At 47.7% G+C, this 70,860-nt stretch overlaps 4 protein-coding genes and 1 long non-coding RNA gene across 6 annotated transcripts; 2 read left to right on the forward strand and 3 right to left on the reverse strand.

The window, feature by feature from the left end:
- Window positions 1-22,032: 22,032 nt before the first annotated feature.
- LOC311358012 (uncharacterized protein) lies at window positions 22,033-29,125 on the reverse strand. Its single transcript, XM_084477994.1, has 6 exons — window positions 28,904-29,125; window positions 28,178-28,468; window positions 26,548-26,829; window positions 26,126-26,224; window positions 25,880-25,939; window positions 22,033-25,667 (listed from the first exon to the last, which is right to left on the reverse strand). The coding sequence occupies exons 1-6, from the start codon at window positions 28,953-28,955 to the stop codon at window positions 23,533-23,535; spliced, it is 2,919 nt and encodes a 972-aa protein (XP_084334120.1). The 5' UTR covers window positions 28,956-29,125; the 3' UTR covers window positions 22,033-23,532.
- Window positions 29,126-30,100: 975 nt separating this feature from the next.
- klhl6 (kelch-like family member 6) lies at window positions 30,101-40,384 on the reverse strand. 2 transcript variants are annotated; one of them, XM_084478682.1, is made up of 8 exons: window positions 40,067-40,384; window positions 39,482-39,647; window positions 35,432-35,698; window positions 35,010-35,192; window positions 34,334-34,568; window positions 31,983-32,182; window positions 31,312-31,525; window positions 30,101-30,931 (listed from the first exon to the last, which is right to left on the reverse strand). In XM_084478682.1, exons 1-8 carry the CDS (start codon window positions 40,336-40,338, stop codon window positions 30,621-30,623), a joined length of 1,848 nt encoding a protein of 615 aa, XP_084334808.1. In that variant the 5' UTR covers window positions 40,339-40,384; the 3' UTR covers window positions 30,101-30,620. The 2 variants fall into 2 exon arrangements, with proteins under 2 accessions (XP_084334808.1, XP_084334807.1); XM_084478681.1 differs by having other exon boundaries at window positions 31,983-32,185.
- Window positions 40,385-40,944: 560 nt separating this feature from the next.
- On the forward strand, window positions 40,945-51,304 carry LOC311358477 (immunoglobulin superfamily member 2-like). The gene is made up of 10 exons (XM_084478508.1): window positions 40,945-41,205; window positions 41,814-42,176; window positions 42,379-42,795; window positions 42,954-43,358; window positions 44,093-44,482; window positions 44,843-45,217; window positions 46,805-47,194; window positions 47,412-47,816; window positions 48,325-48,723; window positions 49,146-51,304. Exons 1-10 carry the CDS (start codon window positions 41,139-41,141, stop codon window positions 49,358-49,360), a joined length of 3,426 nt encoding a protein of 1,141 aa, XP_084334634.1. The 5' UTR covers window positions 40,945-41,138; the 3' UTR covers window positions 49,361-51,304.
- Window positions 51,305-55,560: 4,256 nt separating this feature from the next.
- On the forward strand, window positions 55,561-60,374 carry LOC311358509 (immunoglobulin superfamily member 2-like). The gene is made up of 4 exons (XM_084478556.1): window positions 55,561-55,692; window positions 56,750-57,115; window positions 57,211-57,627; window positions 59,592-60,374. The coding sequence occupies exons 1-4, from the start codon at window positions 55,626-55,628 to the stop codon at window positions 59,690-59,692; spliced, it is 951 nt and encodes a 316-aa protein (XP_084334682.1). The 5' UTR covers window positions 55,561-55,625; the 3' UTR covers window positions 59,693-60,374.
- A 3,833-nt stretch (window positions 60,375-64,207) lies between these two features.
- On the reverse strand, window positions 64,208-65,167 carry LOC311358909. Its single transcript, XR_014638123.1, has 4 exons — window positions 65,089-65,167; window positions 64,772-64,954; window positions 64,526-64,603; window positions 64,208-64,414 (listed from the first exon to the last, which is right to left on the reverse strand). It is a non-coding gene; the product is annotated as an uncharacterized lncRNA (long non-coding RNA).
- Window positions 65,168-70,860: the final 5,693 nt, after the last annotated feature.

The raw sequence follows: 70,860 nt of genomic DNA on the forward strand, positions 1-70,860 counted from the left end.
CGGCGAGGAAGGCGTCCGGCGTCCGCCTCGAGCGCTTTCACGACTTCGATTTATGACATCAGCGCCTGGCGCGACGGTGAAGCTGGGCTTCCTGCGTTCCCAGTGGAGCGCTGGGCCCTGCTGGTGGGGCGGGGCCGGGCCAAGTCCTCGTCGCGCTCGCACGGCCGAGGACTTACTCACGTCCCGGGCCGTTACTCACGGCCCCGGGCCGTTACTCACTGCCCGGGACGCCCTTGGAGGAGGAGGACCCTGCGAGGTTCCCCTCGGCGCTCCGGAGCCGTTCCTCATCGTCCGCGGCGTGTCTGCAGCACCTGCGACCTTGCGGCGATAAACAACCTCCCTGATATGCACGTGAACCTCTGAGCGTACCGCTGCCCACTGCAGAGTCGACCGTGAGGCGTGAGCGCGTGTGGACGGGGACGGTGTTGGACTGTGTCCTCGCCACAGCTCACGAGAGGAGCTTCAGCCTCCTCATAAATCCGGGGTCTCCTCAACGCACCGCTGGGGCCCGTGGTTCTGGACCTGAGCGCAGCATAAACAGTTCCGTCCGTGTTGAGGTGCTGAGAGGAGCCAGGATTTAGGTGGGCCGGGGGATCCGTCCAGGCTTTGGTGTCAGGACGGGCCTCCGCAGCCGGCCGGCCTGTAAACACGTTTACAAGCCTCCGGTGGAGCTCAGCAGATGGGATAGATGTTAGGCCGCTCTGCGCTGGAGGGCTGGGTGCGGAAACGACTTTCATGACAGATAACCGATAACCATGTCTCGCTCTCGGGACCCCCAGGCATGACGCACTTTGACTAAGAATGAGAAAATGTCGATTTTCTAACGTCAATCTTTATCAGAGCCTGCTGATCAAAAGCGTGTGTACATTACCGGATTATTGTGTTATTAATAACTGATGTCCACTGCATTGAGAAGGCTATACGTTTTTAAATTCAAAGCCGTGTCTTAAGAGAAAAGGCTCTCGTAGAAGCAACAGGACTACCAGTGGTTTGGCTGAGCAGCATCTCTCGAGCATTTCTTTAATTTCACTGCTTAGTGATTTGCAGCCACTTTAATCCAAAGTGACTCACAATGGACTCGGATTTAGGATATTCATTTAGAGGGGAACCGTCACGGTTGCTATTAGTACTGAGAATAGAAGGGTTCTGTTTCGTACGTGTGTTGGGCACAAATCACTGTCTGCAACGTCAACTTGTTTTTTTATTATTTTTCTGAAATAATATTTTCTTTTTCGGAAAGGTTTGACGACATCGGTCAGGGGTTTGAGTTCTCCATCAGTCGGGGATTTGTGTTCCCAGTGGTCCTGATTTGGAAAAATTACATCAATGGCATCAATTCTCCTCACATTTTTCCAGAACAGAGTTGATGTTGCAGATTCTCCCAAATGATGAAGCAGGACTCTCACATCAGAACCTAGTGTTCCCCTTCAGGAACCTGCCAGCGTCAAGCAGTGTTCTCCAGGACACCTCCAGGTCACCGGTGGAGATCCGGGATCGAACCCGGTACCTCTGGGTCGGCGACCCCACCCAGCACACGGACCCTGCTGATTCCCAGCATGAGCGGCCAGGCAGCACCAGAGTTTCCCTCTCCTGCTCTCCGTGACTACGTGTGTTCCTATCGTCATGTTGTTCCTATGGTCATTGAAGTCTGTGTTCCTCTTTCTCACACATATGATTTAGTACCCCCCCCCCCCCCCCCCACCCCTCGCTCCCTGAGCTCAGAGCATCCAGCCTCCTGACCGTCACGCTCCTTCAAAGCAGAGCTGTCCGATGACAATGAAGTATCGCGGGGGCTTAATGACCTGATCTAAAAACAGCTCCTCTCAGCTCTAAGACACACAGCCCCGGGGGCTTACGCCACGCCACCGGGGGGGGGGGGGGGGGGGGGGGGGGGGGGGGTTTGGAAACAAACGGTCTGACAGATCGTAATTTGATTAAATGGATCAATAGTCCAGTCAGTTGCTGTCCCCGCTGTGCTGGTGAGAGCAGGAGTGTTTTTGATTTCTCCGGGAGAAGAGCGGTTCACCTCGCCAGCGGTCCTGCTCACACAAGAGGCCATCCCTCCTCCTGATGCTCCATGCGGAGCGCGTAATGGATCACAGGCCCTCGCTCTCCCCCTGCCTTCGACCGTCATCGCGTCGGGGCTTACAGCTGGAAGGATGGCCCTACTTAATCATGCTGATACTTGAAAGAGGACCAAGTGAACTTGTTTTCGAATAAGGTCAACCTGTTCTTTTTTTGTCTTTTCTTTTTACCACGGGTGCCTCAGAGTATTGTGTGGAAAAACTAAAGTCATAAACTGACATACAAAGAGATTATTAGATCACTTCTCTCTGTGTTTCCACTGCTACGAGAAATCTTAGCTATGATCACACACACCACAATACAGCTGTGTCAATATAAACACACACATCTACACACACACAAATGTACACACACATACATACTGTAATTGCATAAATGTACACCAACACACTCACACACACCCACCTGTCGACTATACAGACACACACATGCTCCCGTATTCACATCCACTCGCACGCACATAGCATAACACACACATACACCCCCACACACACAAATACGTGAGTATAAGTATTGTAATTTATATGGAAACACCACCACATCACCAACCCCCCTGTGATTTTATTATTTTCAAGGCCTCCCTCAATTAAGCAAATACCAACACCTGGCACTTTCCTTCACTCAATCTGCCCATTGGGTGAATGAGCGTGACTCAATTGGAATCAGTAAGACGCAACACGTACAGACATCAGCCAATCCAAACGTTTGTATTAACTAACCACTGTAGCTGCCGCTATGAAATACACACGGGGAGACGTCTGTTCTCGCCGCGCGATCTGTCTTTCATGGACGAGACGCGAGACGGCCAGCCAACAACAGCCGCTCGCTCACGGGTCTGCTCCTCGCCGACGAGTTTGCCTCTCTCTCTCTCTGCACACCGTGCCCTCGCATCCAGAACCGTGCGTTCGTTTTTTCCGCCTGAAACTTTCTTCTCTCGCTGTGTGTTGTTGTTGTGGGCGACGGGGCGCACGGTCTGCTGAATGCCATTACTCACACAGACAGAGATGTCAGGACCGCTAAATGCCACACCTTCCCCCAACTGAAGCGCTGCCAGAGTGCGTCATTCGCTCTCCCGACGCACAGAGAGGCACCAGAGAACGCCTTGGAGCAGGTGTCACAAGCAATTGCCTTTACCCCCTCGCTGCAACATCTCGCTCTGTATCGCTTTCTGTTTGCATAATTATGCGCTCGTCTCCGTTTACTTCACAATGGCGCAGATTGTCGGGTGTGGGGGAGTGTTCTCAATTCAACTGCTCCTTTATGTTTTCGGCCTAACTCTTCTCTGGGATAAACCGGTTGTCTCTCCCTCTGACAGGTGCACACACACACACACACACACACACACACACACACACACACACACACACACACACACACACACACACACACACACACACACACACACACGCACATTGCTTCTGTTTGTGTTCAACAATGGTGAGAATGTTCTTTACTGCAGGATATAGTATCTTTGGACAGATTATGCTTCACCAATACCCTGGAAATCCAGAATTCTTGCAAGAGCACAATTTGAATTTGTTCAGCAAGTCACTCTGGGAATGAGCAATATAATCCCTCCCCGATGCCCCTCTCCCAGCACATTAACCAATCACATCGGTGTATCTGATATAGGCGGGCCAAAAGTGTTGCTGTTTTATCGATCGGATACGGCAAGTCTTTTCTATTGGTTAGCTCTGCTGGTCTGGATACGTCACCCCTTGTATTCTTCTGATTGGTCGTAGTGTTATCCAATTGTGTGCAGTGATATTTTCAAATGCATGCTTGGGGTCGCCCCTGAAGTTGGGCCATTTTCATTACTCGTTGCCAGACCCTATAGCTTTCTAGATGTGGGTCTGGATTTCCAGGCTACTTCACCAAAGTTTTCCCATCAGAATCTGGCGTTGGTTGGATGTTGCTTGATGTGATGGATGGACTTTGAGTGATAGATTTGAGTGATTGATTTCTGAGAAAGTCTCAGATATTCAGGAGTCTGTGGCCTGCAGGGGAACAGACCCAGAGTCAATGTGAAGCAGCAACAGAAGGCCTCCTCCTCAGGTTCCCCATCCCGCCTCTCCTCAATTTGTCCAGCGGCTGCGGCTCTCTGCGTCCCGCTCGTTCCCGTCCCGCCAGAAGCCTCTCCCCAAACACCACATCTTCAGATTCTGGAGCCACGGCTCAGAGGGGATCCAAGGAAAGCGGAGAGATCACTCCTGGATCCGTGTGTTTTGGTAGAGGAGGTCATGAGGACACGCCGTTGACGGACGCAGGGTCAGGCATGGATAAGAAGGAGACGATCCACGGTTAACCCTGTCTCTGCGGCTTCAACAGGGATTTTCTCCAAGGGCGCAAGTCAACGTAATCCCAGCCCACTTAAAACATTGGACTCCGGTTACCGGCCCTGCCCTCTGGCTCTATGTCATCACTCTGTATCCACTCAGGGTCCCTCAACCCCAACAAATCCCACTTGAAACGTGTCCATCACGCCGGGCCTTCTCCCCATCCAAAGCAGTCTGGAGTAAAGTTCCCAGCCTGCTTCCCCACAAGCATCGTACTGCCAGCAGCCTCGTTCTTCAACCGGATCTCACGCCAGAGCTGTGATGCCCAGAGAGAAAGCGAGAGACCCTCTTCTCAGACGTCAAACACGATCCACAAGCAGCGTCTGCCGAGTTCACCCGGGATCGCCCGGTCCCAATTATTACTGCCGCGTGATGCGTCGCTCAGTGCCGACGACGAGTGAGGCGCTAACGGCCCTCACGGAATCTCCTCTAGTTAGCGCAGTGATGTGGACATAAATCACTGACCATCACGGATGAGATTCCGTGAGGGCCGTTAGCGCCTCACTCGTCGTCGGCACTGAGCAACGCATCACGCAGCAGAATAATTGGGCCCAGGCGATCCCGGGTGAACTCGGCAGATGCTGCTTGTGGATCGTGTTTGACGTCTGAGAAGAGGGTCTCTCGCTTTCTCTCTGGGCATCACCGCTCTGGCGTGAGATCCGGTTGAAGAACGAGGCTGCTGGCAGTACGATGGTGATGGTTTGTGATTTATGTCCACATCACCTCGCTAACTAGGAGCCCAGGAACAGGGCGTACTCATGGACGGGAGGGAGGGGGGGGGGGGGAGGGTGTTCCATTCAGAGACATCCAGGACTCTCAGACGGCGTGGTGTTTGATAAAGGGTGAGAGGAACCTCTCCCTGTGAAACGACTTACGACCTGTTGTGATGGACGCGGAACATCTCCCAGATATTTGAACTGCCCACAAGCCAGGAATGCAGCATTGTCGTTTTATCTCCAGCCCAGCAGCCCACCAGTCTCACGGAAGCCCACCACAACACAGGGGGCTGGTATTTTAATCACCCCTACAAGCTGGAGATCGTCCTGTCAACCTACAGCGAGAAAATACCCCATTTAACTGCTTTGTGAGGTCCTCGCACCTCTGATCGAAATAAATATACATTCCTGAGCATATTAACCACAGAACAAAAGAGGGGAACCCATCCTCCAGAAAAGGGCGTGGTGAATATTGCGTTTTTGAATATTTGTCAAGAATGTGTTCAATATAAATACATTTTCCATTCATGACTTAATCAAGCAAGGGTTTGTCTGAGGAGACATGGTGGTGAAAGCTATTTCATTCGAGCAGAGTCAAAACATCCCAGTGTTAAACACAGTCTGCTCAGTCTGTCCTCATCGGGTTCCATGCAATTCTTCACACAGGTCTGCTCGTCGAGACTGTTGAAATGTTGAGAGTTGCTGTGAAACAAAACGCCTTGAGAAATCTTTAGAAACAAACCGGTTCCACATATTTGTTGTTGTTAGGAGTAATTGCTGCGTAATAATTGAGGGTGAGAATGTAATCTCAGGATTGACACAGCCTTCTGAATCTAAAACCCCCAAAACGCAAACCGATCCCTCGAGTTCAAACATGTTTGAAAGTACTTGAGTGGAGAATGTATGTGATCTGCAAACTATAGGCGTCCAAACATCTCTATTGTGTGTTTTATTTATGCTTGTCTTTCTGTACATGTAAGAGAAGGAAGAAAGAGGCCGATGGTTGGTCTTTGAACACATCGGTCCATATACCGTACGGGGCGACACTTTGAAGTGGGAGATGAAATGGTATCAAGCAAAAACAACCCCAGGGTTCCGGCCTGCATTTGGGAGGAAAAAAGAGATTTGCCAAGCCTGGTCTTGCGCAACCCCGACCCGGCAGCAGGTCTGGGAGCCCTGCCAGGGAGGCTTCGACAGCCTCATTAAAACGCGAGGTATTCCGAGATGGGTCTGTCCGTGAGGGGTGGCGATGATGATTGCTAACAGACTCAAGGCCTCGTCCACACGTATTGGAGTATTACTGAAAACGCGGGTTGTTTCTTTTCTCTGCGTTTTTGGCCTCGCCTCCTAACCAGAACGGCGTTTCAGGTCACGGAAAACAAAGCTTTTGGAAAACTCCTACAAGGGTGGAGGTTTTCGTAAACTCTGTTTTCTATGTGTTGGTACGGACCGGTGGAACGGAGGCGACGCGAAACCATGACATCATCACCTCAGTTCACACACTGGTCGTGATGCAACACTGCGACACGCAGAGGGAATTATCTGCTCTCCGGAGTTTGGCTTTGGAAGGGAGTGATACCAATGAAATAAAAAATAAAATACATTGTTTATATTTTTTTCCGTATTCTGCTTTGCTGTGAGTGGAAATGTAAACATGTAGAATTGAATTAGCGGAAGTTGTGGAAAAATAGACATAAGTTGGAAACCGTAACAATGGTTAGGTTTTTGGATCCGAATAATTGGAAAAATATACTCGTGGAGTGATTTGATTTAGTCGTAAATCAACACAGATCGTATCTGCACCTTATCAATAACAAACATGCCCTTTGGTTTGTTTTTTCGCAAACCGCACCGAGAGAAGGGAAAATAACAATCTTGCTTTGACTAAGGACACTTTCCTTTCTACTCTTTTTTTTTCCAAAGTGAACACTTTAACCACTCTCCCTACGTCCGGATTTATCACATCTTCAAATTTCACAATCTGGCGACAAATTGGTTTTCTCAAAAATGCTTGAATGTAGCTGTGCAGCCCCACATCAGATGAAATGAATTCCTGATGTTGCAACCGGAGAGACTGCGGGCACGGCCGTGTCTCTGCGGATTAAGGAGATGCCCCGTTTTACGACCTGCAATACCGTCACTAATCGGAGGGACATTAGAAGAGACACGGCGGATTGCATTAGAAGAGACACAAACTGTACTGTTTCTTCCAGTCGCTGCGTATTCGCCGCTCCGGAGGTGACAAAGACACGTGGCCCGTGCCTTGGTTTGGGATAAGCATCTCCTGCTAGAAGGAACAAAAGACTTGTGAGGCAAGGCAGACTTCCATGCCAAAACACTCTTAAAGAGGCATGAACTGGCAGGTCCTCGCCCTGCCCCACCCAGCAGCCACATCTTGAGGAGTAATCACTCCCTTCTGGGTGTGTTTATGAGGGCAGAGGGGTCTGGGGTGAGACGCCTGTGCACTATAGCATGGGGGGGGGGGGGGCTCCATCACTAAACGACCTGCTGGATATGTCACAGTGCTATCTTATCAGGAACAAACGGGCCACAGAAAATCCACTTCTTGTTTCGGTTTCAAAGCAGCTCCTACAGCCCTGGACGTTGAGCAGCGGCCATCCCGAACAGAGGGGTAATTCTCCATGTAATGAGTTGCCAGGGATCTTCATGGCAGTATTTCAAGAAAAATATTGCTGTCTTTGAAAAAAAAAGAACAAAAAGCATCGCTCATTGTTGAACCTCCAAAGTATGGCTTTCTAAACTGAACCTATTTTCCACACATGTGCTTCTGATCAGAACATAACAGGGAGGCATACTTTCTCAAACAACATAATTTATCTGAGGATGAGCTAAGCATCACGGTTAAAAAGGAGAATATACGTCCCTTGGTGAGGAGTTGTTGCTCCGTCCGAACATGGAAACGAGGACGAGACGGAGAGGAGACCAACACCCGGGGCCCCAAGCTGTGAAGAGATGTTCACAGATATCCAGGGCTAAGGAGACCAGCACCCTAGTATTTTGGCTCCATGCGTTGAAGAGATGTTCAGTCACAGACATCCAGGGCTAAGGAGACCAGCACCTTAGTGTCTTCAGGCTCCATGCGTTGAAGAGATGTTCAGTCACAGAGATCCAGGGCTAAGGAGACCAGCACCTTAGTGTCTGGGCCCCATGCGGTGAAGAGATGTTCACAGATATTCAGAGCTAAGGAGACCAGCACCTTAGTCTCAGGGCCCAATGCCGTGAAGATGTTCAGACATCCAGAGATACGGAAACCTAGTCTTCAGGCTCCATGCGGTGAAGAGATGATTACAGACATCCAGTGCTGAGGAGACCAGCACCTTAGTGTCTGGGCCCCATGCGGTGAAGAGATGTTCACAGATATCCAGAGCTAAGGAGACCAGCACCTTCTTGTCTGGGCCCCATGCGCTGAAGAGATGTTCAGACATCCAGGGCGGAGGAGACCAGCACCCTAGTCTTCAGGCTCCATGCGGTGAAGAGATGTTCAGTCACAGACATCCAGAGCTGAGGAAACCAGCACCGTTTACAAACAGTCTCACTTTCATTAAGTCAAACAGCAAGACGCCACAAGACGTATCCGATAAGCGAGCGTCCATTGTGTTCCCATGTGCTTTTGTGCAAAGTCCGATCGGGTGAGCGATACAGCCCAGAAGAAGAGAAGAATGCGCTCAGACTCGGTTCTGTTTGGGTTGGCACGTGTCATCTGAGCAGAGGGCTGTTTGTTTACGAGTCACCGCAGGATTAGGACAGGGCAGTTTGTTCCCTGGTTGCCTGGTTGGAGGGGTCATATAATTCTGTGTCAAATCCGGGGATGTGTACGTAAGGCCTGGCCGTTTGGGAAGCAGCTTTAATCCGGTGGGTTGCCGGGAGCGGAGGACATACCGGGGATTTGATATTCCCTTTCATGAGTTGTGCGGCATTGTATATGTCTACGCTTTGGGCTCCTCCGAGGAGTTCCCTGGAAGTCACGCATGTGTTTGTTAGTCAGGAGCCCATCTATAATATATCCATATTTCAAAACAAAAGCATTACATCAAAGTGTTTATTGTATTTATTACATTCCTGTCGGCCCAGCCCATTTGAATTATGTTTCCGTCGGAAAATAGGCTGGAAAACATGTGAAAAATAAGTAGAAAACACAGGATCCAATCCAGATATGTGAAAAAGATCTGCTGATCTGCTACATTGGCTAATGGTCTTAAATTTGGGCCACAGTGAACCCATTGTCTTCAAACCATTTGGGCCGTGAATACTTTGTCATAGTATTCTGTATATAGTTCAGATGTTGTATTCAGATGAGCTCCACTGAGAACCGGGGTTAAAGCAGCCCTGATATCTCCCTCTTTGGACAGAAGGTGGGTTCATGAGTCTCCATGAGCCTGTTAAACAGCCGAAGGAGAGGGTCTGAGAAGGGAGCACATGTGGATATATAATCCCCAGCGGACAGGCCTGAGGTTTAAGAGACAAACGTACTCAAAGGGCCCAGCCAAGGCTTCACAAACGGCTATTGCTTTCGATACATTTTATTAAAAATGGGACATTTTTACAACAAACTTTGCCAATTATCTGGAATGCCGTAAAGAAATCCTGGAACACAACTCGGAAGTGCAATAAAAAGGGTTCTTGTTTTCCTTGGGAGAGTTGGACCGGGTCCACGCCGCCATTGCCGTGCCGCTGCTAAAAGGCACAGAGGAAAATCCCATAAAAGATAATTTACATTCGGATCCAAAAAAAGGACCGGATGATTTGCTCATTAACTATTCCAAACAAAATGCTGTGGGTGTGTAATGTTAACATATATAGTTGCAGTGTAAAAGATGAGTGAAGCCAGCCGGTTTATGGTATTTCTATTGTCATCTGATGGTCTTCTCCTGAACAGTGTGGATTTCTGTTGACAGGAAGACACTCCTATCATGTTGTTCCACACAGAGATGGCCTCGTACCAAAGATTCACTTCTGATCTGATGATGCAGCCTTAAGTATCTTCATACACTGTAAGCATCTGTTTATACAGAGACAATATATTCATTAAGGTGGTCCAAAATGCTGCTGCTCAGCACCTGATCAAGTCCCCCAAAAGGTCTCACGTAACTCCGGCTTCCCATCAGCTTCAGAATCCAGTTGAAGGTTCTTGTAATCCCTGCAGAGCCTTGCATGGGATTCAGAGAAGGCACCTGCCTTCTTTGAAGAGCCTGCAGCCGCAGAGTTTCAACAGAGCTTTGAGGCCCTCTGCCCAGGGCTGGCTGGCTGCTCCTCACTTCAGGCTCAAGACAACCATGCTTTTGAGGTTGCAGCTCGCTAACAGACTCTCTCCCGTTTCAATTCAGATCTGTGGACTCTCTGAGAGTGCAGCTTGAGACACACCATGCTTTTAGCCTAGCTTTTGTTCCTTTGTTTTGTTGATGCTTTTGTTCCATGGCTGGATGTCTGTTTCTAAACGCCTGTTGCTCTGTGTTTTATTCACTTTTTTCATGAAGCTGGGACTTCTGCTCCTTAAAGGTGCTAAATCAACAACGGTATTCTTCTTCTTGTATTATTTCACCTGAATAACTAGGAGGCCTAATCGCCTCTTCACGGCCCGCTGTGCATAGGCTGCATAATCCTGTGTTGGGAGGAATGTTGAAGCTGAGTAGCGGGGGTTTATGAGCAGATGTGTGCGTTGTCTCATACTTCAACATCTATTATTCCTGATACGTGATCCAGGGAGTCTCAGCCAATACTGGCCCAGATACCGACGCAGACTGTGATCGGTGAGTCCAGATCTGTCCTCTATGGGTGTCTGCTGTCTCCCTGAGCAAACATTTCCTGCTCGGTGCCCTAGCTACACATCACAGAGGGGTTAGGAGACCTTTGGTCACAGAGCGTTAAACCCTCCGCAGGACTCCTTCCTAAAAAATAACTTTACTCATTTATCAGCCAAAACCTTCAGACACGTGCTGGGTTAAGAAAACAGTCTGGGAAAGCAAAGCGCGGCACAGCTTTGATATGGAAATAATACATTTCATCAGCCTCCCCCAGTACTATTGCTCTTAGCAGGCCAATTTGTGAAAAGGACGTTGACGATAATTGCGTGCAATGTGAGCGTGTTGAATCACGTTAAATCTTATTTGAATTTAATCTGGAGCTAAAGGTGTTATCACAAACAGGCTAAACAGACCCACTAGCACGCGGTGTGAGGAGGAACATCTCTGGAAATAATAACCACCATCCTCCTATTCCACCACCCACCTCCACCCGGGGGTGTGTTAACCTCTGTGGTGAGGTGTGGGCTGGAAACGAGAGCCAAAGCCTCCATCGCTGTCGACCAGGCTCTCTCTCTCTCTCTCTCTCTCTCTCTCTCTGTGCTTCTAAGTGCTTTAGGGCAAGGCAGCGGTGAACATGTGTGAGTCATTTGTAGAAGGTGCGTAGCGAGGTGATCTGATGACGGTCGCCACAGCTGTTGGAGGCTTTCACCGGTGATGCGTCAGAGATGCAGCTTGTTTTTGTTTGGAGACGGGGGGGGGGGGGGGGGCAGGGGTGGGGTGGGGGCAGGGAACTCCTCACTGTCGCCTCGGTGACCTGGGTGACAGATCACGACTCCCTTGAAAAGTCGGGTTAACATACACTACATAACAAAAAAACTTTTTCCCACCAGGGTGGACTCCTTAACACCCATGCACAAACTCCCTTCTCTGTTTGGGAGATTAGCCAGTGGCCGCCCTGTGTGGGGGCTTGGTTGTAGAAACTGGATATGCGTTTGGGTTTTGTGCAAATGTGCGCAGGTAAAGGTAATACGACTCAGGCGTCCACTTATCCGACGGAGCGTTAAATAACGCGATGGGGTCCTAACGACCGCGCGGCTGCGAGCAGCGTGAACGGACACGGGAGAGTCCGACATGCCAGACCGTATTGTGTGGGAGTCCATTCAAACCTGGCTTTTGTTTTTTCAGACGCTCACCCCAATCACATGTAACCGTAAACTCCCTCAGGGCCCGTTTGGAGGACACAGAGCTTTTAGCGGAATGTCTAACAGCATGTGAGTAATGCTTCATAAACCATTGCATCCCCAGCAGTAGTTTACCTTTCTGTTTGGTTTATTATTCACGAAATGAGCTATGTGGATAAATACCATATCCTAACCCATTTATGTCTCCTCCCTGCTGAACCGTTCGCAGCATTGAGACATCCACACTAAATGTAATGAAAGCCATACAATGCTATTCTGTGGTACTGACACTGCATTTCTCATGCTCTTCATGGTGTTGGACGGTCTAGCCAGGCCAGGTATAGATTATAGATCAGCTCATTTCCTGTCCCGGAGCCAAGCGGCAGATGGATTGCACATTGAGAGACTTCAGACCTGCCAACAGCCACTCGCACGCGGCTATGAAGAGCAGCACGGCGCGGACATCTCTTTAAGGAACTGACAGATCCAGCGTGCCATGATTTCCCCAAGGTCCTCTGTTGACTGAGGGCAGCTGGAAACTGGACGCCTTTCAGTGCGCTGGAATAGAAAGAGTACATTTTTCCTGTGATTGGTGGGAGATTTGGAGTCTGAGCATTTGATATCGTCCCAGAACGTTGCTAAAACGGAAACTGATGCACCTCACAGATCAGCTTTCAAAGCTGCTCGCCTCTAAACCGGTGTCATCCTTTGTGGACGTTAACCACAGTTTTTACTTGTTTATTGGGAAAATCACAGTAATAATTATTATTGATGGACGCTATATATGTGCGAGTAATTATTCATTACTCAAGTTAACTAACCCCACACCGACTATAGTTCGATTGTAGACTTTAGCGTGGCGGGCTGGCCAACATCTGTTCAACTAACCAGCGTATTATGGGACAGCTGGAGCAGAGGCCTGGCTGCGGCTCCACGGCCATGAACTGCGTCTCACACCGACGCAGGCTCCACTGTCCTCCAAAAATACCACATAAACCCAAAGAGTTCTTTAAAGCCCGGCCATCCCTGTGGAATCGGTCGGTGCCTTCAAAGCTTATAAAGCGGGTCGCCGACAGCCCCTTTAAGAGACCTGGAGGCCTCGGGGGCTAGGCTAACAGCTAATTGTTTTGCAAGTGTCCAGTGAATATCCACCGTGAGCTCATGAAGCCGGCACTAATGCGTTCAGCCGCATCCCCTCCCCCCTCCCCTCCTCAATGGGGAGATTTACAGCCGGACAGTGTCTTGAAGAGGTGTTGGCTGCGATGAAATACAGGGGGGAACATCTGGAGGGCCTATCAGCAGCAGGCCTCACAGCCAGGGGGAGTTTGATGGTGGTGGTCAGTGCAGGGAGGTGGAAGTCTCCTCTGGCCGGATGACGCTATGCTAGGCTAGGCTAGGCTACGCTGCTCTCGATGCTTGCGGCGTGTGAGCCAAGGTCACTTACATATTAAGTAGGGCCCTAATTGGTGCTACTTAGGGCGCAAGGTGAGTTAACAAGAGGCCTGAATGAGCCCCCCCACCCCCCCCTGGTCCTGATGCCTCCCAGATGTCCAGGCTCCAGCTTGAGTCATCCCAGCGTCCTTGGTTTTCTGGCGAGGGGGGGGGGGGGGTTGTGGAGTCCTGGAGCCTCGTTTCTGGGAGTCCGCCTCAGTGGCGAGGGGACGCTATGCGAGTCCTCGTGATCACGGAGAAGGTTGCATCAAGCAACACTAACATACTAGCAACACTAAGCAACATTTACGTACTAACCAAGACCTCCTCCGTGGTTCTCCTGGCCCAGTCCTCTCACTCACCACCTCACAAAGACCTCCTCCGTGGTTCTCCTGGTCCAGAGGAACCACCTCTCCAAGACCTCCTCCGTGGTTCGTCTGGCCTGGAGGAACCAGTCCACTTCTGGTGGTGAGCTCTCCGTCCAGAACAGATGTGGTTTCCGTCATGATGTTAGGCCGTTTCTCAACATCAGGTCACAGCATTCGTCGTTGTTGCACGTTGTTCCCTCACTCTACAACACAAAGTTCATGAATTATTTTGGCGGGGAGCATCTGCACCCCTCCTCACTAGGAATAAGAGCACGACGAGGGGCACCGGAACACAACAACTCCCCCCCCCCCCCCCCCCATCACGGCACTCTGGCACCCCCACCCTCCAATGCAGTGCCGACCAGCCGAACGGTCTGCTTCTCATTTAGGGGGAGACCTACCTATGTCTCTGACCTACCAGACGTCTCCCGAATGGCTCTGTGTGTGTTCCCCCCCCTCCTCACCACTCACCTGCACCCCCCCCCGCATCCCCCCCCCCCCCCACCCCACGCTGAGCTGGCTCATTAACGCAGTACCACAGTAGGCTCGGGCCAGCGGTGGGATTGCTCTCTCTCTCTCTTCCTCCCCCCATGGATGCAGGCCCAGGCTCCACACATACCCCCCCCCCCCCCCCCCATATGGACTGAAACCCGGGCCTCTCTCCCTCCCTCCCAGGCCTCTATCACAGGTCTTTCTCCCTCCCTCCCTCCCTCCCTCTCTCCATCTCTCTCCCAGGCCACTCTTCCTCCCTCCCTCCCTCCCTCTCTCCCTCCCTCCCACTTTCCCTCTCTCTCCCCCTCTCCTAGGCCCTTCTCCCTACCTCTCTCTCCCAGGCCTCTCTCCCTTTCTCCCAGGCCTCCCTCCCTCTCTTCCTCTCTCTCCCCCTCTCCCAGGCCTCTGTCTCTCTGCCAGGCCTCTATAAGACGAGTGTTCCAGGGACTGGGCTGTAATGTCCCACGGGAGTCAGGTTGAAGTAGGGGGGGGGGGGCCTTGGTACGGGGGGGGGGGGGGTTTGTGATGACATTGTCGAGTTTCTCTGGAGATGCTTCAGAACTTGAACAGTGTGCAGCAGCGTGTGAAGTCATGTGTTTGTTGGTGTTCCTCGGCCCTGTGTGACATTCACGTCAGCTCTGTTTTGAAACCCAGACCGAGCGTTCGGCGACCCCCCCACCCGCCCCTCCCCCCCCCCCCCCCCCCCCCCCCCCCCTCTACGAGACGGGCCACTGCTGAAAGGACTAATTACTAACATCAACAGTAGGTTGGCTGCTTCCTGCGGACTCCCTCTAAGGCGCGGGGGCTCAGCAGGGTGTTCCCCGCGTGACGCCCGACGTTTCATTAAAGCAAGCTGTGTGACATCATCGATTCCTGCAGCAAAACCGACATACTGGCGCGTTGGGTGGGGTGGGGGGGAGGGGGACGTTTCAAACGTCAGGAGCTGTCAGGAGACGGGTTCCAGAGCCTGGACGGGCCAGCTGTCACCTCTCTGACGCGGGCGGAGATTCTTGATCTGGCTGACGGAGGCCGGGTGGGGGGGGGGGGGGGGGGATGGGGGGGTGGACCTCCACCCGGTCTGGGCTCACGGACGGCGAGAACGTGGACGACCCATGCGCCAGGCACATGTGGCACACACACACGGACTCAAACACACACTGACCCACTAACGCACACGCACACATACACAAAGCTCACGCATGCACCCGCAAACAGGACGCAGACACCGTGCACAAAGCTAAGACACACAAACACACACGCATGCAGGCATACACACACAACACAACACGCACACGCACACACACCCCATGTGAACAGAAACAACATGTAAGCAAACACACGTGCAGGGAGACGGGGGCCATGCGTGCCTTCCAGCGGCAGAGCCATGCACCGCGGCCCCGCTCGGTTATTCTGGGTAATCGGCCCTTGATCTGGAGGCCCCTGTCCGTATGAATCACCGCCGCGCTGAGAGACGGGGAAGCCGGAGCTGACAGGCCGCCGCCGACGCAGTCCTCACACAAATAACCCGTCCACGTGAACGCGCTCGCTGTCTCTGCCGGTTGCTTTGAGTGGCAACGATTTCCCCCTCAAAGTTGTTTTCCCTGGACATAAATATCTGCAGTTGGGAGTCCAGTCATGCTGGCCTCACACGGGTTCACTCGCAGGCCACGTCGTGCCGCGCTGTGAGGGGCCTGGGAGCCGGTGGGGAAAGCTTTTGTGTCGGGACAAACTTCCGCGGCACGCTCTAAATTTAGACACGGCACTGTGGCGCGTCCGTTCGCCATGACGGGCCGGGGGTCACGCTCCACTGACAACACGCTGTAGACTGAAACAACACAAGAGCTCAGTGCGCTTAACGCACGTCATGTTACGCAGGGGCTGTGGCCGGGGGGCGGGGGTGGGGGGGTGGGGGTGGGTGGTCCGGGCCTGTGGAGATATCCAGACTCACACAGGAGAGAGACAGGACGTTTGTGGGGGGCCTTGTGGCTCAGGAGGTAGAGGCTGGTTGCTAGGAAGATCCCCAGCTCCTCCTAGCTGAGTGTCGAGGTGTCCCTGAGCAAGAGACCTCACCCTGACAGCTCCTGACGTGTGCATGAATGGGTGAATGTTAGGCAGTATTTGTAAAGCGCTTTGAGTGGCCACTGGTTAGAAAAGTGCTGTATGAATGCAGTCCATTTACCCTTTGTTGTGAGTATCGTTTTGTGGGTTTGGTGAACCGAAACCCTGACCGCAATTATTAAGACAGGCTGAGATATCGCTACGGACGTCTGCATCGGTCTCGCTAAACAAACACTACAGTGTATACATAATTCATCCGTCGTTAGAACAACGCGCCAATTATTGGACGGTGACAGATGGCTTACATAACTGCGAGTCGTTGCTGTTTTTATTTTGTGTTCAAATCTTGTGTTGTTTTTTTTGTTGGGATGAGTCAGATCTGTATTTGGAGGACCAAGCAACACTAACATACTAACCAAGACCTCCTCCGTGGTCCGCCATGGCCCAGAGGAACCACCTCACCAAGAAGTCCACTTCTGGTGGTGAGCTCTCCGTCCAGATCCGACGTGGTTTCAATCATGATGTCACTCACGTTTCTCAACTTCAGGTTGCAGCCTTCGCCTGTGTTGTTCCCTCACTCTTGAACAAGCATAGTTCATGAATTATTTCACAGTGTCTCTCTCTCCCCTGCTCATTCCCAGTGTAAAGTTATATTCCCAAAGTGGTTTTAATTCTGAAACCTGGCAGCAGAGTGTGCAGTCTGGAAATCTTTATTTAGTAATTTAGTTGTGGATAACGTCCCTGGTTGGGGATGAGGAGTCTAGCGGGGGCATGAGCGATGTGGCTCATGGCGGGGAGCCATGCCATCTCATAGGCATGAAGGCCTTCAATACCTTGACTACAATTACCAGGAAAAAGGTCCCAGTTTATTCAAGACCGTTGAGGGCCGTGTGCGTTTGGTTCCGCAGGACAAATGCATTAAATTTGTTTTTCTTGTTTTGTTTCATTTTCACATTCAACAGAACGCATTGTTATTCCAGTGTGTTGCGTTAATAGAAACCAGCTAATTATTCCACACTAGTCTCAGCTGAGCTGGCCTACCTGACGCGATAAGGACACACAGGGAATTACGTAAGCGTTGCCTTGTGTGAGTTTCTCGTGTGTGCCTGTGCTGGATCCAAGGGTGGGTGGTGGTGGGGGGGGTGGTACGAGAGAGGGGGGGGTATGTCTGCCTGTCTTTGCTCAAAGACATATGAAGAGCGAGGCAGACAGATCCATGATAACGTGATCTTCTGATTTCATGCCCCCCCCCCCCTCCCCTCCCCTCCTCCCTCGGCCACCAGCTCACATGCGCCGCAGAAGTGAACTTTAGTTCGGCTGTAATCTCCCCCATCAGGCGGCGTGGCGGGGCCGTGCGTGTGCTTTTCCACATCCCCGTGAGAAGGCCCCGTCAGGTTGTGCGAATGTGCGATCGGGGATCTCTGTTAGCGTGGCACTTTGACAGGCAGCCTGTTCAAATAAAACACACATAAACGGACAGAGCTTTTTCAACCGGGAAACTGAGCATTTCTGCGGAACGCTTTTACGGGAATGGACGCGCATGACAACAGAAACAACAGCATTTTTTCCCCCTTTTGTTGTCTCTGAGGTTTGCCCTTCATGGAGGGGACACACATTCTATTGTGAGAGAGGAATGTGCCCCCCCCACCCTCCAAGTTAATTACAAATGATTACTGCTTCGGTTTGAACATGTGAGCAAATTAAAAGCATAAGCCTACGTGACAGCACAAACTTATCATTCTTCCATTCCCAGTCAGGAGTCCTGAGGACACTCTGCTTGAATCACATCTATGGCAGCTGGTATCATATGGCACCAAGGCTGTTTAGAAAACCAGAGAGTGTCAGACCAGTACCAAGTGGGACTGATTGCATGGGAATATGTAAATGAAAGATATGCATCTGTATGAGTTCATTGTTGCTCTGTCAAGAACTGGTTCATGCCCTGCATACAGGGACCGCTATTACCTTCAAATGACACTGATTTCCCCAAAGGATGAACAACAGAAAGCATGCGAGCCACCAGTCTGATGCTCTGATCACACTAATGAAGCTGATTCAGAGCTGTCAAACATTGGCCCAGTGTCAACACACTGTGTTGTTGTTGATTTCCTTGCATCGTGGTTTGCACACCAGCCTGCTCGCTCAGTTTTGGGCACAACAGACAACCCAGCACAGGTTTCTGCACACAGCAGCGACTAATTACAAAGAACACAAAGAATCTAAAGAAGAAAAACAAAGAAGTCGGCTGAAAGCTGGCGTAAAAAAGAAAAGATTTGCGTCTATCTTGTATCTTAAGACAAGCTTTGTTACTTTACTTTAGTGTGTGGTTTGTGTTGACGTGGTTCACTGGGCATGGCTCTGTATTGGATTTGTGCTGCATTGATCTGAACAGCCTGGACAGGAAAGGGAACAAATCGACCTGCTCTGGTCCGACCCCGCTGAAATGAGATGGTGTCATTTGGTTTCACCGTCCCCCCTACAGACCCCTACAGCAGCTTGTCTGTCTTGATGTGCACCTTTGTTCAGAGCGGAGGGATGATAAGCCGTGTTTACAACATGGCCAACACAAGGCGACACGGCTTGGTTTGACGAACGTTTGTTGTGACACGAACACAAACAGACAGCAGATAGCGACCTGCAGCAAGCCTTCCTTATTAGCGAGAGTAATGGCAACATGACCCTTAGCTGACAAGGATCTGGAAGAATGTCCCCAACATAAACACCATGATTCCTTTGAGTCTTTTGAGGGCTAAACTAAATCACCTACCTACTGTGGACTGAAATGGTTTTTAAAGTGAATCCTCTTTTTATAGTGTAGTGTAGTTAGTATTGTGTATCGTTTTTTGTACAATACTAAATGCCTGCTAAATGTCTGCTAATGCCCTAAATGCCCTAAATGTCAATGTAATACTACTGTTACTACTACTTCTTAATGAATACATTTTGATTATCTTTGATCTTTTGTTTTATTTATCGATTTATCAATCATTTCATTCATTCTCAATCATTCTCATTTATAATTTCCTGAGAGGCGATGTTAAAGATCCTGGGACACAATTGAGCTCTCTGTTGAAGTGAAGGTGAAGCACAAATTAAGGTAAGCCATCAGAGCACTTTAATGGAAAGGAACTGTTAATTATAATGAATACCCTGCTAAAATTGATAGTCACACAATGAATCTCAATCCCACGACGGTAAATGATGCAACCAGCGAACCTTATGTCACACACTCGCATGATATGACATTTGAATGGGATAACAAAATGAAATGACGTCATTCGAAAACCTTTCATAACATTCACGTCATGGCCTGCCAGCTCCGTTTCAGGCCATGTGACGAGCGGAGCGCGAGCAGCAAAACATGAGCAGCTAAAGGCAACACACGGCCATTGGCTGTGATCCAATCCGCCAGTCAGAACCCCGCCAGCCTGCAAGGGCAGAGCGGCAGCTGTACGCAGCAGCAGGACAAACACCAGCGGCACCACAGCCTCGCTGGTACTCCTCGAACAGCAAACACACACACACACACACACACACACACACACACACACACACACACACACACAGACAAACTAGTTTCAAAAAGAGGTCTTTGACAGTAAAAGCCCCAAGGGAGGGTCGTCCATCTCTCCGCCGTGCGGCCCCGTGGCCATCTGCAGTCGTCTCCTGTGGAGCAACGAACACGAACCACGGGGTGAGGAAGAGGAGGGAGCAGGAACGCCAACGCTGCTTTTAAGGGAGCCGCTTAGAAGGGATGTTTCCCCCGGACAGCGGGGGTCTGGCGTCCTCGGCCCTCCTCGGAGAAACTCAGGGGCCGGGGGGTGGGGGGGGGGGGGGCTCCAGCCTAGCGCTGCGTACCAAGTAAATGAGAAGCCGCGGGGGCCCGGTCTCCAAAGCCGGAGGATATTGTTCGATTCCGTCCGCGGCCCCCACGGGAGGTGGCCACTTTTAAAGCTGGAATCTGGAGGGGCCCAGTTGGCCCCGCCTCCAGCCGACCCCCTCCCCCCTTCTGCCTCAACACGGAGGCTGGGCTCGGCCTCAACACCGCACATCTTTGGGGAACGAAACCGTGAGCAGAGATCTAAACTTCAAGGCGTTGAGTCGTGGTGGCTATATGAAACGGGCAGGATGCTTTAGTGGCAGGAGGGTGTCCAACCCTCAACCGAAAGGTTCTGGGTTCGATCCCCTCTGCCTACGGTGCAGACATCCTTGAGAGAGATGCCATGGGTCTGAATCCCCCACAATGCACTGTGGATTACAGCCTCTTCTCAACGACTAAACAGTGAAGGAGCCAAGCAGGGGTGGAGGGGGGGGGAGTGACGTCAGCCTCCCCCCCGCTGACCATCGCCGTGGCAACATGTCTCTGCGGTGACCCTCACCAGAGAGAGGCACCCCCCCCCCCTCCCCCTGCCCCCCCTGAAATAATTCAATATTGTAATATCCCCTAGGTATTTGTGGGGGGGCGGTGGAAACGTGATAGCGTTCATTCTCCGGTGCACACTGAACCCACGGGTCAGTAGGTAGCACATCACAGACCCCGCCGCGGCTCAGGGGTTAAACTAATCAGCCGTGACTTTTCTCATGGCCCTGCGATGGCCCTCTCACAAATCTACACCAGCTTGTGTACCTGGCAACATGGCGACCCCCCCCCCCCCCGGCCCCCCGCCCCCCGTACCCCGTATTGATCAGCTCTGCTCTGGGTTTAGCGTCTGTGCTTTCTGCTGCAGGGTCTGCACCGAGCTCTGTGGGCAGGAGCATGGTTGTGTGGAGAGAATAGACCTCCTGTTCTCATGTTTTGGGGTGTTTCGGTTTGTAGTCTGAGGTTTGTTGATGGACAACCATGGAGTGTGATCCATTTGTTTTGAACCACCTGGTTCGTTCAACACACAGTATATCTGCTAATACTATGAATCTAGAAGGCACACTCTCGTGCATGAAGTATCCGTATGGGGTATGGAGGAGTTCTGAAATATGATTTTAGATTTACATTCAGGGCATTTAGAAGACTCTTTTATCCAAAGCGACTCACTAAGTACATTTGTCAGAAGAAAGAGACAACAACAATATATTGCTGTCGGTACAGTAAGGATGTTCATAGATCCAAGTGCCAAGCACTAACATTCGCTTGGTTAATGCATTCCCCGTATACAACAATGATAGCTAGGATAAGATGCTACACAATGGTAAGGACTATTTTAAGGGCCAGGACGTACAACATACAAGAAGTCTGTACATTAAGTGCCAGATATGTATGATATGGTATGAATGTCATTGGATAGTAACTGATGTTTCATAACTATTATTATTTTTCAGCCTCAGAACGTACATCAGCATCTTGCGAAAATATTCTTTTAGTATTTCATAATGGCCTTCATACCATAGATGTCAGAAAAATAAAATCTGGATCGCTAAGCCATGAATACAACACTGTTAAACACTGCCCCCTGCTGAAAGGGAATGCCCATTACAGATCGGATAGACAAAAACACGAGAAGCAAATAATGCATACAATCAAGTGATTTTAGGTTAGTTCTAAACATTTTATCATGAAACAGAATTAAAAAAAAGTATAATATTTGTTAAAAAAGCAGGCCAAAAAAATATAGAAATCCGTTATTTATATATCACACTTTAAAACGATTTAATCAATATAATAATAAAATCACCATTGTTCAATAGAGGAACCTTCATCAAATATAGATTTTTCGACTTACAATAGATTTTGTTTCTTAAAATAGAATAACTTCATTATGAGTGTATTTTTTATAACATTCAGCTATCGGTTATATTGTTATCATTAACTGTTTCTCATGCTCATGCTTTCTGGGTGCTGAATGTCCAGTATTTAACTGCATATATTTAGTGTTAACATAGAAATGAATGTTTCTGTTTTGAATAAAACTTGTTGAAATGTACACATAATCTTCAGTTCAGTTTTCGTCAACTCTGAATGTAAAATACTGTGTATAGTATTAGACTAATATTGGTTACTTAAAATAGTAGGCTAATACTCATAAACAAAATATTGTTAATCATAAAAACAATTCAGGTCAATGATGTTATCTTACATAAAAAAATCACATTGAAATAATTGCTGACAATGGTTAGAGAAATGCTAGGAAACACCAACCCCTGTTGACAAGAACTGATCATTACAATTTAAGTGAATTAAATGTTAATTTCATCTAGAGCATAACACCAAGTTAACAATGTGGTATACACCGTCCAAGTTATTCATTAACTTAAAAAACAGCACGCCCTTCTATTAAATACTTTCTACAGTTTTGTTATCTTCTATCAGACTAGGCATTTCACAATCCTGCATATCATAAACCAATATTTGATACGCTGAAGGAGCAGACACAATACAATCCAGTGGCATGTTTGAGAACAAGATTAAGAAGAATTTCAGGGGGTCCGGTTTTGACATGGCAGAGTAAGGACGTGCTCTGAAGCCTCTCCACTGAATTCTCAAATATTGTTTTATAAATATAGCTACTACATCTTCGAAACGTTACACGTGATTGCTTTAAACAAGTATTATCTAGTTATTGATGTCTGGGAGAAATAAAAGAAGAATTTCACTCACTTCACTTTGTCTGGATATAGTTCTTCCCTTCGAACCCTGACTAAGCATCTCCGAGCCCCGTCCTCTCCTTCCAGAGCAGAAGAGGTTGGACTGTTCATTGTATATCCTCATACGCGTCAAAGCCTCCAACCCTGCTTTGACTACTCAAAGCAGGGTTGGAGGCTTTGAAGTGTATGAGGATATACAATACAATGAACAATGAACATTTTATTTTTCAAACTTGAACGTCCTCAGAATATCCTCATACGCTTCAAAGCCTACTCAAAGCAGGGTTGGAGGCTTTGAAGCGTATGAGGATATTCTGAGGTTTGAAAAATAAAATGTTTCCAACATGTGTGTGGATAGTGTGACCTCTTTTTTAACCAGAACGGCCTCAGGACACTAGAGGGGAAAGGCAGGAGTTTCTCACGATTCAAACACAAAGTCCAGGTATCTCTAGCAGAGTGTGCAGGGAGGCTGAAACCCTGAGAAGCTCCTGATGGTGTTCACCAGTGACCCGGCCCAGCCCTCCGTCCTACTCAGTGCTGTCCTCGTTCTCCGCCTCCTTATCTCCATCCCTCCTCTCAGCCTCTGCGTCCTGATTGGCAGGGAGTCGTCCGTTTCTTACCTCTTTGCGTTCCTCGTGTTGTCCTCCCGAGCCTGGTGTCTCTCCCCGACCAGCGCCGCTCTCACCCGGCTCCCTGTCGGGGTCCGGTCCAGTCTCAGGACGCGACTCCATCTCGGTCAAGCCCGTCTGCTCTCCCTCTCTACCCCCTTCTTCCTTTTGCACGTCCACGTCGTCATCAACTGTTTGTGGGACATCGTGTTCCTCTTCCTTCCCCTCCAACGTCTCTTCCTTCACGTGTCCATCTGTATTGCCCTCCCCCGCCACGGCCTCAGAATCCCGGTGTGTCTCAGGTCTGGACGCTGGGAGGCTGGCCCCCCCTATGTCTTTAGCATCCTTCTGCTCTACCTCCCCTTCCTCTGGCCCCTCTGTGTCGTCGGGTGATGGTAGTGGGACGTCTCTCTTCCTCTCAGATGTCTCCACGGTGGGCTCGGCGGGAGGCTCCACCTGTCCTGCCGCGTCTCCTGCGTTGTCCCGTTTGTCCTCGGGCGTTTGTACCTTCTCCTCCTCCATGCTTCTATTTGTATCGCTCTCTTCCTCCTCCTCCTCCTCCACCACCCCCACTTCAGAACCCCGCTGAGGCTCCGGTTCGGACGCTGGCGAGCTCGCCACCCCTCTGTCTTCACCTTCATCTTCCTCGGGCCCCTGGGGGTCGTCACAGGCCGTCTCCGGGACATCGTTGTTCTCTTCTTCCTCCCTCCTCTCCATCACTTCGAGGTTTGGCTCAATGGGAGACGCTGCCTGTCCCGCTCCGTCTTTGGGGTCCTCGTGTTTGTCCTCAGTCGTGTGTGACGTCTCTTCTTTGTCTTCCTCCCTTCTGTCCGTCCCCCTCTCTCCCGCCGCGGCCTCAGAGTCGCTGTGGCACTCAGGGGGGCGGGCCTGCTCTGGCGAGCTCACCCCTGGTCCTTCCTCCTCCCTGTCGTCGTCGTCTTCCTCCACCTCCCCTTCCTCCTGCAGAACCTCGGCCCCATGTGGAGCTTCAGCGTCAGTTACTGCTTCCTTCATCTCTGACGGCAGCATCTCTAAGTTCACGGGGGGATCACCAGCAGCCACAAGACGCTCGCCACCGCGTTCGTCCCCAGGACTGACGCATGCTGGCCCCGTGTCCGTCCTCTCCTCCTCCTCCTCCTCAGAGGAAGCAAGGTGGCTCAGAGGAGCGAGAGCCGCTGCCTCCAGCTTCTCCTTCTCTCGTTCCGCCTCGGAGGAACCCAGGATGCTCAGAGGATCGAGCGCCGCTGCATCTCCCTCCTCATCCTCCTCCTCCTCCTCCTCCTCCTCCTCCTCCTCGGAGGAGGAGGAGGAACCAAGGCTGCCCAGAGGAGCGAAGGACGCTGCCTCCTCCTCCTCCTCTTTCTCTCTCGGTATGACTGCGGCAGGCTCCGGCGCCTCTGGATCTGATTCGTAGAGGTCTGCGTGGGCTGCCTGGCTGCCTTCCGCAGAGCCAAGATGGCCGTCTTCATCAGAGCCAAGATGGCCGTCTTCATCAGAGCCAAGATGGCCGTCTTCATCAGAGCCAAGATGGCCGTCCCGCAGGGTCATTTGCTGAGGAGAGGTTATATCAGAGTCCGAGTGGTTGTCTGGCCGGCCTGGGGAGGGGCATGCCTTGGCGGGGGGGTGAGTCGTTTCGAGGGAGGAGCTCTGAAGATCTTCGAGGGAAGAGGCCGACAGACTGTCTCGGTGTGGCCGTGTTTGGGTCGCTTCGGTTTCCGTCGCGACGTGGAGCGAACCACGCCCTACAGGTGAGGCAGTCGGTGGCGGGTGCGATTCAGACTCCAAACCCGGCTCCACCAGGACACCAACTGCAGAGTCGCCTGCACTGAGCTTGGACTCCAGCTCGCTGGGCTGCTGCAGTTCTGGCAGCCTGGACTCTGAGGAGTGGACACTGACCCGGGTGGAGTCCCCACCCCCCCCAGAGTGGGCTGTGTGGTCCTCTTCCAGTCCGCCGGGGGCCACGGCCGGATCAGGGGGGGACAGCAGAGCGAGACGCTGGGAGCTGGGCAGCGTGGCTCCGTTGTCCTTATCGTAGGCCTTGGTGTTGCCTGACCCTGAAACCATAACAGGTTAACCGACCGACATGGGGGGTTCAAAGGATGATGAACTTCTTGTTTAAAATGTCTTTCAATTGTCCATTAAAGTATTAAATAATTCAACCAGGGTTAGGTTGGGAAAATCATGAACACATTGCGTATGTGTCAAAACAAAATCTATATACACACACACACAAATAAAATACTTATATATAACTATATAATTATACCATTTGATCGGTTCAGCGGCTGTGACTCCATATCTTCAATACCATCGGCCTCCGGGTGTGCTGTAGAAATGAAACACGGGGATTAACACTTACAGTAGGCAATTTAATGTTTCCTCTTTAATGTTGTATTGTGTAAAAACACGACCTGTACTCCTCACACAAACATCTGACAGCAGATGCATGCGGAGGCTGTGTGTAGAGTACATGGTGTGTTCCTTGCAGAACAACATGTATAGATGTCTGTACCTTTGCTCCATCTCCAGTAGCCCAGGAAGCAGCCCGCTGACAACAGCACGAGCAGACAGAGCACAACAATGGCAATGATCCATCCGGGGGAAAAACTATCTGCAAGGAAAAGAGAAAATGGAAAAACGATTTCAATCACAAGCACGAAACAGAGCGCTCTCTTAAATCAGCAGGTTGTAGTATCGCAACGGTTCCTCACTTGAAATCTTCAAAAAAAAACCTTATCTTCTCAAGATCAACCCTTTGTTCACATTGCCATCAGAATACAAATACATTTCATTCATACGCCTTTATTCTGAGAAATACCTGAAATGCCAGTGTGTCAAGCTGAGCAATGACGTGCTCTATGGTCGTAACTCCAGAACAATGAAGCCACATTCCATCACCTCAATGAGCATCGTGGTGCTTATCCTGATCCTCACCTGGGTAACAATCTCTGGCCACAAACGTGCCCATCTCCTGGCTGACGGGGTTGGTGGCCCGGCAGGTGTACACCGTCTCATCCTGGTCTCCGGCCAGGGCGACCGTTAGCCCCGCCCCCCCCACAGTCACGCCATCTAGCGGGGTCCAGTGGTAGGTGATGAGGGAGGGGGGCCCCTCGGCGCTGCACCTGAGGACGCCCCGGGACCGCGGGGGGTCCGACTCGCCGACGCCGCTGACCGTGCCGTTGATGAGGCAGGAGATGGTGGGCACCTCCACTTTATCTGCAGATAGACGAACATGAACTCGGTTTAACACATGGTGATGGTGATGGTAGAACGGGGCTTGATTTGTGTCTACGGATTGTGTCGAATGGTTGGAAGCGGAGATGGTGTTTGACCCCAACGCTGAGGGTGATCTCAGGCCGGTGGTTATCCACCATGACGCCATCACTCTGGGTTAACAGAACCTAAGGGTTCATATTGATAAAACACTCACACTCTGAGGGCCTATATGATAATACACTCACCCCTGAAGGCCTATCTCTCTAGACTGTGGATGTATTTTTTATACACAGACTTCAGGTCTATGGAGTCAGCAGAAGTTCACCAGTCAGTCTTAGAGAGTAAATAAGATATGGGATAACAACACTATCCCATATACAGTATGGTATGGAAGATGATGGGGTTTAATCCCTCGTTCGTCCCTCCAAACAACGATGGCAACGAAGTTAGAAGGCGGGTTTGTGCAGACTGTGACATGAAAGCTGTGTGTGGATGATGACATGGTGATGTATTTACTGTGCCCTGTGAAGGATTCTATCTTCTGTAACTACAGGTCTGACCCAGGTCTCATTTCTCCACGGGAACATTCAAGTATTTCTTATCTAGTTATGCAACCCAGCAGCCAGAACTGAGTGAGATAGCAGATAGGTGTTTCTCAGGTCCACTGGCATGCTGAATGATATACATTGTATATTATGTAAACATAATATCTGGTGTATTCCCTATGTCTCTCACAATAAGCTAAACGTTACTAGCGGTCTTTAAATTTGATAAACAATGAATAAACATCGTACTCAATGGACGTCAGAGCTGCTAATAAATAGTCTGGATCTTATATGAGATGAGATTCAACGCTTTTTAAACCAGTGCAATATTTCATAAATGCCTGTGGTATACTGTAGATAATGGACAGATTACAGTGTTCCAGGGACAAGAGTTTTCAGAGAACACTAAATGGAGGTAGCACACAGAGCAGAGTTTCAAAACAAGCCGGATCATTCCAGGAGGCACCAGAACAATGATGTGATGCTTCCTAAAGAGGGGCTGAGGGTGTGGCTTTGCTCGGCTCAACCTGCTCAGTAACTTAACCGCCAACACACACTTCTGATCCTAAACCCGTGTTTAATATCACAACGGACGGTAAAACATGTCTGTGTTGCTGTTGGTAGAAAAAAATATATATCCTTGGCTGAATTCATTTATGTAGGCCTTTATACATTGCTGAAAATATCGCTTTTTATCCGTATTACCTTGATTGTTTATCTTCTCACGATTTGCACCTTCATGTTAACTTGTCTTTTGACCTGCATTGCAAAGTAGGCCACCATCTGTAAAGAAAAACGCTCACCAATAACCGCCACCTCATGCTGGGAGTAGTACTTCTTTTTGTTGATGGTGGCTTCCAGCTCGTAGGGGCCGCTGTCAGTCTCCCGGAGATCCTTGATGGTGAGGGAGGCCGTGTGCCAGTCTAGGACCACCCGGTCTTGGAACGTCCCGTGGACACTCTCCTCACTGCCGTCGAACTCGACCACCTTGCGGGACGCTTGTTTCCAGAGGATCGCGTCGGGGGGCCCCCGGATTTGGGGGACCAGCGTGGTTTCGGAGCCCCTGCGTCCGTATTGAAGGGCCTCCACTGCAACTGCGGACGGGAACTAATTATTATGCATGCTTCAATGGATACTTTCTCAGTCATTCATTCTACTATTATTATGGCGTGACTAGGCCTACTCCAAACAATTGCAGTAAGAGTTCGCGTAAAAAAGAACGAAACACGATAACAGATAATAATAATAATAATAATAATAATAATAATAATAATAATAATACAAAATAAGACAGCAGCAGCCTAGAGATTCTAGCGCAGAGAGTTGAACTTATAATTTATGATTAATGATTAATTTAATAGGTATCCAAAGCAATGCTTTCAGCACAAAGTTTGTTTACGCCACCCTCGTTAATAGTCTGGGTCTACCCGCTCACACACAAACACGCACTCATAAATCTAAAAGTAAAAGCTCAGAGGGATCGGACACAGACGCCCCCTCAGCCGTGGGATCAGGACGCGAACACTCACCGAGAGTCAGAAGTGGTAGAATGGGACAGACCAGGAAATAGTGAACAGCCATTGCATGCAGACAGCCCACCCTGACGTTCTAAGCTCGCAGCCAGGTGGATCTGCTTTGTTCTGCCCCTACGGTCCCGGTGGGGTGATTTACGCATCAAATCCGTAAACCATAATCTTGGCCTGAAAGCGACATAAAGAGTCCGGTGTCTGTGCGCAGGTAGGGCTGGAGGGATCGGACTCTGAACCAGGTTAATGGTTTCCGACGTCGGACCGTCCCACTGAGTGACGCGTGAAACCAGGTCTCAGCAGGTGAAGATGTGTGCCAGCCTAAACCTCTGACTCAGGTGACCCGCCTGGACTGTCGGGAATGGGATTTTGGGTTTCAGAACTGCTGAACTTTATTAAATCTCGGATGGGTTGAACCTGCGGAAAAGTCGCGTTCGTGCGCTTCAAAAGCCATCAATCTGTGCACTGGAAATGGGATCCGTGACGGAATTCCCAAGCTTGTTACTGCGCCTCGATTGGCTGAAGCCTAGTCGGTTAATTTGCATCACATCACCATGGAAACGCTCTGCGAGGGGGGTAGTTAGTTAGTTTATTTAGTTAGTTTATTTTATTTTATTGGTGATAAAAATAAAACGTTTAGCATATTAGTGTATTAAAGGTATCATATGCAACATTTCAGCCAGTCGAATATATAAGAACTAGACCTGTGTAGGCCTAATATATTTAGTTTAGTTCTGTACTTGTATTATCCCAATTGTTTCAAACAATGTTCAAACCCAGAGAGGTCGTTTTATTAACGTAATGGTCCGTTACATTTAGTTGCATGTCAATGGCGTCATATTAGTGAGGTTCGGGTTCGGGTGAGGCTCACTGCATGAGTAGAATATTATGTACAGTATGTATACAAGTACATACTATTACAAAGCTGGTATAATGTATATAATTGACATATAATGTATTTTGATTTATTCAACACACGGCTAAATTGGAGTTTGTCGAAAATGGGTCACAACCTGAAACAACGTCCATCTCACCTGGATCACGACGTGGTCATCTAAATGTTTGGTGGGTTAAAACTGAGCCCATGTATTCGAGATGATGAAATGAACAGACATGTGATCACAATCACCCTGATACTCTTGAAAGGTGTGCAGTCGGGATGCAGAATTTAAGGAGAATTTAAGACATTACATATAAAACAGAGCAAAACTTTATTAACACATCATATATCAATCTGCACTGCCTAATCAAAGTATTTGATGTCATTTCATATATCAACATGAAATGTAGGCTAGGTGACGTTGTAAACATTCTGTATTCATTGACTGAATAAAAGCATAAACCTTAGAAGGACCGGATGAACAATATTCTCCCCCACACCCTCTCACACGGGTAATGAACTCAGCAGATATTTATCTTACCTTCCTCTGCTATTTCCTCTAGATAACTGCCGTACACAAAATAATTTCAACCGCTGTATACACAAACTCCTAAAAACACACACACACTACAGAAACTATACGCACCCGCACGCACACACACTTCACAAACTTTACACCCGCAAACCCACACACACACACACACACACACACACACACACACACACACACACACACACACACACACACACACACACACACACACACACACACACACACACACACACACACACCCCCCAGACGTAAACCCTCCCCACCGCCCCCCCGCCCCTTGTGGAGGATCACGGCGGGGTGGCGGTGGCGGGCGTGGCCAGCGAGATGCGGTGTATGTGTGTGTAGGACTTCATGAGCGTCACGCTGCCGTGGTGGGACACCCCGAGGGGCAGCACGCACTCCTCCGTCAGCACGCCGCCGGCCGCGTCCCAGCACATGACCGAGGAGATGACCTGGTTCCGGTCGTCGCGCCCCCCCGTGATGAACAGCTTGTCGTTGCACGCGGCCACGGCGCAGCTTGCCCGGTCGCCAAGGCGACACACCAGCGCCCAGGCGTCCCCCGCCGGAGAGTAGCTGTACATGGCGTGCATGGCGCCCCCTGGGGAGAGGAGAGGAGGGGGAGGGGGGGTTGATTTAGGACATGCATGCTTGGACTCACTCACTCACACACACACACAGTACACAGTATGAGGTTGACAACGCACAATGTTCCGGAACACTAAAACACACGCACACATGACTTACTGTGTGTGTGTTTATGTGTGCGTGATCTAGGACCATCTAGGACCGAGAGGCAAGTCCCCATTGGTTCGTGTCTTCTCATGTATCCGGACGTGGTGTGTGTGTGTGTGTGTGTGTGTGTGTGTGTGTGTGTGTGTGTGTGTGTGTGTGTGTGTGTGTGTGTGTGTGTGTGTGTGTGTGTGTGTGTGTGTGTGTGTGTCAGTGTATGTAGAACCACGGGGGGGGGGGGTCACTGACCGACAACATAGATGTGGTCCTTGAACGTGACGGCGTTGATGCATTTCGCCTCCACGGGCATCGGGGCCCGGGTCCTCCAGCCGTCGGCCCCCGGCTCCCAGCACTGGACCACGTCAGTGGCCAGCCTCCCGCCGGGCCCGCCCCCGACCACGTAGATCAACCTATCATAGCTTGCCGCCGCGAAGGAGCTCACGGCGAGCCGAAGAGGGGTCACCTGCAGAGGGGACGTGGAGGACGTTGAGGGGGGTCCGTGTGTGTGTGTGCGTGTTAGGGGGCTGTGTGTGTGTGTTGTAATGAACACAGCAACGTTAATGCCGGAGGCACTATGTATTTACATGATGCTCTTCTAACCTGTGGCCCCTCAAAGCACTCTACAAGGACGGCCTCTAATTCACTTATTCACACACAAAAACATTCACCCATTCATACACACATTCACACATCGCCGGCGGTGTCAACCATGCAAGGGGACAGCCAGCTCATCAGCAGCAGTTAGGCTGAGGTGTCTTGCTCAGGGACGCTTTGGCAGTTCACTAGCTGCAGCCGGGGATCGAACCAGCAAGCCTCCGGTTGCCAGACAACCTGCTAAGCCACTGAAAAAAGGTTACAAAACACAAACCGTTTCTCTAAGCCTCCATATACATAGACGATATGCATGAGAAGGACCCTACCTGTGACCAGCAGTTGTGGAAAGGATCGTAGGCCTCCACGCTTGTGAGTCTCTGGCTCCCGTCGAATCCCCCGAGGGCGTACAGCTTCCCCCCGTGGACGGCCATCTTGTGTCTCCATCGGCCAGTGGCCATGGGCTCCGTCCGGATCCAGCGGTCCAGCGCCCCGTTGTACTTCCACACCTCATGGGCCGTCTCCTTGCCTCCTGGGGGCCGGGGGGAGACACCGGGAACCCGCCGTCACTAAGCATAGCAGCCTGTCTCTTTGTTGTTGGTTGGCAGATAAAGAAAGCGTGAGTCTCGAGAAATTATTCTGTAGGAAAATCCCCTCCTGGGCTGTTATCACAGGACACACATCACCCCTCTTCTCGCTCTCAGGCCCTGGCTTGTGTCTCTGTGTCACTGGGTTGGGCAACGTCTAGAAGACCAACGGTCTCCGACCACAGAGCCTTGTTCCTCGGCCTGTGGTCGATTCTGCTCGGTGGGAAAATGTTGGCAGGGAAACACAAAGAAAAACAGTCTCTCCCCAGTGAAGCTGGACTCTGCACACGTTTTGTCCTCAAACCGAACGAGCCTGAGAACACCTGGGGCCTCATGTACAAAGACTTGCGTGGATTTCTGACTAAAACTTTGCGGACGCCAAAATCTGGAAAGCTGCTGCGCACAAATAAATCCGGATGTATCAATCCTTGCGTAAGCACGATTTCACTCAGATTCTCTTTGTACATCCCAATTAACGTGAAATTGAGCGCACATGCACGAGCCCGTCTCTCCACCCAGTCTCCTCCCTCATTTAATATGCTAATTCGTATAAATAGGCCTGCAGTAGTGCGCTCGTTAGGAGAAAAGAGAACATGGAGAAAGGAAGAAAAAATAACTTTAGTGAATGCGAGGTGGAGGTGCTGATTTCGGAGGTAGAGGCCAGAAATAAGATCTTGTTTGGCTCTCTTTCCTCCGGAATCAGCACCAAAAGCAAAAAAACTGGCGTGGGAAAACGTTGCCAAGTCGGTCAATGAGGTTGGGGCGGAAAGCCGAACTGTGGCTGACATTAAAAAAGTGGTCGGACATCAAGGTGGACGTAAAAAGAAAGGTCTCTGCCCACCGGAGAAGCGTGGGTCAGAGCGCAGCGGGGCGGAGTCTGGGAGCTCGCCCTATTTGAGCAAAGGGTGGCAGCTGTGATTTGGGATCGGCTCTTTTTTGACCAAAAAAATCATAATAGTCGCGGAACACCCGTTAATTTTGAATGCGACCATCTTCTAACAAGGCCAACACTGCCATTGTCAACCTATAAAGAAAAAAAAAAAAAAGCATGCGCAAAATGTACCGATATATCGATACATTTTGCGCATGCTTTTATATTCTCTATTTTTTATAGAGAATATAAAAGCATGCATTATGCTTATTATTATGCTTATTTGGATGCATGCTGACAATAGGTTGTATCCATACACCCAATGTGTCAATAATATGTACATAATTCGAAATTGGCCGACTGGTTCATTGATGGATTGATTTTAACTAACAATGGCTTGTGCTTACTCCACTCAACATCACATAATAATATTGCAGTCAAGAATTTCACAACAAATGTGTGAAGAGAGATCATATGTCATGCGTGGTCCGGAAAATATGTAACGTTTAATAAACAAGCCATCACTGAAAATAATATTGCTGGGGCTTCCTTTTAATTCCAATATTGACAATTTAGTTTTATGGGTCTGTTTAAGTTTAGCCTAACAACAGTGTCACATTATGCGTCTCGACAACAATAACGCATGATTGAAGCGCATTTAAGATCACGTATTCCGACGTTCAAATCCACTTTGAACTCGCCTCATATTGCAATATTACTTCATGACTCGTGATCGCGTAGGCTTAATGTTGTTGCGCTGCATTGCCTCTATGTGCCGCCAACTGACAAAATGCAGCAGAAATGTGCGTAAGCCAGGCATTTAGTTTGCGTGGAGAACCGCACTTTCTCACGTCAAGTCAGTTTTTGTACATCCGAACGTTTGCGTGAGAAGTTGCTTACGCAGCTTTTTTGTGCGTAAGCAAGCTTTGTACATGAGGCCCCTGGACACCCTGGGCTGTTTTGTGGTGCGGACGTCCCTGATGAAACACCCCTGGGTGACAATGTTTTGTAAATATATCCATGTTTCCACTGTTGCTGAACGAGGCGGTGTGTAGAAATGCACAATGGTTGAGATAATCAGGAGTAAGGAGGATCCTTTGAGCAAAAACAACGGATGTCTTTGGTACCGAAGGTACTTGTGTGAGAGCAGGATAAACCATGACGTTTTTGGTTATGGTTACTTCTAAGTCTTGATTCTGGAGAGGCTGTGAGTGACCCTCACCTGATATGTACACTTCCTTGCGAAAAGTGATGCAGGCGAACTCCACCCACTTCCTGTTGTGGGACTCCTCCCCCTCCGTCAGCGGCATGCGGGCCACCTCCAGCCGGCTGCGGCGAAGCGGGTCCAGGCAGGTCACCGTGGAGATGAACCTCTCATCCCGGGTGCAGCCCCCAATGATCATGAACACCTCAGACAGGAAGTGCTGCATACGGGGCTTGGTCCTTTCGGAGACCACCTGTCACATGATCACCACCGCATGACGGTCATGTCACATGACGACCACATGACGCCCACATTATGGTCAAATGACAACCAAAGACTCAAGACTCACTTGTTAAAGAGTTCACCTAGACTCTGCATAGCCTCCCTCCTTACCCGCCCCTACACCCCTCTTTACGCACTTATTGTATGATGTATGTCCTGGCACTTCCATAGTACTTTGTGTAGCATCTTATCCTATCTTTGTTGTATACAGGGAATGGGTTAACCTAGTGATTGCTAGTGCTTGGCACTTTGTTCTGTGAACATCCTTACTGTACCGACAGAGATACATTGTTCTTTCTCTTTCTACTGACAAATGTTCTTATTGTAAGACGCTTTGGAAAAAATAATCCGTTAACGGCCCTAAATGTAAATGTAAAGTGTTGGCACAGGACAAGGTGGAGGCAGTCCTCACCACGCTCCCCAACAGGTGATAGCAGCGGGCTTCCTGGATGACTGGAAACGCGTCGACGCAGCGGCGAATCAGCTCGTCCGTCTCCACCGTCTCCACAAAGTAGGCGGGCTCCAGCAGCGGCAGCCGGACGTGCCTCAGCATGGCGGCGAGCACCGGCACGCGCTCGCTCTGGCTCGCCCGCACCTAACAGCAAAACGGCGTCTGAGAGACGGCGCTCTAACGCGACCAAACTCTAAATGTATGTGTGACGTCATTTCTCAGACGTCATTCCTCCACATCTTAGAAACGGCGCTTTTAACGCGACCAAATTCTGTGTGAACACGCAGTGTTTGGTCGCCATTTCTAAGACGTCATTTCTACGATTTTGCTCAAACCGCCGTTTGAGCAATTGTCATTTAGCTCAAGTGGCGCTCCGTACTCACCCAGCCCATCAGCGCCTCGAAGACACACTCCTCACAGGTCACGTTGAGGTCGTCGCGGCCCAGGGCGCTCTCCAGCGCCTCTGCTGGCAGGAAGTGGAACTCCTCCTGCAGGATGACCTGGGAGAAGGCGAGGACGATGTAGTCCAGCGCCCGGGTCCTCAGGGTGGGCAGGGCGTGGCTGTCGGCCAGACGCAGGACGCCCACGCAGCTCTCAGCGTGGAGGGACGCGGTCAGGAAGCCGGCACAGGCCTCCACCACGCGCATGAACTGGAAGAGCAGGTTGTTTGAGGGAGCAAGGTGTTGGCACACACACACACACACACACACACACACACACACACACACACACACACACACACACACACACACACACACACACACACACACACAGATGTAGGTGTCTCAGTCAAATACAACACACGCACTGTGTATTATCTGTACATATAAACACACAGACACACGTTCGTGTGGTCTGACACTTCCCAAGATCGGAGAGGCTCTTTCACTCTAACCACACCAGTTGGCCTACTTAAGCCAATCAGAAATAGGGTAGGGGCTAGTCTTGGGTTTTGGCCAGTCATATACAGGGCTGTAGTGGTGGCTAAACGCACGTAAACGCCTTTTACCCACCTCTGGAATTTTGGAAATAGCGTCTACGCACCTCTGAGTGGCGTTTACGCACCTGTAAATTAGTTTTTTTTTTTTATGTTTACATGCCTTAACGTCTTCCTTAATACATTTGGTGTAATTTTGTTACATTAAGTGGCAACATTCCATGTGTTGTACCTATGCAATTATCTATAATTTTTGCGCTGCATTAAGGTGCGTGTCTGTGTGACCAATCACTGCCTGTGGCGCTGGCTATCAGGAAGCGGCAGGTTGTCTCTATTGATCAATGGCTCGAGAAACGTTTATACGGTTTGCGATATATATATATATATATAATGGATATTCGGCATATTTCTGAAGCGTCCCCGCAGCGTCTCCAATCCCAAAGATAACAACACAAGGCCCCGATTACAAAGTAAGTCCAAAGAGCAATATTACGTTTATTTTAAGGTTGTTTTGGTTCGCATAAGATGACGCATTCAGTCAGTGACGATAACATTACCACTAATTGTACACAGCTCTTATGTTTATTGCGTTGCTTTACAGCGTGGAACAAAGCTTACTTTTCTCTTAATGCAATCTCGGGTTTAAAGTCACAATGGACAGGTGTGGATGAGCTGGGTGTCAAAAACTCCGGCAACCAGGGGCCTCATGTACTAAGACTTGCGTGGATTTCTGACTACAACTTTGCGGACGCCAAAATCTGGAAAGCTGCTGCGCACAAAAGAATCCGGATGTAGGACTATCAATCCTTGCGTAAGCACGATTTCACGCAGATTCTCTTTGTACATTCCAATTAACGTGAAATTGGCACATGCGCGAGCCCGACTCTCCGCCCAGTCTCCTCCCTCATGTAATATGCTAATTAGTATAATGCCCTCGTATAGCTCTTGGGAATCCGAATCGGCTGATAAGCCAGTCATCAACATGAGCCAAAAAAAATCATAATAGTCGCGGAACACCCGTTCATTTTGAATATCTTCTAACAAGGCCAACATTGCACACACACACACGCACACACACATCGATTATTGCCACATTTTGCGCATGCTTTTATATTCTCATTTATCTGGATGCATGCTGACGATAGGTTGTTCCCATACATACACCCAAGGTGTCAATAATATGTACATAATTCGAAATTGGCCGACTAGTTCATTGATGGATTGATTTTAAGTAACAATGGCTTGTGCTTACTCCACTCAACATCACATAATAATATTGCAGTCAAGAAATTCACAACACATGCGTGAAGAGAAATCAATTAGCCCAGATGTCATGCGTAGTCCGGAAAATATGTAACGTTTAATAAACAAGCCATCACGCAAAATAATATTGCTGGGGCTTCCTTTTAATTCCAATATTAACAATTTAGTTTTATGGGTCTGTTTAAGTTTAGCCTAACAACAGTGTCACATTATGCGTCTCGACAACAATAACGCATGATTTAAGTGCATTTAATATCGTGCATTTAATATCACACATCCCGACGTTCAAATCCACTTTGAACTCGCCTCATATTGCAATATTACTTCATGACGTGATCGCATAGGCTTAATGTTGTTGCGCTGCATTGCCTCTATGTGCCGCCAACTGACAAAATGCAGCAGAAATGTGCGTAAGCCACATTTAGTTTGCGTGGAGAACCGCACTTTCTCACGTCAAGTCAGTCTTTGTACATCCGAACGTTTGCGTGAGAAGTTGTTTACACAGCTATTTTGTGCGTAAGCAAGCTTTGTACATGAGGCCCCAGGAGCATATTTCTGCACTTTGTGCGCAAGGAGAATATTGCATGGAACTTGCGGGAAAGAAGTGCTGCCACGGCACGAACGCACGTCTCGAGGCAGCATGCGAGCTATCTTATAATATCTTATCTTTATATTTTTTAGTTTTCTATTAAATAGTAGGCCTATTCTCTTAATAGAAAATTGATTTGAATAAACAACTTTAGGGTTGTAGTATTATATAAGTTTTTGTTGCACTGTAACGGTTTCAAAATGTATTTAAAATAAATGGTGCATATTTTGCAGAAAAAATTATGTCACCTTGTTCATGCCGTTTAGTTAATGGTTAGGCTACTATAGGATATATAGTATATACTATACTTAGACAATTATAATACTGTATTATAATTGCCACCTACTGACCTTTCTTGGTATGGCTGTAGTATCTGTAGTCTCAGTATGCTATACAAGCAATACATACACAGGTAAGTGACTAGTTAAAAGCAGGGATGGATTACTGAACAGGCCTACCAGGCCCAGGGTCCCAAGAGCTCTGGTGCTCTACACAAAGATGCTACTGTAATATAGGCTTATATTTGGTTTGTTTATCTCATGTCTGAATGTTGTCAATTTATTTCCACAAAATTCACCAGAATCTATCATTTAAGGGACTATTTATCCAAATGTTCCTCCAGGGGAGCATACCCCTGGATCCCGCTTGACAATTATGTTGATCAGGGCATATATCTTGGCTTACCGCTTACCTCCCGGGGAAAAAAAAGTTCAGGCTCAGGCTTTTCTACTATCACCCCTGCGCACACACACACACACACTCTTAACACCTCACAGATGCACATCCTGTTGTGATGCCCAGCCCAGCTGTGTAGAGGGTCCAGCGAAAAACGATGACGATTTAACGTAGCAAGAGACTTTCACTTCCCCGTCAAAATTCTAAATCAAACGTCGGGGGGGGGGATACCACGCGTGGGGAACCGATCACATAGTTCATCAATCAGATATCGACCATGGAGAACATAGATTAATGATTTAAATACACCAATTACATGGTGAAAAAGTAGGCTGTGAAATCATGTTTGAGGAGTTGGGAAACGCATTAGACTAAACTCCGGTCTAATACTGCAGGTAGGTAAGAGCTGAATGGGGTAATGAAAGCCTCTGGCCTGTGAGGAGAGAGGGGAAGAGAGGGGAAGAGAGGGGAAGAGAGGGGAAGAGAGGGGAAGAGAGAGAGAGAGAGAGAGAGAGAGAGAGAGAGAGAGAGAGAGAGAGAGAGAGAGAGAGAGAGAGAGAGAGAGAGAGAGAGAGAGAGAGAGAGAGAGAGAGAGAGAGAGAGAGAGAGAGAGAGAGAGAGAGAGAGAGAGAGAGAGAGAGAGAGAGAGAGAGAGAGAGAGAGAGAGAGAGAGAGAGAGAGAGAGAGAGAGAGAGAGAGGAGGAGAGACAGGAGAGCCTCTCACCTGAGGGAGGCAGTTGTGCACAGAAAGGACCGAGAAGGTATTTCAGTCGGATGACACATTGTTTGTCACAATGTTCTTTTTGAGCGCAAATCGTCACATTTTCCCACCTTTATAACATAATTGTGATTCATGTTCTTATTTATATATATAGAACGCTTATGTAACAAAACAACACATTGAAAAACACTTTGACACAGTTTGTAGTGTGCATTCATGATTATGAAGGTGACTCCTCAGTTCCTCACCTGGAACTGGCTGGCGGCCTCCAGGATCCTCTGGACGTTGGAGCTGGTGATGAGCGCCTGGCTGGTGTAGGTGTAGTCCAGCAGGCAGCGCATGGTGCCGCAGTCCAGTCCCTTGATCTCCACCTGCTCCTCGCGGCTCTCCCTCAGCCCGTTGCAGAACATGGCCCTGCAGGCCGGGTGGGACAGACCCCGCGTTACAATCTAGACCCCGCGTTACAATCTAGCCACACCACATGGTCGTTTGTGTGTTTGAGTGTCCATGTATGTTTCTTTGTGTGTGTATACGTTTGTGTATGTGTCTGGTGCTTACGACGTCAACGTCGTAAGCACCAGAGATCCATGCATGTTTCTTTTTGTGTGGATGCGTGGATGCGTGCGTGTGTGTCCTTGCGCCGGTGTGTGTGTCCGTGTGTGTGCCAATGTGTGTGTGTGTGTGTGTGTGTGTGCTTGTGCCCGTGCCTCTGTGTGTGTGTGTGTGTGTGTGTGTGTGTGTGTGTGTGTGTGTGTGTGTGTGTGTGTGTGTGTGTGTGTGTGTGTGTGTGTGTGTGTGTGTGTGTGTGTGTGTGTGTGTGTGTGTGTGTGTACCTGAAGTAGTGGCTGGCGGCGGCGAGCACCGCACGGTGACAGGGGAACAGCTCCCCCTGGACCACCAGTGTGACGTCTGTCAGCTCCCCGCCGGCGCGCAGGGTCTCCATGCCCCTCTGCAGCTCCCCAGGGAGCCCCCCGTCCTCCCAGCACAGCTCCCCCGGGGCCCCGTCGTACTCCCGGGCCCCCTCCAGCCCCGGGGCCTCCTCCTCCCCGGCCGGGGGCCCTCGGGGTGGGGGCTCGTCGGTGGTCCTCTCCAGCAGCTCGCTCATGGTCAGCTCGTCCGGGGGGGCCCGTGCTCCAGCCGTGGCCCCGTCACGCCAGCATCACGGCCGGAGGGTGGAGGCCGTATGAAGGCAGCCGAAGAGACGCAGCGCTGTGTAGGCAGATCGACCCAGCGGGGGAGGGGGCGTGGAGCGGGCTTCCTGTTTGCTGTGCGCTTTCTTCCTATAACTGGTGTATCACGGCTGTGATTGGCGGACTTGACGCTTGTGGCGTTGATGAGGCAACAGTCGCGTGCTTGATACTTCCTTTTTTGAGAAGCCAGACAAAGCAGCTCACCGCCTGAGACTGAGTCGACTTCTCCCCGGCTGAAAGCCTATATTAAGAGAAGTTTAAACCGTATTTATCAGATCTGCTGGACACAATGCAAACACCGAGGCACATTGAGTGTATATATCACAGAGAAATGTAAGAGGATTTAATTTGAAATGCAAGGAATATAAATCAAACAATATTAACAGGGACACATATGAACATAACAAAAAACATAAACATCCTCTTTTTGACAGAAATTGTTTCCTTCTCCTCTAGAGGTTAAAGTATAGATGACACTGCAACAGGAGCTGGTGACATTGAGACACAGTAAAGCGCAACGCTCTCCACCGCGATCAGTAGAAGATTGTATGTTTCTGCTCATGGTTTGCTCAGTTTCCAGGAAGCCAAGGTAACCGCAGGTAAAACCTCTCCCCGTCTATCACATGGGCATCACAGCCGTCGCGCTGAGACGTGGACCACCTCACCCGGCTGACACAGCGAGGCTGGAACATCTCGCCGGTTATGCAACTGCAACATGAGGAGCTTCACCATGGCATTTTACCTGAGGGCTTTGCTTCTAGGACTGCTTCACCTTCACTGTGGTGAGACCTGGAGCTAGTTTTTATTTATTTCAAATAATGTATGTATATTGATACTTATGTTGAGGCTTGGATGGACGTCGACGTATCAATATTATATTAGTTATTATGTTATTTACATTACTTACTATTTACATTACTATTTACATTTACTAGATATCATTTTTCAAATGTCTTTTGCCTTCTAGAAATGTCTAAATAGTGCTCACTCTCCCTTAAACCTGTTCTGTGTGACAGTTATTTAGTCAGTTATTTAGATATTTATTACAAAAAATCTCAGCCAGAAAGTTTCTCAAGTCTAAAACATGAGTCAATCTATTTAGGGGATGTTCCTCCATTAGTCGTCCTAATCTGGTCTAGTTCTGTGGCCGTGCATCAGCTATGAGTGACAATTATTCGTATCTGGTTGGTTGTGGACCCTCTCTCTCTACACCTCTGCACCTTTCAAATCGTACCTACAGCACAATTAAGGGGAACCCAAACTGTCCAATGTAGAAATCAGAAACTTAAAGTGACGTAAATGTAGATATCAGAAACCTCATGTGAATTCAATGTAGAAATCAGAAACCAAATGTGAAGCTGATCTCCCTCCCATCCCCTGCTGTGTCCAGGGGCCCGCGTGCTGACGGAGGTCCCATCGGGGCCTCTCTACCGGGTCGTGGGCCACAAGCTCTGGGTTCCCTGCAACGTGAGCGGCTTCCAGGATGCTGAGAGAAGGAAGGACTATTATGTTCTTATGCACGAGAACAACATGCAAATCAACGTCATAAGCACCAGCGATCCAAAATTTGCCTCTGGCAAGTTTGACAGCCGCGTACGCAGCGAGGAAATCACCCTGGAGATTTTGGCGCCCAATTCAGTTCTCTTCAACATCAAGGAGTTGAAGGCGAGCGATGAGGGGGAGTATGAATGTGCTGTGAAAAACTACGAAGGCAAATATGATGGAGCCTACTCTGCTAACATCATAGTGAAAGGTAACGTCATCTTTGGGGGTCCCGAAATGTTGATGGGCATATGTATTCCAAAATAGAGCACCAAAGGAGTTATCGATATTTAATTAGAACTCACTAATTCCCCATCTTGTGGGTTAGGGTTAGGGTCTTGTGGGTTAGGGTAAGTGAACCGTAAACTCTGTGATTTAATGAATCTTTCTCTTCCTCCGTCGTGGCATCAAAGTGATTGACAACACCCTGAGAGTCTCCTCCCTGGCCCCCACCTCGCTGAGCCTGGACGAAGGCGACCCGCTCACTCTGAGGTGTCAGGCCTCCAGCAACACCATCCAGCACACCCATTTGTCTGTCACCTGGTACCTCCACACAGACGGGGAAGAGCACCCCCACCCCATCGTCTCCCTGGACAAGGACCTGACCCTGAGTCCCGGGCCGAGGTTCAGAGAACGCTACCAAGCGGGGGTCGTTCGGCTGGACAAAGTGGGCGAGGCCACGTACCGGCTGAACATAGCCCAAGTAGAACCGTCGGACAAGGGACGGGTCTACTGCCAGGCGGTGGAGTGGATCCAGGACCCTGACCGCTCCTGGTACCCGATCACGCAGAAGGACTCGGAGACCACCACACTGACGGTCAAAGCCAAAGGTAAGTCGCCTTTTGTCTTACTGTCACTGACGTCAGCTTACGTCTCCCACTCAGTTGTGCGGTTCATTGTCGCCTGTGGTTTCTGCAGTCTGGCAGGATGCATGCAAACTGTGCACAAATAGCATTTCTTCTTCCACTTCTCTTCTTCTGCACACTAGACAAGGCGGAGGCCGAGCAGGGCTCTCTGACGGTGACGCTTTCGGCGATGCCGACGGCTCTGCAGGAGGGCCAGGAGCTGGAGTTAACCTGCCACGTCGACGGGCTGGCCGCCAGACAGTCGTTCTCCGTGGCCTGGCTGCGGAACGGCTCAGAGCTGGCCCGCTTCGGCCCCACAGGTGTCCTGCAGGTGGGGGCGGAGCACGGTGACCGCCACACCGGGGGGGAGCTGCTGGCCACCAAGACCGACACCAGGGATCACCGGCTGGTCCTCAGGCCGGTGAGGGTGCAGGACCAAGGGGGGTACGTCTGCAGAGCCTGGCCCCAGGACCGGGAGGAGGACGAGAGCTTCACGCAGGGCCAGTACCGGGACTCCACGACCCAGATGGTCCACATCTCAGCCAAAGGTGTGTCAGAACCCCCCCGGTCTTTAGGGAGGGGGAGCAGGTGGGCAGGGGGTTGTGGTCTTACAGGCGGAGTGTTAGACAGCCTTTCTCTCAATTCAGTATCAAAAATTGGCACGTCCATCGTCGTTGATACAAACAAGCTACAAAAAATACAAACAATACAAACAAATGCTTGTCCAAAGTGACTTACAATAAGTGCATTAGACAATGAAGATATTACCCAAAAAGTGCAAGAATCATTTGTACCTACAATTCCTCATATTTTAAGCAACTGCTTTGATTAATACAATACAGCAATTTTATTACTGTCCGTCTGTAGCATCATAATGGTTAATGTATATTTACTTACTATACTATACTTACTAGTTGCGCCTATACTGGTGCACTGCCATATTAAAACATGAGCTTGGCTGCTGTGAAAAGGGCCCAGAACATCTGTATCATTTCAACCAAGCTTTGGACCTGGGGAGACAGTGCCTTCTCAGTGGCCGCACCCTCCCTCTGGAACACCCTCCCAAACCACATCCGACAGCCAAACACACTCCCATCATTCAAAACCCACCTTTTTAAGATCGCTTTCACCACATAACCTCCTTCCCTCTTTTTTAATCTTTTTACTTATATCCGTTTCACTCTGTTTCCGTTCACTCTGCAAAGCGTCTTTGGGTGCTTTAGAAAAAGAGCTATATAAATCAAATCATTCAAATGTATTAATATTATTTCTTTGTTGACAGCGAGTTCGCTCTCCGTCCAGATGGAGGCTGAGATGGTCGCGGTCACAGAAGGCGGTAAGCTGCAGCTGACCTGTAGAGTGACCGGGTTCAGAGGTCGACTCTCAGTCACCTGGGAACACAAGTCCGGGCCCGCAGCAGCCAGCCCCACCAGACGGGTGGTGGGCCTCAGCCAGGAGGGGCTGGTGGAGCCGGGGCAGGACTTCACCCAGCGGGGCGTCAGAGCGACCCGACCGGCGCAAGGTATGTTCACCTTGGAGCTGGAGGAGGTGCGCCCCTCCGACGCGGGCACCTACGGGTGCACCGTGTCCGAGTGGACCGCCGAGCCCACCGGGGACGTCGACAAGTCCCACAGCCAAGCAAAGACGTGCACCGTGAATGTCAGCCTTTTAGGTGAGTAGAACCTGATTCTGTTCTGTGGCCTTTCATCAATCAGTCTCAGAGATAGACAATAGAAATGTGATAAAAAGATCCCTTAGGACATATACCTTTCCCACACTGCACCTACTTCAAACGAAAGATAAATACATTCTATACTAAAAACTACAAGCAAGCAATAGACGCGTTTGAGTCGCAATGTGTAAAATTGCCACAAGCTCATAGCTTGAATAACGTGCATATATAACGTGGGCATATCTGTAGTCAAGATTGATCACAATAGTATTTCATTAATGTTCGTAATGAAATGACCTCCTATAACCAAAATATTACACTACAAACAAAAAGTACCCCCCCCCCCCCCCCCCCCCCCAGAGACCGTGCTGAGCCTGAGCCTGAAGGGACGCAATACCATGGCGACGTTGGGGGGGAACGTGGAGCTCTTGTGTCACGTCAAGGGCCCCCGCGTCCCCATGACACTGAAATGGACCCTGCGGCGCGACCAGTCCCCCGCCGATAAGCTCCTGGAGCTGTCCCCAGACGGAGCCATCGCCTGGCAGAAAGACCAGCAGCAGCGCTACCAGCTGCGGGTGGAGCGGACCGAGGAGGCGGACCTCCACACGCTGCGCATCACGGGGGCGACCGCCAGCGAGGCGGGCCGCTACCAGTGCGAGGCGTCGGTGTTCCTGGAGAAAAGCCACAAGAAGATGCACCCGTCCAACGAGCTGGCCGTCATGGTGACCCGGCCGGGTAAGGCTCCCCCTGAGGGACCGCTGGTGGACTCCGGTCCATGAGGCATTACAAGCCCTTAGAAATTAATTATAATTAATATGTAGGCCTATATATGTGTATGTATGTATGTATGTATATATATATATATATATATATATATAAAATAAAGGGTTCTCCCTGCCTGTGCTTTAAGTAAGGAGTAAGTAAGGAGTAAATGACGGGCTGTCTCGTCATGCAAATAAGATTTATTCTGCTTATATCACAACAATAGATGGCAACAATAGATAATACAAGTTACTTTAATGTAGAACAATATTGTTTTTTTTTATCAGCTGAATTCTAGCTATTCTTCTGCACCCTTTGAGCATATTGATTCTGCGTTATAAAGCAACAGATCGGTGTATATCGATCATAAAACCAATAACTTAATAGATAAAGACTACAGACTTATATCTGATCGGTAATCTAGTGTGACTTGAATAAACCAGGCCAGGGTGTTCTGTTTTTGGAATTAATGTACCATAACGGAACACCCTGTGGGTGGTTTAGATATAGTAATAAACCCTAGAACAATATCGACCAATCCAAATCAAGTATTCAACAATACTGTAGCATAATGTGAATCAATTAATAATAGACTAAATACTGGTTTGGTGTACTGGTTTATACGATTCAATAACACATTGCCTACTGGCAAATTCCTTAAAAGCCTTAAAATAAAATAATAAAACATAAATCCATTACTTAAAGGAGAACTCTGGCGATTTTTAACCCCATTATTGTTTTCCTGAGGGTCATCCAATGTTGAGGGAAGCTAACAACCCAACACAAATTTATTCGACCAAGCCAGAGATCTGCACTGGCTGCCGGTGCTACGGAATAGCTACAACGCTAACCTATGGGGGCAAGCTCTTTATCCGCTTTTGGGGCTTCTAAACACATTCAGAAAACCATTCCAAGACCTATGTAACACGAGTTGGTTCCTTACAAGACACCACCGTGCTTGTTTAACTCAAATAGTGTGGCAAAACAGTATAAACAATTTTTGCATGTAAACACTCACCGCAGACTTCCTCATTGTGCCAACCTGTTTATTTCTTGGTGTAAAGGAGGAACCGCTCCATCGGTGTACTGGTGGGTTCTCAGAACTCGCCGTAGCCAGCTCTGAGGTCCACACATCGGCAATGATTTCCTAAATTAATTGTTGTTTTTTAAACTATATGTAAAAACAATTATACATATTATTCTTATCATAATTATTTTCATATATATAATCGGCGCTATATTACTTTAGCATTGCATTACACACACACACACACAAAATATATTTTAATAAATGTAATAGCCCTCTGTATCTATTTAATTATAGATGTGTGTGGAGTGTATAGCTTGGGTTGTGTCTGTAGGTGTCATTCTGTTATGAATTTTGCTCGTCCAGGAATGCAGTAAATAATAAAAATCTCACTCATTTCTAAACGCTGGCCCCGGCCCTGCTCAGGAGCCTTCGTCGGACCAAAGTGTAAATGAGTGCTCGGTAAACACGTAGAGGAAGGTTTCTGAGGGGCCGTCATGTCGCTGACCTCCGGTCTCCGTCTGTTCTCCTAGAGAGCAAACTCTCCCTGGACGCCCAGTCCAGGATCAGCGTTCTGCTCGACGCCGACATGGTGGTCCGCTGCTCCGTGACCTCCGAGACCCCCCCGGGCCACGCCCGCTACGCCGTCGCCTGGCGAGAGGAGCAGACCAACCGCACCCTCCTGGTCTCGAGTCGCGACGGCGTGGTCACTCTCGGAGCTCAGGCGACGCCCGGTGACGAGCAGCGAATCAGCATGCGGCGGGGGGCGGGCCCTAGCTTTGAGCTGACCATTCGGCAGGCCGGCATCGGGGACAGCGGGAGGTACTCGTGCGTGGTCGTGGAGTGGCTGCAGGATCCCAACGATGAATGGTTTGATTTACCGCCGGTGCGCGCGACCACAACGGTGCACATCTCGGTGCCAGGTCAGTGATCACAGTGGTTTATCAGGCCTGCGTGTTCATGTTACCGACCCACCTCCTGATAGAGGTCCCTAGAAGCTGTGAACACAATCATGATTTCAGACCAGGGCTTCATTTGAATTATTAAGTCGAATGTATGATTTTGTAATTCTGGGATGAAGATTTGGGATTTTGAACTTCATCTTCAGGATCAGAAACCCTCGCCCCCCTCTTCTCCCAGCCAACGACATGCAGGTGGACCACAAAGAGCGCCACCTAGTGGTCACCGAGGGTGACGACGTGGACCTGAACTGCACCATGACCACGGAGGCGACCGGGCCCGCCCTGGCCTACCCCCTCACCTGGTTCTACACTGGTTCTACCCGCCCCGGAGAGAACGTCACCCTGGCAGAACTGACCCTGGGGGGTCTCCTGAGACGACCCGAGGGGGGCAGCCCGGGCAGGAGGCTGTCCCTGTCCCGGCCCGACCCCCTCACCTTCAGGCTGAGTCTGCAGAGTGCCCGGCAGGGGGACGGCGGGGCCTACTGGTGCCGGCTGGAGCAGCACCGGCTGGGCCAAGGGGGACGCTGGCAGCAGGCGGCCGTGGGCACGTCCGGACGCACACTCCTCACCGTGAGGGTCCCGGGTACGACGGTCACATGGGGGCATGTGTGATCTGTGTGTGTCCGTTTGTGTGTTCAAACAAACGATTGGTTGTGAACTGAAGTCGTCAAATGTTTGTTTGTTGCATCTAGACTAGGGGTGGGAGTACCGATCGCGATACATCAGTTCTGTGATAATCAATATATTGTTAATACACGATACATGTGATGCATCGTGAACCACTCCACTACAGCGTCACCACGCCCGTCAGCCTGGCTCACTGTTCAGCGTCCTCCAATCAGAGCGGGGTTCACAATGTTCCCATAGCCATTTATTAGTTTAGAATTTAGTTTAAACTCTCTTTAAGTTTTTTCAGTTACTCGTCTTTGAGTTATTTTTTTTAGAAATTAAACAAATGAAAAATGACGATATTTGGCGCCAGTGTATCGATTATGGCATCGCACCAAGAAGGGCGATGATATATCTCCTTATGGATATTTGTTCCCACCCCTCATGTACACAATGTTCCATCACTTTGTGTTTTCCCACAGAGGGTCAACTGTCCGTTGGAGGAGGAGGAGAGGTCAACGTGACGGTCGGTGTGTCCCACGACTTCACCGTCCCCTGCAACATCACCGGCCAGTCCAGCCCTTCCTCCGCCTTCAACGTCACCTGGTTCTGGAGGAAGGCGACGGGAGGCGAGACACGCCCCCTCTTCACCGCGCACGCCGACGGCACCCTGCAGGACGTGAGCGGGAGGGGCGACCGGCTGTGGTTCCGGCGCCCGCTGCCCGCCCTCTTCAGCCTGACGGTGTCCGGGGCGGTGCCTCAGGATGGAGGGCTATACCACTGCCAGGTGGAGGAGTGGCTGCTCTCTCCGTCCCGGAGGAGGGTGGGGAGGGCGGAGCGGTCCGGGGAGCTCAGCGTCGACGTCCGGGACGATCTCCCAGGTAGACGACGCAGACAGGGGGAAGCATCTTGGAATACGTATTTGGTTTACAATAAGGGACCATGACTTAACCGTTTATTGATGCATTAATAAGCATTAACGGACAGTTGGTCTTGTAATGACTTTACTGATGGTGTTTATTTTATAAGGTTATTTATTTATTTATTTAGTATTTTATCTTTTGGTATTGTATGCTCATTTCCTGTTTTATGAAAGAGCATGGATTTACTTCCTCTCACATGGTGCAGGACCTCTAGTGTTGGAGACCACACATGATGTGGTCCACCACGGTGCAGGACCTGGGGGTGGGGGAGGCCCACATGATGTGGTCCACCATGGTGCAGGACCTGGGGGGGAGCTGAAACCGAACCCTTTGATAGCTTACGAATAACGTGCATTTCTTTTACATTTGTTTTTAAACAGGCACTAGGAATGCCGACTCTTCTTCTTCAGCCATCCTTCCAGGGGTCCTCACAGGCCTGATCGTATTCCTACTGGTGTTGGTGGGGGTCCTGATGCTGAAGATACGACAGGGGCCACGCCCCGGGGCCAAGAAGGGCCCCTCCCTCTGGACAGAGGGACACCCCCTGAAGAACAAACCCCCCCAGGAGGGGGCCGAAGGAGAGGGGGGAGAGTAGAGGATGAGCAGAGGGGGAGATTTGAGAGGAGGAGGAGAGGAGGGGGAGAGCAGAGGAGGAGGAGGAGAGAGGAAGGGGGGAGAGTAGAGGAGAGGAGGAGAGATAGGAGAGGAGAGGGGGAGAGGTGATGATGAGGAGTCAAGGGGAGAGAAGAAGAGGTAAACGAGAAATGTATTGCCCTGCCTTGAGGTGATTATCCCGTTTATTCTACTTCTTGCTTGCCAACACAGTGAATAACGTTAGCTCAGGTGTAGCTAATTAGTTTCTATACCAACCACACAAGGCTGCATCTGATCACTAGTTTACTAACGTAGTTGCTACATTGTATCTCGCTTGCGAAACTATGTATTGATTGACCCTCCGATACATTTTAGAAACTTTTTTTTGTTTATTTTTACAATGGACCTCATGTTGAAATTTCTTTGATAGAAGAAAAATACAAACGGCGTATTGATCTACTATTTGATGACGCTGTGCTCAGTCAGCAGCAAGTACAACCGACAAGTCAGCGGGCAACCTGCCGGGTTAATGCCCTCCCTCCCATCCAATCAGAATCAAGCATTCTTAAACAAAGTAGAATAATATATTATTAGTTGGATTGACTAACCTCATAGACGTCCTTCACATTCTCAGCAGTAAATTAAACATGTACTGAGCAGCCTCCCTCAGTATCAGGGAAAGAAGGAAATGTAATGTTGATGTGTGGGTGAAAATGTTTTGCTATACTATATTCACTGGGTGACATGGCTTCTTTTGAAAAACCGTTTGTTCATGTCAGCATATGAGGAGAAACTAAGGAAGTGGTGTGGTCAGAGCGATGGGGAGCAGAGAGCGGTCTGGCTGAATCATCTTGCCGGTTATGCAGATTCAGTGACAAGCTTTGCGGTCTTATCTGAAGGTGTTCTGTGACTCAGTGCCTGCGGGACTGTGGTAATACATCAGCAGGACACAAATATGATAAGATTCATGTTAATGATTAGTGTGTCATTTGTTAGAAAGTGCCGTTTGCTGTTCCAGACTGCCTGCCTGCCACCATATTAAGACGCTCCCGGCTCACTTCACACCAATCAAGAAATATCTTCCCTGATTCAATGGGGGAATCCATCTGGCCTGTCAATCACAGGAAGTGCAACACTTGAGGATGATAGAGACATCGGGGAGGAGAGAGGGAGGGACAAGAGAGGGAGGGAGCAGAGAGGGAGGGACAAGAGAGAGAGGGAGGAGAGAGGGAGGTAAGACGGAGGGAGGAGAGAGGGAGGGACAAGAGTGAGAGGGAGGAGAGAGGGAGGGGGCAAAGAGGGAGAGAGGGAGCAGAGGGGGACAAACGAGAGAGAGCAGAGAGGGAGGGAGGAGACATATTTTGGGTTGTTTCAGTTTCTGCACCCTCTCTTAACGGCTCTCAAATCTTACAGCAGCGTTAATATAGAGATGTGTATGTACTTTCATGAGACTTATCTGTAGATATTTTTAAATTATACACTTTCTTCATGTGTATTTAAGATACATATTTTTGGAAATCATTTTGCATCCTAGATATAACTTACATTCATGGAATAGTCTGACCATAGGGGGTCACCATTGTAGCCTCCATCCAAGGCTGAACCATAACTATCTTAACTCCACACAGACGGGCCTTGACATCAGAACACGACCACTTAACACTGCTTACATCTCCGGTAAATCATCTACTCCCCAAACTATCCTACGCTCATCTTCTCCAGTTTGTTAAACAATCAAACAAACAGCAGTCAGGCGCGTTCAGCCCCCCTCCTCCAAACTGTACAACGTGGAAATCAGAGACATCATCTGAGGATGATTGATCTTCCTCCCGTCTCCTGCTGGGTTCAGGCGGGGCCCACGAGGCTCCTCAGGGCCCCCCGTATCGTGAGCGGCTTCATTGTTCAAGAGACCCTCTTTCACATGGTTGGCAATAAATAAAACTCATTCCTAAAAACTCATTTTGTATTAATCGCCTTAGCCTTTCAGGGGGAATTCTTTTAAATTTGATGCGAAGAATAACGGCTGCTTACGTCATGAGTGTCTGCACAGCGGTGACACCTGAAACCCCGGCGCCATGACGGGCAGCGATGTGGAAATCGATCTGTGTAGCCGCGTAAAAAGCTTCACCCGTGTGTCAGCGTCTATCAGGAGACGCTCAGGGAGAGTCTCTGGTTCTGCTGAGATGGTCGGATGAGTTTCACCGTGGAATGGTAAATGCTGGTAAGGGTGTGTTCATAACTAGAACGTTCGTTTGGAGATGAAGGTCTTTGTGGATGATTGTGTCTTGCTCATAGCTATAGTTCTGACACATAAAACGGCTTAGGCTACTTAAATACAAGACACAGCACCACCAAAATGAACGGTCAGACAAACTTTATATAGTCTATGAACATTATGACTCTCCCTGGGGGATCAATAAAGTTAATCTATATGTACCCATTTCCATCTCTCTATCTCTCTCATCAAATTTTAAAGGCCCATCTGGTTGAGGTACTAGAATGGAAAATTTCCTCTACCTTTTGAGGAAGCAGATCCACGTGGCGGTCAGACGAATCCCGCAGCCTCAGACCGCCCATGTCTGAAAACCAAAACCCAAAGTTTGGTATTAAGGATTTAAAAACACACAGACAACACATAGTCAAACCTTGTTACCCTCGATATCTTTCTGCACTCAGGCGCTGTTCATTTTGCCAGCTCTAGTCGGAGACTGACATGTTTAAAATTCCCTCCCTGTCTCCATTGGTTTCTCCCTCTATTGAGTCTCTCTCTCTCACTCACACTCACTCTTGTTAAACTTTAGAGTAGCTGATTCAATGTCAAAGCAACACCCGTATGAGAGCTTTGTATATATTTTGGGGGACTGGTTCCCATGTGGAGTAGCTCTCAGCTCTCTCTCGTTTCTATGATGTTGCACTTGAAGCTTTCTTCTAATTGATTATTTAATGGACTCACATGATTATGCAATTTCTGCACTCATTGTAATTTGCTTTGGATAAAAGCGTCTGTTAAATAATGGAACGTAATAATAGTGTGTTATGCGTTGGAAATCCAAACAGTTGTTGGAGGAATAACAAAACACACAAATACACACATGCACATCAAGTCATAGAGAACAAGTGTTTGCTTAAAACAATGCAACAATGAAACACAAACCTTTTATTCAGTATATCTAACTGCCTTAGGGAACACCTTGTGAGCTGAAAGAATGTTTTCCCAACACAATAAAAACTGAAACATAATGACGTTTACTTTTTAAAATGTAATCATTCCACAATACCTCAATATACCCCATTGCGTGGGCTGTTGGTTGTCAAAAGGTATCTGTGCCCTACTTTATCTGTATCGGAAGAACAGGCGTATGTAGCCAGAGAAACGCAAATAGAAATAGTATGATGACTTTATTCAATAATGCATTGTTATGCGTTTGTTTGTTACAAAATTGTATTTGCCACTAGAGGGCGCTGTTGCCTACTGCTCCAAGGTCGATTCATATCGGATGTTTGTGGAGACGGCAGCAAACAGGAACAAACTGTATCGATCAATACACCGTTGGCCAGACAGGTCTATCAGAAAAGTGTGCGATTGAGTGTTGACACAAACAAATAATGTGTTAGGAGAGTAACAAGTATAAGATAGTAAGACAATTAGATACACATGTTCACACATTAATTCATTGCACACAGCGGTGGTCTTCGACCAGTGGTCCGCAGAGGTACTGCAGTACCTCCGCCAGACCCGTTTCTATTCCTGTTTCTATATAGACAGTTTCTGTTCTGAACGGTTAACCGTGCATCGTGTAAGTAAAAAAAAATGCAGTGTAAATGTTCTATCTATCTATCTATCTATCTATCTATCTATCTATCTATATATATATATATTAGGGCTGGGCAACGATTAAAAGTTTTAATCGCGTTAATCGCATAGTAGGCTATTGGTGAGTTAATTAAGCAATATCACACGAGAGGGAGTGCTGTTGTACTGTATATCAGCACGGCTGTGATTCGGTCGTAGGCACGAGGCCGCAGGCCGAGTGCCGCAGATAATCACACCGTGCTGATATACAGTACAACAGCACGACCTCGAGTGTGATATTGCTTTTATACAACAGTGCTACGAGCACATTTTATTAGTTAACAGTAATAAGAAACAAGAGATTATGATTTGTTTGTTTAGTAATCATTTATTCGGCTCCGCCAACAAAAATAGTTCCGCAACTGAAGGGAGACTAGGCTGTTGCCAGGCAACACATATACAGTACATAAACATTCCTAGACACAAGCTCGCTACTCTGTGTCCTCCGAGTCTGATGATGACCATTCATAGTTCAAATCAAATGTTATTTTTGGAAATATGTCCATCTTTACCGTGCAAAGTTTGCCACAATCTAAGATAGGCTATTTAACAGCTGATGTAACGTTAGCTAATAACGGTTATTAGAACGCCCGTACAGCGGAGTGATTATGTCTGTGAAAAGTCCCAGTGCTGTTATACTGTATATCAGCACTATGGAATGTCTCGTTGTCCAATCAAATTGCTCGGTTGGGACCGGTCGGAACTAACTGTTGTATAACATGCGATTAATCACACTTTTAAAATTATATTTTAAATCCACTCCAATTGAAGTTAAATTAGATTATCAAATGGAATGACACATTGTCATTCATACCAAATGTACATAATAAGCAAAAACTAGACCAAGTGATCTTGAGGATTTTATTGTACTCATGGTGTGTTCCAGATGCCTCGGACACCAGCCTTCCGAGGTCCAAGTGGGGAAATCTCCCAGCTTTCTTGCGGCATTTCTCGGACGGACGCCCCCTTTTGGTTGTGCTCCCTTGGAATTCTGAGAATATACCGAGCTCAGTGATGACTCTCTCAACAAAAAATGGCTGGGCCCATGAAGAGATTTATTTTGTATTTGTACCACGTTGGTAATTTTAATGTTGATTTTAAATTCTCTTACACACTTGATTACATTACTACTTTATTCTGGTCACCAATGCATGCATTGCACAGTCTTGCTGTGCGTGCAATAAAATGTAAAGTTTTGTTGTTTGTTTTGAAGCTAACAATAACAATGACTAGCCAATGACATGACACAATCACAAAGACGAACGGAACGCTGTAAATGCTACGAGACAGGAAATTAGTCACAAGTGCAACTCAGAAGGCTAGTGTCTGAGGCATCAGGAACACACCATCAATAAGCAAAAACTAGACAAAGTGATCTTGAGGGAGTTTTATTGACTCACTCGGTGTGGGTTGAATATGAAACTTATGGAACACCACAGATTTGGGAATTGTAAGTCGATGCCAAAAGACAGTTACGTCAATCAAGAGTAAAATATGTGATATGATGTTTGATTATTTTATATTGAGTAAAACTTTCATGTTCCGCCATGTTCATGAGCGTCACTAGTAAACCATACCTGGGCAACTCTGTTAACAAAATCTGGCCCCAGTTGCCAAACGGAAGTAGATTCATCAGAGGGTCATGAGGTGTCGTTCACAAGAACTTTCCGACATCACAAAAATGTTTTCTCCATAATTCCCAGCGATGTTCCCAACGCACCATGAGAATATTGCTTGTTCCCAGAGTGACGACACATTAAATGTTTCTAAGCAATTAAGAGTCCGCTTAATGGCAGTTTGGCCTATGTGCTTAAAGGCAGAATATGTAAGATTTTGGCATTAAAATATGTAAAAACGACTAGACCCATGTTATATATTTTATTTGCTTGTGAACTTACATTATCCCAAATGCTTCCAACCATTGCTAATCTCAAGAAAATCTGTTCTTTTAAAATGTAAACGTCCCGGTCAGTTTAGTATTAATGGCGTCATCTCCCATTAACCACTAGCATCCGTGAAATACAGGAAACACCGGGAGAGAGGATAGACGTGGGCAAACTATAGATAGCTATCCTCTCTATTTTTTATTCAATGTATTTATTTTCCAATTGTATTTTTAGCCAGTAAACACAAATCAACTCATAATATATGGAGGAAAATAAAAAATGTCTTGAATTAAAAGGGAAGGTTGATAGAAACATACAGCTTTAACTACAGCTCCTCCAAGCTGGGCCCTGTAACAAAGTATTTATCTACTCTGTATTTTTCTTTTCTTTTTTTCTATATCCTGTTTCAGATTTAACTTTCAGTTTTGTTTCTCGGTTATTGTCCCGGTAAGTGAAACCTTCCCAGAGTACCTCATGTCTGTGGTGCATAGACCTTGGCAGACACACACACACACGCACGCTTCAACATGACGAGCTCTTCCAAGGTGTTTTATGTGACAACTCTGCTCCTAGGACTTCTTTACCTCCAACCTGGTAAGACCTCAGGGGGTATCAAACGTACTGAGAACTGTTTTATTTGGAGTGTGTGTTTTAGGTGGGGGAGCTGAACGCTATTCGGGCACAAATAGTTTGTTTTTCCGAATATCTATTTTCATAAAAATAATTAAAATAATTATTTGTTTTCGGGTTGAATAGCTGATGTTCCTCGTAACTGTGAGCGTGGTGGGTATAGCTGTGTACATACATATACTGATGCCTCTTACAATGCTACACCACTATTTTGTTTTTGATCAGTTTCCATTTTACCTTAACTGGTTTGCTGAGGTCGTTTTTAACAACGTCTCCTTTGGGAACCTGCAACACGTGGAGCGGAGTTAGTTTGACTGGGAGGAGGAGACGGTGGAGTGGAGTGGGTTCCCCTCAGGCTGGGCTCACTGCCCAGTCAGCCTGGGTCACAAGTAACAGTTTATTGCCCTTTGTTTGTTTGTTTATATTCTGTCTGTTCAGTGTCCTCCGATTTCAGCGAGGTTCACAATGTCCACATTTATTAGTATTAGGTTTGAGTGTGGATTAAGAACTGAATGTACGTTTTTAAATTATTTTCTTTTCAATTATGTTTATATATGTTTATTGCTTGGATCAAGGTTTCAATGATCACTATGAGAACACTCATGTTAACACTTTACAATCCTAAAATAAGAATAACAATCCCTACAGTAATTGTTTTAGTATATACACGTGAACACTCCAAAAATAAACAACACTTTTTGCCAGGATTTATTAGCGTGACGAGACGACTGTTGCACGCTCTCCACAATATCCGGAGTTTGAGATCTCAATCATGGGATATTGCCCAATATCCCGAGATAGCGAACCAATCAAATTGTGCCATCTTAGGAGGCTCACGTGTAGCATATACTAACAAAAGGTATCCACAGATACTCTAGATTATTTTGCCTTATTGACACCTATTTCCACTTTTACTGCCTCCACAAATACAGATAGAGACTAGTGTATTTGTATACTTGTATAGAGACATAAATTAATATATTTGAATGATATTATTGATATTTTGTCCTGCTGGGTTCAGGTGGGACCCGCGTGTCCACAGAGGTTCCCCAGGGCCCCCTGTATCGGGCCGTTGGCCATCAGCTCAACATCCCCTGCCATGTGAGGGGCATCAACGACAGCGCAAGCTGGATCGAGTTCGAGTTTCGCATGCAACACCAGGGAAAGAATTTTGACATCATCAGCACCAGAGATCCAAACCATGTGGATGAAATCTTCAGTGACCGTGTGCGCAGAAAGGAAATCAGCGTGGAGCGCAGGGACCCCGTCACGGTGGTCTTCACCATCACCGATCTGAAGGTGAGCGACGAGGGGGAGTACGAGTGTGCTGTGGTGAACCAGGAACACAGCTACGATGGAGTCTACTCTGCAAAAATCATCGTGAAAGGTAACGTCATCTTTGAATCAAACTACTCTGATCCAATGGAACAGAAAGACCAATAGTAGCATAAACAATAAACACTGATTTAATTCATCTTCCAGTGATTGAAGACACCCTGAGAGTCTCCTCCCTGGCCCCCACCTCGCTGAGCCTGGACGAAGGCGACCCGCTCACTCTAATTGTCCAGGCCTCCAGCAACACCGTCCAGAGAACGCATCTGTCTGTCACCTGGTACCTCCACACAGACGGGGAAGAGCACCCCCACCCCATCGTCTCCCTGGACCAGAACCTGACCCTGAGTCCCGGGCCGAGGTTCAGAGAACGCTACCAAGCCGGGGCTATTCGGCTGGACAAAGTGGGCGAGGCCACGTACCGGCTGAACATAGCCCACCTACAACTGTCGGACCAGGGACGGGCCTACTGCCAGGCGGTGGAGTGGATCGAGGGCCCTGACAGCATCAGGAACCCAATCTCCTGGAAGCTCTCAGAGACAACCCCTGTGCAGGTCAAAGCTAAAGGTGAGTCACCTCATATTATTTACCGGCACAGATGTGGACTTTATGTCACTGCATAGACACCAAGGATTTCTGCAGCATTTCTGAGAATAGACACATAATACAATTGGTTGACCATTCCGTGTTTATAAGCCTTCTTGAAGGTGAGGATTGGTGGCTTTGTGTCATTTCCTCCTTTTAAATGTCAAAAACTAAAGACATGATGGTTGATTTTATCATGTCATCACCCAGGCCAAATCTAACTGTTATTAGGTGAGTGCTGCATGCAGCTCTCAACTATTGTTCTTAAGTTTTCTTTCTTCTTTATAAAATTTGGGACCTATCTCCTTCCTCAATTTTTCACCTAGAGACTCCATTCCAATTTTTAAATGTTCAGATTAACTTGGAATCGTGCGCATCTTTTCAGATTTTTCAAATATTTTATACTTTAAGATATTCTACTTTTAAAATACAATTTTTTGCAATGGAAGTCAATGGGAGGACGGCGGGGCCGTCTGCCCATTCTCTGACACTTAATACTTCAATATTTTAATATTGTCAATATTTTATCATTAACCTTCGTTCAAAGGTTTAACAAATCAAGACACTTGTATCTTCAATAATCAGAAAACAGAATTTCATACTTTTTTCATAATCACAGTTTAAGTTCCATGTCCGCCTCGTTTTCAGTTGGTCTCATTGATTTACGCTGAGGTTAGAGTACAAGGACATGCAGGCAGTGTTGAACTACTTTTAATCCCATTAGGCTGGAAAAATTAGCATTAGGTGAGTACATACAAATTCGGCTGATTTAAAAAAAACTGGCGGATTATCATAATTATTTCTACAAACATCAATCAATACCATACCTTTCACGTCACCTTCTTAAAGTAATGGCCTAAGTCATAGGCCATTACTTTAAGAGGGTGACGATATGGCATATAGTTTGTGTAGCTAGTACCACTATTACTTCAGTTACTACTACTACTACTACTACTTCAGCTACTACTACTACTACTACTACTACTTCAGATACTACTACTACTACTACTTCAGCTACTACTACTACTACAGCTAGTACCACTACTACTACTATCTTCCAGCTTTGACAGTAATACAGTTTAGCTTCCAGCTATTGTAACAATGTATTTCAGCACTTTGCTTCTTCAGGTAATGTAATTCAGCGACAGTCAGTTTTCGATTTCAGCCTCCAGGTTTTTCAGCAGTGCAATCCAATACATTTCACCTTTCAGATTTTTCAGTTCAATTCATTTTACATTTTTGCATTTTTAGCAATGCTTTGTGCTTTTCATTCAGCTGTCACTTTATTTGTTTCCAACCATTTACATTTTTTTCAAATGGTGTGCATCTTTGTTTACTTGTTTTGTTTTTTTCATTGTTTACTCCATTTAGACTTTTGAACTTTTGTTCAAATCCCTTCACTTAATTTATGCCATTTAACATTTCCTTACGTCTTAAACTATGTGTCTTTATTAACATATTTTATAACATACAACACTTTTATAACATATTTTCAACTTCATTTTGCACTACAACACTCACCACATTTTCTGCAGGAAATACATTTTCTAGTTAAAGCTTGTGGTCGCTAAGAGGAAGCAACGGTTGCACAACAAAGTAACACCTCATCTGTTTTCGCAAGAGTTCACTTAGACCCTGCATCGCCTCCCTCCTTACCCCACACTGCCCCTTCTCCTCCCTTACTACGCACCTATTGTATGTTGTACGTCCTGCCACTTAGAAATAGTACTTATAAATGTGTAGCAACTAGGGTTACTTATCCTAGCTATCTTGTTGCATACAGGGAATGGATTAACCTAGCAATTGTTAGTGCTTGGCACTTGTTTCCATGAACATCCTTACTGTACTGACAGCGATATATTGTTGTTTCTCTTTCTTCTGAGAATGTACCTTTTGGATAAAAGCGTTTGCTAAATGCCCTAAATGAAAATGTTCTTTCTTAACAGGCAATGACAGGTCTACCTCAGGCTCTGGACCTTCTTTAGGGGTCCTTCCAGGCATCCTCACACATCTGATCACGGTGGTCCTGCTAGCGGTGGTCTTGTGATGACGATACAGGAACCAAGGAGGTGGACCCCCTCAGCCCACCGAGGAGGACTGAAGGAGGGGAGGAGAGGAAGGGAAGTAGTAGAGGAGGAGACGGAGAGCAGGGAGTAGAGAAGAGAGGAGACGGAGAGCAGGGAGTAGAGAAGAGAGGAGACGGAGAGGAGCGAGTAGAGAAGAGAGGCGAAGGAGACCAGGGAGAAAAGAGAAGAGAGGAGAGCAGGGAGTAAAGGAGAGAAGGGAGGAGACGGAGCGGGGAGTACAGGAGAGAAGGGAGGAGACGGAGCGGGAAGTAAAGGAGAGGAGAGAGGAGACCAGGGAGTAGAGAAGAGAGGAGATGGAGAGGGAGAGGAGGAGTAAGAAGCGAAGAAAGAAGAATTATTATATAATAGAAAATGCAGCGAGTGCTGTAAAGCAAGTGAGGTTGAAATATATTTTTTAAGAAAGACATAGTTTGAGATGTTAAATGTTATAAAGGTTTGATTAAACAATGTAAACATGCACACCATTTAAATAATGTAAAACGGTCTGCAACAATTAAAGTGAGGTAGTAGGGGAGGAGATGAAGGGCTATATAATATTTCTCAACAATGTCAAATGCATTTACTATTAGTTGTATTGTTCAATGAGTTAAAACAATAACTTTTACATTCTTGGCAATAAATAAAACAAGTGTACTGAAAATGTATTATTCCAGACCCTATTTGTTTAAAAACAATTTGATTTTGGAGGTATGGTTCTGTTCGGGGAACCCCCTGCCCGCTGTAGTCCAGTCATTTTATGAAAAAAGGTCAGACAAATGGCAACAGAAGAAAACTCAACGTATTTTGTATTCTCAATATGTCCTGAGTAAGGAAAAAATAAAGAAGAATCCCATTAGGGGAAGTTTCGAAAAAGACCCAAATATAGCCTATTCATTATTTTTCTCATGTGAATAAGGTAACATTTTTAACATGTTTTTAACATGGTGATTTAGATATCACCATGAAAATTACTGAGTTGATTACTTATCAAAACAAACAAAAATTGTATTACAAGTTTTTTTAAATTGTTTGTTAACATGGGAAAACGTTGCATAATCTAATTATCTCATCTCATCGTCTCATCTCATCGTCATCCGCTTATCCGGGGTTGGGTCGCGGGGGCAGCAGCTCAAGCAGGGGGCCCCAGACTTCCCTTTCCCGGGCCACATTGACTAGCTCTGACTGGGGGATCCCGAGGCGTTCCCAGCCCAGTGTTGAGATATAATCTCTCCACCTAGTCCTGGGTCTTCCCCGGGGTCTCCTCCCCACTGGTCGTGCCTGGAACACCTCCCAAGGGAGGCGTCCAGTGGGCATCCTTACCAGATGCCCGAACCACCTCAACTGACTCCTTTCTAAGCAAAGGAGCAGCGGCTCTAATCTGAGTTCCTCCCGGATGACTGAACTTCTCACCCTATCCCTAAGGGAGAAGCCAGCCACCCTCCTGAGAAAACTCGTCTTGGCCGCTTGTATCCGCGATCTCGTCCTTTCGGTCATCAATAATCTAATTATGTATGTGCTAATTTGCATAACATTAAAAAACTTAATGTTAAGTTCTGAATTGAACCCATTTAGGCTACACATGAGCATTAATACATATAGGCAGGAAGAAGTACTTTAATTTAATACTTTAATCAGCCTTTATTAATTATTATTATGGGGTTTGGTGCTGGGTATTTGGGACTGTTTCTGGGGGATGAGTCTGAGGGAAGAACAGGAGACAAGGGTAAGGAGAATGCAGAAGACAAATGGTAGGTAAAATAAAACCTTACCTGACAGCTTAGTGACAGTTGATTGGACCTTGAATGAATGATTGAATCTCTGCCCCTTATTTTGACATTTGTTTGCCTCTATATTATTTTACTGTAAGATGTCAACAAGATTCAACAAGACATTTTCACCTATACCCAATGTTTAGATCTGTTGTGGTATTTATGGGAATTAGCACATACGTAATTAGATTATGTACCGTTTCCCCATGTTAACAAACTTCAAAAAACTTGTTTTGTTTGTCTTGATGTAAGTAATCAACTCAGTAATTTTCAGTGATATCTAAATGTTAAAATGTTTACCCCATTCACATGAGAAAAAGAGGCGTATGAATAGGATATATTTGGGTCTTTTTTCGAAACTTTCCCCTAATGAGGTTTTTCTGTTTTTTGTTTTTTTTCCTTACTCAGGGCATATTGAGGATACAAAATGAGTTGAGTTTGTTCTAGGTTGACCCCCATGTTGGCTTAAAATGACTGGACTACTGGAGAAGCGAGGCCCCAACATGCCAGGAGCGCCCCCCCATGGAGAACAGATGTGAAGCAACTTTATATTTGTGTCAAGTCAATTGTTGCATCGGTTCCAACTGCGTGTTTCAGCCGGGTCCAAAGTGAAAATGAAACTCAACCTCATTTATAAGCCCAGAAATCTGCGGATTGGTTCCAAATATATTGTGATGCTCAACTTCATTCATCAGCCTCGTCCGTAGTAAATACTGAGATTAATCGTCGTAACAACGCTCCAGTGGTCGTATTATTAAATTGCAGCTGCCTCAGTCTTTTTCAGGGTAAAATCATGTATTTTGATATCCACAGGGAGAGCGTCATTTCAGGCAGCATGTGGGAGAGAGAATCACAATAAAAAGAATAACGATTTGTGTCAGTGTAGGCCGACAAGAACACAAGTGTTTGTTGTTGTGCTTCCAACATGCATGCTGTAGGATGACAAATGCATGTGTGCCTGTTTGTATGTGTTGAGATACTCGGCCCCAACTCCTAACCCCACCAGGACACAACCACGTCCCAGACACCAATAGAGACAGTGGACACCTATCGGAACATTCAACACCCCCTCACCCAGCTGTGATCTTAGCCAGTGTGTCCTCTTGTCCTGGTCTCGGACACAGATGTGCTGATGTTAGGAACAGGTCTGAAGAATGATATAACACACACATGCACATACAATAAACCCTCTGTCTGTGTAAGGAGCAACCGTGCAGCTGTACATGGCTGCTCACTGCTGGTGGAGGCCTGGTGCTTTCCCCCGGGACAGTGCTCCACTGGTCTGAGAGGCTCAAGACTCCACAACACAAATGCTCTTCAAATGGTGCAATACGCAGTAAGAGTTCACTCACTGCCGGGGGATCCCTCAGCTGTCAACACACCCTATTGTTTGGCCTTTTTTCAGCGGTGTGCTCTCAAACAGTCGTACTATGTGGATCATTACAAACTCATGAATTTACATACGCGCTGATAGCGCAACCGCTTTCTTCCTCGTCTCCCGCTGGGATTACTTGGGTTGTGTTACGTGTTATTTAATATCCACTAGTAAATCATTTTAGCATATCAACAGCCAGAAAAACAATCGTGTTTTGCCCTCTCTAGGGTTTTAAACATACAACCTACTCAATCACTGATCTGAGGTATATTTACGAGACACGTCTATCATTTTTTTATTCGAACTGAACTTCAGTTCAGGGGCACAGGTGTGCATAAATGCCATGCTTGAGGATAAGTAGGCCTACAGAAGTGGAGTGATCTTCTGCGACTGCTGGAGATCCTCCAGGGAAGACTGCGTTCAACAAGACAGGAAACAAACATAACAGAGCCTCCATTTTGGAGTAAATGCATCTATTCCCAGCGAGGAGGACCCCTTATTAAGAAACTCTGCGTTTGCTGTGGTACCTCTGAGGGAATCAACCATAGCCTATCAGGCATACATCCTAAAGTGTTGTAAACAATTATTCAGTGACTTTTTAATAAACCATCTGAACCGTGTACCAACAGACATCAGCAAGCAGCCAGTATGAATAACTGAACGGCTTGACATGCGAGACTAATGCTGATTGGCTGAGACATGGCATGAACACGGCACACAGGCTCCAGTGACCTCATTTGAAGATTGCCAACAGGAGGACGGGGCGCCTGGACATGGTCAGAGAGCTGGGGTCAATGGCCTGGAACTGGACCATTAACTTGGAATCGCACGTACAATTCATTTTTTTATACTCCTTTATTTTTCAAATATTAATTTTATAATGGAAGTCAGGATAGAGGGGGGGGCTCAAGGTTAGGGTAGAGGGGAGGTTAGGGTAGAGGGGTGGGTGAGGGTAGTCAAGGTGAGGGTGGGTCATGGTGAGGGTGGGGTCATGTTGAGAGTAGAGAGACAAGATTATGGTAGATGTGTATAAGTTCACTAAACTTTAAACTCATTATGGTCAGTATTAAACTTACCATAGTACACAACACAGCAGAAAAAGCCAACACAACCAGGTAGAATTTGGAATATGTGATTTTATACAAACACCATTAGTATACATTTTAAAAACCGTTTGCACATTGAAACATTTTGGGGAAGCGTTGTGTCCGATGTCCAAACCCATTTTGAACACAAAGCGTATGTTGTGAAACCAGCACAACCATCTGTCCCTAACTCTGTCCCCAACACTGAACCCAGACTCCTTGAAGGAAAAAGGTACACTCCCACTGTGGGGAGGAAGGAACCCTCGATGGAACACGTTAGGAGGTTCCTAACGTGCAGCATATGGTGACAAAGTCACGTTGTGCGGGTGTGGAGGAGATGAATCCACAGGCCAAAGTCACGTTGTGCGAGTGTGGAGGAGATGAATCCACAGGCCAAAGTCACGTTGTGCGAGTGTGGAGGAGATGAATCCACAGGCCAGCGATGAGCTACGATGAGGTCCCGTTTGTTGATCACTGAAATGTGGACAGGAGAACAGCATATTGTTCACTTGACTGACTACAGTTATGACAATTGTAGTCAATGAACACAATATCCATGTCATCTTAAAGCAGTGGGCTACTGACCTAAAGGACTCCAAGTGGTCAGAGATACAGGTATGACGCAGCTCAGGTGTGTCTGCCCCAGACTGGACTCCACTGCGCCTTAAAAAGATGGATGACATGGATGATTCAAAATGATACAATGATTCAGTTATTTAGCAGATCCTCCAAGCCAAAGAGACTTGGTGAATTCAGATGTGTCATTCCATGTAGTCTGAGAACACGGGGGTGGAACCCTGTACCATTTGATGGAGAGCCCAACACCCTAACCTGCCCATTTGGAGTTCCATCGGCACCAGACTCGCCTTCCAGATTCATGGCTCCTACTTCGGCTCTCTCTCCTCAGTGGTCATCCCCTTGGATTTGGGTGTCACTCGCCCCACCATGACATCCCACAAGGCAGGTCCTCCATCACCTCCCTCTGCCCCGCCTTCCTGGTGGGGACAAACAGGGCTGGTCTGGCCTCAATGTCTGGGCACAATCACAGTGGTAGTTGATGGTCTGGCAACAGTGGTCGTTTGCTCTAATGTCTGGTAGTAAACAGTTTCCCAGTACAAGTCCACTATGTTCAGTTCATGCAAATTTACCAGTACTACTTGTTGGCAGGCAGACTCATGGTTCTCCAGATGCACGGCTCCTCCCTCAGCTCTCCTCAGCCAATGACTCCTGGTCTGTAACAAACACTGGTGGGATTTGAGCCATGGTTGGGGGGGGGGGGGGGGGTAAATTACAAGCATATTCAGTTATAAATCAAGAAGTTTAGAAGTCAGAAAAAAATCTAGTTAATGAATATGCTGTTCAATGACATATATTTAATTGAAGCGCCTAGTTCTGGTCATCACATGACAGAACACAATGTAGACCCACAGCTGGTCCTTTACCTTACCTACCAGAGATCTCAGTCACATCGTAGTCCTCTGAGTGGATCCTGGTGGGTCATCTTCATCGTCTAATAGCAATACAATCAGGATATGAACAAATACATTCTCGCACCTCAGTAGACACTTTTTTTTATTAATTTTAAAGAATGACAACTTTCAGAACTTGTGAGAAATCACAGACACTGCAGCCTGCACATGGAGAGCAACATTGTGATTGAATAAATCCTGTTCACTCATAGCTCCATAAACCCAGGAACTGTTTCCTCAAATCATTCTTATCAAAACGAACAGCTGAAGAGACAGATGTAGGACTAGTGGAGTGGCTAGTCTAGCAGCCTACTCCATTACATTGAGGTGGCAGTGAGGTATAATCACCTCAGAGTGTCATTACCCCAACAAGGGATGTCCTTCACCAGCAGGGCCTCAGCATGGCTCAGTTCCCCTCCACCATGGCTCCTCAAGCACAGCTCCTCCATCAGCTCTCCAACAGCTTCTCCACTATGTTGGAAATGGAAATGTCCACCTTTCTTAAGTTTACAAGTTGACTCATTGAGAAACGTATAAACTATAGTAGCAGCAATAGGAGCAAGAGTAGCTTGGAAGAAAAAAAAAACACCCTCTACAATTAGCATTTCAGAGCGACTAGGTGATGGTTACCAGCCTTAAGTCCATCCAGCTGTCCTGTACAATATGTATATGTAATTAAACCTTGGAAGACTATGTGCTATAACTAAAAAACTACTACTAATCAACTTAATTCATTAACTACATTTACATTGAGGGCATTTAGCAGACACTTTTAATCAAAGCAACTCACAGTAAAGTGCATTTGTCTGAAGAAGGAGAAACAAACTAGAGACACAGGTTGGCCGTCCTCAGGAAGACAAACTACCACTCTAAAAATCAAGGTACTGAACCAATCACAATCCAGCAAATTAACACTATTGAACACCACTTACACCGGTGAGAGCCTGGTTCAACGGTTCCTCCACATGTTCTGCCTCCGACCATGCTGCAGAGGTCCCTTTGAGAAGTTCATAATGTTATAGAATATGGGTAAATACGGTGGCATCAATGTGAAACCTATATCAAAAGAACACCTCAGTTGCATTATACAGGTTCAAGACTGCAAGGGCTGGAGTTTCACGAACACCTATGTTATTTGTTTTTATGTAAATAAGCAGGCTTACATTGAACCTTTCCTTTTGTTTCTGAAGTCTACTAGAGACTATAGAGCAGAGAAGTTATTCAGCCCAAGCACCGAAGCAAAGTGCACTGACATCACGGTTACAGACTTCTTGAGATAAACTAGTTATAAGTTCAGCTTGTGAGCAATTAGTTACATTTCAGACGTGTACTGCAAGTTCGGTTGGATTTAATAGGGCTAATCACAGCCAAGATATTACATATTACACTAGCAGTATCAATTGTCATTTATAATAGTAAAATGATACTTAACCACATTCAGCTGCTGGGTTGTTGAAGATCTAAAAGAGCCATAGTATGGAAATGCCGATCTCTGCATCTTTTACGTGACCCGAAAATGTGTACGCAGAAAAGCAGTGAGAGTCGGTTGTAGAGCGCAATTATCAAAGTAGATTTGTGGAATAACTTGAAACCTAACATATTAAGAGTGCCCTACCTAAAGTACAACAAATTGACCAAATATCACAGATGGTTACTGATAGAAATTGGGAACTGCCAAATTACCTTAATTGAGTACGCTCATTAGTGATGAGGTTTATTTAAATGCCGATATTGATCATACTGCCAGACGCCATAATAAGGTGCAGATGAGGTTACGCAAATGCCAATCCTGATCGTACCGCCACTTGCCCTCCCAGCTGACGCAACATCCACCATACACAGTACTGCAGCATTAGCGGTTCACAAACTGCACAAAACGCAGAAACCTGTCATACTGGAATCGTAACGTAACCAGCACCTCACCTTGAGCTGAGCAACGATGGAGATCTTGTGGTCCTTTGGTCATCTCGTTGCAAAATACAGCCAACAGACTTACCTTGAGGTGATCTGGTAGTTTGTTGCTGTTGGTTGATGTACAAATAATTTTGACTAAACATTTCAGTACCCCCATTTAACTAATTCACTTATTACGCTAGCCAACTAACAAACTCATGTATTTTGGCCACTTCCTCGCTCCACATCGCATGAGCATTGCCATATTGATCCGGTTGTGGTTTGAGTGACCAGAGATGCATGCTAGGATACGGTGCTGTCTGAAGTCTACCGTTCTGTAGACATGCCCCCTCCGGAGAAACAAAGTGTTCAAAGGGCTGTCATTACATCAGTTACATGACCTGGAACATCCGTCAAGACCGTGACAGGGACTCCAAGGAGAAATGCCATGAGTAGGATGAGGGCTCTCCTCAGCGACTAGAATACACCACATCGCTTACGGGAGAGAACCATTGAGCACATTTCAATCTTCCTCTTCATAGATCTTGAAGCCCCAGTTAGGATTTCTTAACATCCTCATCTGAAGGAGAGCAGAACTATAGCTTGAAGAGAACCCTAGTTGGCATGTTTCCAAGATGGTTTGTGATTCAAAGGGGACCCAAAAAACAAAACAATAAATCCCATGTACTTCAACATACATTTATTAAAAACATTTAAACATTACAAAAAACAGTGGCACTGGCATGTAGCCTTCAAGTAATGAATAAAAATAAACCACTATTAACATTACAAAAAAAGAACAGTGGCATGTAGCATTCAAGTAATAAAAAATTAATAAAAATATGTGCTGAAAGCAGGCAGTCATGCGGCTCACATTTACAGTTGCGTGCATGGCGGGGTTTAAAACATAACTTCCAACCTAATATTAAGTAATATAACGCGGGTGCGCAAGGCAGCCACAGGAGACGCCAACATTGTTTTCAACCGCTCTGTACCGCGCCGTATTAATTACCAAGTTTTGAAAAGAAAAAGTATTTGAAGCGAATAAGCAACCCTGTTTTTGATTTGTTTATTTGGTTTTGAACAAATAGTTTTGGATGCATGCATCGGCTCTGAGTTGGTTTGTTACTTTGAAATTGCATAGGCTCGCAGCACACACGCACACATTCACCGCCACACCCATTACAACCTGCCGATCTTCAATCAAAACAACATCAAGTAAGTGATGCCGAACGCAGTTGTTCCATGCGTGTTTAGAAGCGCAACATTGAAACGGGTCCCGTCTGAAACAGTCACGCGGCGCAGCGCTCCAAACGCAAAGTACTTCCAGACACGACTCTTGCTATTCTTTTTATCGACGAGTCGAGGCGGAGCCGTCGCACTCGCTGCAGCTGCAGCCGTCTTCCATGTTCCTCCCACGTGACGTCCGGAGGAATTGCATCCTCGGTACCTACGGTACTAAGAAAAACAAGTTTTTAGAATTTTGGTATTGACTTGGTACCAAAGTATCGGTTCTCGTGACATCCCTAATGTCCCTAATGTCATGACACTCACATAGTATGCCTTGTCACGTAGAACCCTGACCAAACCCGCCTGAAGAACAACCGGCCAGGTAGAACCCTAAGCACATGAGCCAGGCCAGGTATAACCCTAAGCACATGAGCCAGGCCAGGTAGAACCCTAAGCACATGAGCCAGGCCAGGCAGAACCCTGACCACATGAGCCAGGCCAGGCAGAACCCTGACCACATGAACCAGGCCAGGCAGAACCCTGACCACATGGAACAACCAGGCCAGGCAGAACCCTGACCACATGGAACCAGGCCAGGCAGAACCCTGACCACGCCCCCCTGAAGAACCCTGTCCACTCCCACATGAGAACCCCAAGCTAGGTCAAACACTGGTCTTGTTCACACATTACTATGTTAGGTCGAACTAGTCGTCAAATTCCAATTTTGAACACTCTTGAGAAAAACTTTTGTTTTTCTTTTTGAAAAACTCTTGAGTACTGTCCAATGGCAGTAATTGATATTTCAGGGTGTCTGAAATTGATATACAAGGTTGACTCAAGTCCCTGAAGTGATGTCCTGGCTGTCCAGTGGTTTCCTGAATGAGTATCCTTTCAGATGCTCTGCCACTTTGATGAGCCTGAGAGCAGGGGCAGAATTTGATGGAAGGTTTTTGGTGAGAAGGCAATCTGTTGAGAAGGGTCAACCCAGTGGTGGGGTGCTGGTTCTTGAATATCCCAGTAGTCGGTTGATATTGAACATCCCAGTAGTCGGTTGGTATTGAACATCCCAGTAGTCGGTTGGTATTGAACATCCCAGTAGTCGGTTGGTATTGAACATCCCAGTAGTCGGTTGGTATTGAACATCCCAGTAGTCGGTTGGTATTGAACATCCCAGTAGTCGGTTGGTATTGAACATCCCAGTAGTCGGTTGGTATTGAACATCCCAGTAGTTGGTTGGTATTGAACATCCCAGTAGTTGGTTGGTATTGAACATCCCAGTAGTTGGTTGGTATTGAACATCCCAGTAGGTCTTTACAGCAGGGTCCTCCTCATCCCATCTGAGTAGCAGGCCGATTAGCTCAGATGCAAGCCTCTCAGGCTGAACTGCAGAGTAATGGAGGAGGCCAGCTGGCCCTGGAAGTTGGGTCCTCTCAAATCAGAACACCATCCCGGTAAGATCCCAACAAGGACCCTTTTCGTAACCGCAGTTGTGCTCTCCTCGAGCTGGGGAGGTAAAGAAACCATAGCTACGGCTTTAAGATGTATGGTGGGAAACGTTGAAATGTGCTCCATGGTTCTCTGGTGCAAGAACCAGGTTGTGTTCTTGTAGCTGAGAGGAAGAGCCCTCACAGCTTACCCTGGGCGTTTCTCCTTAGGTGAGACCCTGACACCATCTTGAAGGACATTCCAGTTCATGTAACATGACATTAAGACAACCTCTTAAACACTTGGTTTCCCCTGAGGGGGGCACGTCTACAGAGTGGAGGCTTCAGACAGCACGGTACCCTAGCAAGCATCTCTGATCACTCAATCCAAACCCTCATCAGTACGACAAAACACATGTGATGTTTGTGATGCAAAGCTCAGGAAAGTAGTGGGAAGCATATAAAAAGAAAACCTGAACACAAGCCTGGAGTATCTTTTGGCTGTACTGTACCCTATTTGTTACTATTCTCACAAAATTCACTTAGAACCTATACTGCACCACTTTTAACGACAGCATTCACCCCTTGTTCAAACTAAACACTTAATTAGCCCACGTACCAATAAAAACCCATCCACTTCAACCAACAAGGAGGCCAAAACAATGCCCCAGCATAAAGAGGAAATATCGGGACTTACAGTTCGCAGTTTCTTCATGGTTCAATTGTGATACTCACAGAATCGCAGTTCCTCCTCCTTGACCTCTGAAGGAGTGCAACAAGCGTTTGAATGAGGTTCAATACCGTGAGTTTCTACGACAACTGCTCTAAAGAGCACTGCTAATCAGATTAACAGATTTATTTTAATACATTTTAACATATTGGGTCATTGATTTATATGCTAGCA

The sequence above is a fragment of the Micromesistius poutassou genome (genome assembly GCF_964030765.1).
Source record: "Micromesistius poutassou genome assembly, chromosome: 14".
In the NCBI taxonomy this organism is placed as follows: Eukaryota; Metazoa; Chordata; class Actinopteri; order Gadiformes; family Gadidae; genus Micromesistius; species Micromesistius poutassou.

Excerpts from the sequence above, each read along its gene's own strand:
- LOC311358477 (XM_084478508.1), top strand. The coding sequence starts at position 41,139 with ATGAGGAGCTTCACCATGGCATTTTACCTGAGGGCTTTGCTTCTAGGA. Across the intron at positions 47,195-47,411 it reads GGTGCACATCTCGGTGCCAG|CCAACGACATGCAGGTGGAC; the intron begins GTCAGTGATCAC and ends CTCTTCTCCCAG. Across the intron at positions 47,817-48,324 it reads CCTCACCGTGAGGGTCCCGG|AGGGTCAACTGTCCGTTGGA; the intron begins GTACGACGGTCA and ends GTTTTCCCACAG.
- klhl6 (XM_084478681.1), bottom strand. The coding sequence starts at position 40,338 with ATGAGCGAGCTGCTGGAGAGGACCACCGACGAGCCCCCACCCCGAGGG. Across the intron at positions 39,648-40,066 it reads GCCGCCAGCCACTACTTCAG|GGCCATGTTCTGCAACGGGC; the intron begins GTACACACACAC and ends CCCGGCCTGCAG. Across the intron at positions 35,699-39,481 it reads AGGCCGCCAGCCAGTTCCAG|TTCATGCGCGTGGTGGAGGC; the intron begins GTGAGGAACTGA and ends CTGCTCTTCCAG.
- LOC311358012 (XM_084477994.1), bottom strand. The coding sequence starts at position 28,955 with ATGGCTGTTCACTATTTCCTGGTCTGTCCCATTCTACCACTTCTGACT. Across the intron at positions 26,830-28,177 it reads GCATGAGGTGGCGGTTATTG|ATAAAGTGGAGGTGCCCACC; the intron begins GTGAGCGTTTTT and ends GTCTATCTGCAG. Across the intron at positions 25,668-25,879 it reads GCCGCTGAACCGATCAAATG|GGTCAGGCAACACCAAGGCC; the intron begins GTATAATTATAT and ends TTATGGTTTCAG.
- LOC311358509 (XM_084478556.1), top strand. The coding sequence starts at position 55,626 with ATGACGAGCTCTTCCAAGGTGTTTTATGTGACAACTCTGCTCCTAGGA. Across the intron at positions 55,693-56,749 it reads ACTTCTTTACCTCCAACCTG|GTGGGACCCGCGTGTCCACA; the intron begins GTAAGACCTCAG and ends TGCTGGGTTCAG. Across the intron at positions 57,116-57,210 it reads TGCAAAAATCATCGTGAAAG|TGATTGAAGACACCCTGAGA; the intron begins GTAACGTCATCT and ends TTCATCTTCCAG.